This window comes from Scyliorhinus canicula, chromosome 23 (genome assembly GCF_902713615.1).
Source record: "Scyliorhinus canicula chromosome 23, sScyCan1.1, whole genome shotgun sequence".
NCBI classification, from domain to species: Eukaryota; Metazoa; Chordata; class Chondrichthyes; order Carcharhiniformes; family Scyliorhinidae; genus Scyliorhinus; species Scyliorhinus canicula.
In genome coordinates this window covers 15,042,737-15,103,684 of record NC_052168.1, presented here as the reverse complement: position 1 = coordinate 15,103,684, position 60,948 = coordinate 15,042,737, and the positions used below count along the sequence as shown (strand labels likewise).

Sequence of the window (60,948 nt, the reverse complement as noted above, 5' to 3'; positions counted from 1 at the left end):
CCACGTTGGGAATTCCCAGGGTTGAGTTGGAGCCTTGCCCTTTGGGACTACCTTTGAGGTTTCAGACGTATTAGGGCTGCATATGGGAGCGAGGGCCGTGCTGTGGCCTTTGCCTCACTAAAATCCCGAAGGCGACGGCTGATTGGATGAAAGTCTTCATTCGCGCCCAGTGCCGCAATGTAGTCAAGTGACCCGATTGAGTTCTTACACGGACATAAAATTAAGTATATCTTGAGAGGGCCGACGGAAAGGTTCTATCTGTGGTGGCAGCCATTAATTTCCTACTTCACTGTCAGATGTTGGGGCGGGGGGGGGGGGGGGGGGGTGGGGAGTGGTGGGGGGGGGGATGGGGGGGATTGGGTTGTGCTACTGTGCTGCCCACTATGCTACTGTGTTTTCGGAATAAAAATGTTTAAAAAAAATACTCTTAAGAGTGACAAGGTGAGGAGGCTGGGGGAGGGTGAATGGGTTCATCAAGTGCTCGAATTAAATATTGAAAAGGCTTATATTCGTTGTCAGCCATCAGTAGTGGCTGAGATACTGGACCAGAGCTGCAACATTTAAAAATTTTAAGGCGATGTGGAAAGACTAACTTGTTCCAAGAGTGGTAATATAAGAAACATGACTTAGTTATTTTATAATCAAACTTTATTAAAACAAAAGAAAAACAATATTTAGACTTTTAAACGTCAACCTCAACAATAACAGATTAAACAGTATTTCAAATGAACATACAGCTCCTATTCCACTGACACAGACTGGCAAAGGTGATCCTTGCATTTACGAAACAATTTTTGTGCTGTTGTGGGTTTCTGTTAGACCCTTTTCGAAGGCCTGTCTCTGGCAGCTTTCCATGATCTTTCTCTGTGGCTTTTCAAATTCTTCTCCCCACCTGTTCAAACAGGATTATTTATCTCTCTCTCTGAGCTTCGTCCAGCCCCTCAAACAAAAGTTCTCTCCTGGGGTGTCCAGACTTGAACCCATTATCGTTATCTTGACTGTCTGATTTCCCACTCCCGTTTATACAAAAGGACATGCTGTTGATATGCGATTAACCTCCTATTTATGGTCAAAAGAGGGCATCAGACTCTGAAATGGGCCAACGACTGGTCAAACAAGAGTGTCCCGAAGGACAATGGATTTTGAGTGGATCAACCGGACTGCACTGGGTCATCCTATGTATTCTCACTGACAAGTTTACGCCTGATTGGGACAATGTAACCCAGACCAGCTGTGGGTCTATCCCTCTGACTGCTTGCTAGCATATTTTCCCTGAGTCTGTTACCCCTAAATTGCCAGCTAGCCATTAAATTCAAATTGCACCAGTTGCCGCGGTGGGACTCGAACCCCTGTTCTAGAGCATTTTCCTAGACCTCTGGATTACTGGTGCATGGATGTTACCACTGCGCCACCATCGCCAATCTGCAGACTGCAATCTCCCACAATCTCCTAACCCTAACCGTAATGACCAGATAACCCATTCTTCAGATGTTGGCGGAGACGTCAGCATTGGCTAGGGCACTGGCGGGGAGGAACACCCCTGTCCATCTTTGAAACATATCCAAGGGACAGTTTATGTCTGCTTGAGGGTAAAGACTAGGCCCCGGGTTTAATGTCTTACCCAAAAGACGGCATCTCCTGACACAGCAGCGCACCCACAGCGCTGCAATCTGCAACAGAAGGAACTCAAATAGGCTCTTTAGATTATTTATTTATTCAAATAAAACATGACACATGATGGAACCATCAATTCAGCGAACACGTGTAGTTGGATCTGAACAGAGGCTTTAATACACTTACAATAGAGTCAGCCTATTTGTCGTTGAACTTCAGGTGAAATGGCAGGTTGGCTCGAAGGCACTGATCTTTATACATCGGTCCCAGGGGGAGGAGTCCTGGGCAGAGCCAAGGGGGGACACAAACTCTCACGTACTCCCAGAGTGACTCCCCCTGGTGGTCGGATAGTGCAACTGCATTTACAATGGGTAGATAACGAACATATATACATGGAGTGATATTGGCAACTATATATAGTGTGAATCACATTCACCACAACACAAACGTAAAAAAAACTAAAAAATACTTGTGAAGATGGCCCTTAATACTCACCCATTGTTTATAATTCCCACTTGAGGAAATGGATAAAAAATCCAACAAATTAAATACAAAATATGCATTCAGTGTGAAAGTATAACAAGCAGCAGGAGTTGACCGTGTGGCCTCTTGCCTCTGCTCTGTTAATTGATAAAAACACATGTAATTACTTCTTGGAGTATGGGCCTCAGCTAATGGGCAATTAGGGATGAACAGCAAATGGAGGCTTTGCCAGTATTGCCCACATTCCATTGAGTGACTTTAACAAATATGGTTCAAGTCTAGCATCACCAGCAACCCTGGCACCTCCAGAGCTTGGGCATGTCTAACACACAACATGAAACTGTTGACAAAGAAACGAATCAAAAAATACATCAAATGCTACATGTCACAAAATCCTGGGATTAAGCACACGCAAATTCAAAGGCGTCCCATTATTTTGCAACAGCTGGCCCATATTGGCCTTAAAAAAATGAAAGAATCTTCTCGTGGTTCCCAATTTTGCCCGGCTTTCCCTTCAAGGGTGGCTTCCCTTCCGTGAGTTGCCCGATGTTCGCTTCACAAGTTTCCTGAAAATTCAGTCTAGCTCCTCGAGCGTCTTGGTGATTCTCGGCCGTAAGCAAACATGGCCGCTTGTTTTCGGCCAATTATGAGAGTGACGACCATAGGCCGTTCCTACTGGGTCAACGTTAAAGGACAGCAGGTAGGCCTGACTATTTTCTAGCAGCAGTAGTCATTGACGAAATCCTGGAGGACGACTCCTTAGAGCGTTGCGGGGGTGGTGGGGGGGGGGGGGGGGGGGGGGAGGGTGTCACTTGTATCTCATGTAATGCTGCGCCAGGGCACTTTTCTTTAGAATACCCAATTCTTTTTTTCCTAATTAAGCGTGGCCAATTCACCTACCCTGCACATCTTTAGGGTGTGGGGTTAAGACCCACGCAGACACGTGGAGAATATGCAAACTCCACACGGACGGCGACCCGGGACTGGGATCAAACCCGGGTCCTCAGTGCCGTGAAGCAGCAGTCCTAACCACTGCGCCACCATGCCACCCTCTGCCCCAGCGTACTTGAAATGGAATCCAAGGCACCCTTGGCCTCTGCCAGTGCCCCCTCCAAAACTGATAGCCATCACAGAGGGACATTCACTGTTCTGGGCATGGGGATAAAAGCTTATTTACATTTTCCAATGATGCGTTTATATTTTGGTGATGCCGCCTCTGGTTTTTTAGAACATAGAACATAGAACAGTACAGCACAGAACAGGCCCTTCGGCCCTCGATGTTGTGCCGAGCAATGATCACCCTACTCAAACCCACGTATCCACCCTATACCCGTAACCCAACATCCCCACCCCCCCTTAACCTTACTTTTTTTTTAGGACACTACGGGCAATTTAGCACGGCCAATCCACCTAACCCGCACATCTTTGGACTGTGGGAGGAAACCGGAGCACCCGGAGGAAACCCACGCAGACACGGGGAGGACGTGCAGACTCCACACAGACAGTGACCCAGCCGGGAACCGAACCTGGGACCCTGGAGCTGTGAAGCATTTATGCTAACTACCATGCTACCGTGCTGCCCCATTTTGTTTCAATGCTGAGAGGCGGTGGGCTCAGGGTAGCCTGATCTTTGCCAGGCCCCAGGCTAGTGGCCGCTGTCTGCCGCAAATGGTCAGCTTGAGACAAGCGAAGCCTGGGCCCTCAAAATCCAAATTGTTTGGCTGCACCAAATTGGTGTGCCTGCCGTGGCTCTGCGGGTGGCGCACGTGCACCTTGAGTCAGAAAGCTGTGGGTTTAAATCCTACTCCCCAGGCTGTCACTTCAGGGCAGTACTGGGGGAGCACTGCACTGCCAAAGGATGAGAAATTAAATTAAGGCTCTCTCTGTCCTGTCGGATGGATGTAACAGATCCCTGGGCGATAGTACGAGGGAGGGAGGGGGGGGGGATAGGGGGGGGGAGGGGGGAGAGGGAGGGGGGGAGGAGGGGGGGAGGGAGGGGGGGAGGAGGGGGGGAGGAGGGGGGAGGGGGAGGGGGAGGAGGGGGGGAGGGGCGACGGAGGAGATGCTGCCCTGTACCCTGGCTAATATTTTATCCCTCAAATTCTGTCATTAGAGCAGTCGATCTGGATCTGGATATCTGTGAGATCTTGTTGTGCTTACATTGGCATTTCTTAAATCACGCATTGAAAGTACGCCATCGGCGGTTAAGGGCACAGTGACATCCTGAGGTCGTGACAGGCTCTCTGACTCGCCCCTAAACCTTCATCTCGACAAATTCCACTGACTCCTCCGCCAGGAGTTACTTCGTTACTCAACAAAGAAAGAAAAGTCTTTTTTTTGGAGACGGGAGGTGTACGGCAATGAGAATCACTCCTTCAGATGAGGAAGAATATTGTCCTTCTCACTGCCTCCCTCATATCTTCGGATGACCAGCGTTGTAAGTAGTTGTGAAGGTGTGCTATTTGAGCTTGCGGCCTAGGTGAAATAGGATGCGTGGTGGAATCTTAACGCTGGAGGATACAATTCGAAGGCATTCACTTCAAAATAGCAGTAAAACTGACAGCATGCTGTCGAGTGCGTTGTTTTCAACTTGTCATTGTGATTGTAGTCCTTGGTGAGATAGATTGATGGCTGAAGCTGGTCAGCACACCATAATAGTGCAGACATGTGGCCTTCCATCACCGAATCCTTGTTGAACTCTACTCTATATTGACTGATTACTATATTTGCTCTGGACCTCCTTGAGGGAGAGATATGCATCGCTAGACTGCTGTAGATTTAGAGATGCAGTCTTAAAAATACTGGTACTTTCCTGCCTAAACCCATCTTGAGGTCCCTGCGTATCCAATAGAGTTCCGGTGGCTGGCAAGGGTTCCGTTTGGCCTTCCTCAAACACTAAGCTATCGGAGCCGCATCTGCTCACCCCTTCCTCTTTCCTTTTAAACATAATGTCCTCCAAGGAAACAAAAGGGTAACGTAAGGCTTCGAAGAGAGGGCCCTGGGCGACGGAATTGGGACACCCGTGCCTTCCTGTGGGGGGGCAGTCACTTCGCAGCAACTGTCCGATGGTTTCCAGTTCGTGTGAGGACTGGAGAGGTTTTCCGTTCCTTGGGTCCTCGGGTTCCCCTGCTGGGCCGTCTATTCTTGCGCCAGTGGCGGCGTTTCCACCAGCGGCGGTGCAGGCTGAGGAGCGATCGGGAGTTAGGTCTTTTTCAAAGACGCTACCCGGTGAATACTGCAGGCTGCTGTGGTAGAGCGAATCATTGGATGAGGTGAGGCATCGGTAGGATCCACTTTTCTCGCTTCCGGACAGAACGCCGCTGCGGTCATAGCTGAAGTAGACTTTACAGGAGTCCACCTCATAGGTGCTGGGATAGCTGAACCAGAAGTAGCCTTGGTTAGCGAAGCTGGACATGGACGAGTCTCCGATGCTCTTGAAGCCGCTGCTGTCCGACACATAGTCTTGTTTGATGAAGGACTCGGAATCTTTTATTTCCGAGATCTCAACCGAAGAGATTTCCGTTCCCAGGTCCTCGGTGCTGTTGAACGAAGTTGGGAATGTCGTCCCAAGCCATTTCTGCGGAGGCAAGGGAGAAAATAGATGGTCAGCCCAAGAGGAGGTTAGAATAGTAATAATAATATTTAGTGTCACAAGTAGGCTTACATTAACACTGCAATGAAGTTACCGTGAAAATCCCCTCGTCGCCACATTCCGGCGCCTGTTCGGGTACACAGAGGGAGAATTCAGAATGTCCAACTTACCTAACAGCACATCTTTCGGGACTTGTGGGAGGAAACCGGAGCACCCTGAGGAAACCCACGCACACATATGGAGAACATGCAGACTCTGCACAGACAGTGACCCAAGCCAGGAATCGAACCTGCAACCCTCGCGTTGTGAAGCAACCGTGCTAACCACTGTGCTACGGTGCCGTCCACAGGCGTACAGATCGCAAACGAAAAGGATAGCCTGATTCCCGGCTTGGGTCACTGTCTGTGCGGAGTCTGCACGTTCTCCCCGTGTGTGCGTGGGTTTCCTCCAGGCGCTCCGGTTTCCTCCCACAGTCCAAAGATGTGCAGGTTAGGTGGATTGGCCATGCTAAAGTGCCCTTCGTGTCCAAAATTGCCCTTAGTGTTGGGTGGGGTTACTGGGTTGTGGGGATAGGGTGGTGTGGGCTTGGGTAGGGTGCTCTTTCCAAGAGCCGGTACAGACTCGATGGGCCGAATGGCCTCCTTCTGCACTGTAAATTCTATGATTCTAGTCATCTTGTTAAATTTGTGACTGCTGTTTGTTGCTTCGAATCCAGTACTTGTAACATATTCTTGCCACAGACCAGACTTGATTCATGTCCTTCTGAATATTTGGGGCGGGGGCGGGGTGGGGTGGGATTTGGGGGAGAGGACAGAGGGTGGGGGAAGGGGTCGGAGGGTAGGGCATGAGGGACAGGGTAGGGGAGGGGAAGAAGAAAACTGGGAAGCTCGTTGAGAACGCATGAATCGATAGCAGAGGTCTCTGGAGAAATCGTCCAAAGGTTTCAAGGGGTTTGGCAAATATAACTGGCGATTGTGAAAAATTCAGTTCCAATTATTTGCTGCGCCCATACTTGACTCAGCCAATCGGCAGGAGACTGAGCTTCCCACTAATGCGGGCTCCGGAAGGGGTTCTCGCAATGTGCCCCTACATCCCTCGCCCCGCACCTCGATGCCCATCAACTGCGCCTCGATCTGGTGCCAAGCAGCGGCGAGTTTCACATTAAACCAAAAATAAGAATGAGTGGGTATGTTTAACGGGAGGCCTTGTGGGGCAGTGGGTTGGCGTTCCTGTCTCTGAGCCGGACGCTCCGGGTTCGAGTCCCGTCCCAGGTCTTGACGGCCAAGGAAGGTGCCTTCATAACTGTGGTGACATTATCTGCATACTCGTCTGCCATTGGGCCAGAACGGCGGCTTACCATTGGCCCTGGTCGGTCATGTGCCTCTTGACCAATTGGCCGAGAGGCTGAGTTAACCATGCCTCTATTAACGAGGTATAAATGCTCAAACGCCTGACGATTGTCCCTTTCCACTGTAGACGATCGCAGAGCTGTGTTCTAGTCAATTAAAGCCAGACTTTGGTAAATCACTCGCCTCGCGTGCAATCGATGGTACATCAATAACACGGCCAATGCAGGTGTCAACCTGTGATCCTTCCAGACACGTAAATGGCTGGTGGTAAGAGCGGGAGAATCTCCTAGTCGGCCACGCATGATGCGTAGCGACGCTGCTCATGCGGCAGAGTAGCCACCGGTCCCGGGAATTACTAGCAATGGAAACTAGTTGTGGGAAGAGGCTCGGAACACCGAGCAACCGATTCCTACACATAAAAAAGATGCTTGCAGACGGAAATTACAGGGGCTCTGTGGAATTTTTATCACATGAAAGGCAGCACCTCACAAACAAAAATGCCCGGGACCCCCCTGGTGCGTGCTCCCTCTGGCAGAGAATCGAAGGAGCCAAGCAAGCACAATGACCTTTTTCTTGCTGGTATCGTTTTCTCGTGAAAATGCACCATTTCGTCAAAAGAGGATTGCACTTTGGTTGAAAGCGATGAATGTTCCAGAGGTGTTTGTGGTTTTTATGCCATCATTGAACTTGCAGTGTAGAAGCCCTGCGAGGTGATCCAGGGGCTGGGAGGGACACCACCAGTGCGTCAAGTGTCAAGGAAGGCAGCGTTGAGAGTGACAAACGGGTAAGAATGGAGAACAAAGTGTGTTTAGTTCTGCTTTCCACCTCGTAGAGTGTCTGACTGACGGATGTCACAACTGGTAGCTAATTAACTGACAAGCCCGCAGAGGAAGGAAACAGAACTGATCTAACATCAGAGCCAGGTCTGTCATTTTCAAAATTTTTTTTATAAAAGAACCCCCCCACAGCTCACGTGACTTTGCATAGATTTGAAATGGAACCACAAAAGAAGAAAAAAAAAATACATACTTATTAATATTTTGAAGATATGCTTCATCTGCAAGCCCATCAAACTGATATTTCCTTTCTGAAACAAATGTGGTTTTAATCGACTAACGTCTCGCAGTATAACAATGACTCAATATGCTGCTCAATCAGCACACTCATTTCAAAAGGTCAGAGTAAGATTTCAGTTAAATCTTTTTCCGGCCTTCCTCTACAGGCTTCTTCGCAGGGAAAGAGGCAGAATGTGTCTTACCTCAGCTGAGGTAGACGTGGCTCCCTATTCCCTCACTCTTGCACCCCCCCCCCCTCCCCCCCCCCCCCCCCCCCCCCCTCACACCCACCCGTCCAACAAATGTTACATTTCTGAAGAAGGTAAAAGCAAATTCCTGCCGATCATAGAATTTACAGTACAGGAGGAGGCCATTCGGCCCATCGAGTCTGCGCTGGCCCTTGGAAAGAGTACCCTTCTTAAGCCTACACTTGTAACCCAGTAACCCCACCTAACCTTTTAGTTTTGGACACCGAGGGCAGTTTAGCATGGCCAATCCACCTAACCTGCACATCTTCCGGGACTGTGGGAGGAAATCGGAGCACCCGGAGGAAACCCACGCACACACGGGGAGAACGTGCAGACTCCCGCACAGACAGTGTGACCCAAGCCGGGAATCGAACCTGGGACCCTGGAGCTGTGCAGCGATTGTGCTATCCACAATGCTACCGACGCTGGAATCTGAAACAGAAGCAGGAAATGCTGGACAATCTCCGTGGGTCTGACAGAGAGACGAGAGCTGACGTTTCGAGTCTGGGTGACTTTTTTTTTTCAATGCTCCCAAAACTTTGACGAAAGAGTCATCCAGACTGTAAACATCAGTTCCCTTCTCTCTCCACAGATGCTGTCAGACCTGCGAAGATTGTCCAGTATTTTTTGCGTCGGTGACATTTCTCAACCTTGGTTCAGAGGTGGGTAGAGTGTTATGAGTGGGGGGGGGGGTGAGTTCAAGTCCCCACTCCAGAACCTTGAGCACATTATCTAGGCTGACGTTTCAATGCTGTATTGTTGGGGGTGTTACCATTGGAATAAAACATTTGTTCTTGTAATGGATGCGAAAAATTCCAGGGCGATGTTTGAAGGAAGGAGTTCTCTCAGTGTCCCAGTAAACATTTAGTCTTCAACCAATCTTGCAATACAGATTATCTGGTAATTGTCATATTGCTCTTTCTGGGTGTAAATTGGCTGCTGCGATTCCCTACGTTATCGCAATGACTACACTGCGGAAGTACATCAATGGTCGTAAAGCACTTTGAAACATCCTGCGATCATGCATATTGCTATACCTTTTGATGGAACCATCAATTCACCAGACACGTGTTTTCCGATATGAATCTATTTAATCTACTTACTGCAGAGCCAGCCTGTTACCCGTTGATGAACTCTCGGTGAACTGCAGGCTGACTCTGGACAAGGGTATTTATACAGCAGCACAAGGGGGAGGAGTCATGGGCGGAGCCAAGGGTGGAGCCCTGTACAAGCTCCTGAGCATTCCCAGAGCTACTCCCCCCTAGTGGTCGGATAACACTACTGCGCTTACAAAGATACAGTGTGAATTACCAAGTCACATTCACCACACCTTTATTCAAATTTACACTGCAGTGGCTCATGCAATGCTGTTGTGACAGAAGGTGCCATTGTCTGTGTTATGGATTGTCATTATTGGTTGGGGAACAAGTGGCATGGAGAGGGAGCACCCAGTGTCCAGGGGCATATTTCAGGCTCTCCGTGACCGGTGGGTGCTGTGGGGGCTGGGGTGCGTTATCACCCCTGGGAATGACATTTTGGTTGAATTAATTAAGTTTCCTTTTGATATTTTATTGTAGTTACAGTGACCCACCAAGGGCTGTCACTCCTGTTTACTTGATATTGTTTTTTTTAAGAGGGCATAAATAAACCAGCACCCAGTTAACATTGTGGCCAATTTTTATTTGTTTGTTTTTAATTAAGGGACAATTTAGAGTGGCCAATCCGCCTACCCTGCACATCTTTGGGTTGTGGGGATGAATGCGCACACGCCACATGGTCAGTGACCCGGGGCCGGGATCGAACCCGGGTTCTCGGCGCCACGAGGCCGCAGTGCTAACCACTGCGCCGCCGTGTCGCCAACATTGTGGTCATTTAATGCCTTTAAATAAAAGTGGGCAGCGGGGGGGAGGGGTTGGGGGGGGGGGGGTGTTCTCAAAAGCCATTGGCGGCAGGTTTGGGAGTGGGACAAAGTTGGGACAAAGCTGTTGAGTTGGTATTCCGATGACTTCCCGTCTCCTTACACCTTTCCCAACAATGGGTTGGGATTCTTGAGAGGGTGTAAATCTGATGAGGGTAAAGCGTTGGCTGAGGGTTGGGATGTAGAGTAAAGGATTGCTGATGTGATAATGATTACATAGATTACATAGAATTTACAGTGCAGAAGGAGGCCATTCAGCCCATCGAGTCTGCACCGGCTCTTGGAAAGAGCACCCTACCCAAGCCCAGACCTCCACCCTACCCCCACAACCCAGTAACCCCACCCAACGTTAAGGGCGATTTGGACCCTAAGGGCAATTTAGCATGGCCAATCCACCTAACCTGCACGTCTTTGGACTGTGGGAGGAAACCGGAGCACCCGGAAGAAACCCACACAGACACGGGGAGAACGTTCAGACTCCACATAGACAGTGACCCAAGCCAGGATTCGAACCTGGGACCCTGGAGCTGTGAAGCATTTGTGCTATCCACAATGCTACCGTGCTGATGTCAGATGACGTGACTGAGAAATAAGAGAAATCTTAAAGAGAGCAGACGCTCCAACCTCTTGTGGAGGCCCAAATGTGTAAGTACTTGCTGTGAATAAATAGTACTGGTTAAAAAGACGATGGACTCAAGGTGCATACAATTGGGAGACTAAACCAACCCCAAGACCCCTACCTGAACCCTTATCACGCAACACACATTGCCACAGAACCAGGAAGGGAATCGACGCAATTGTGAAAGGGAAATCATGTTTGGCCAATTTATTGGAGTTCTATGATGGGGGGTCACATGTGACAGAGGGCAGCACGGTGGCGCAGTGGTTAGCACTGCAGCCTCACAGCCCTGGCATCCGGGTCCAAATCCAGCCTTGGTGACTGTAAGGAGTCTGCGCGTTCTCCCCGTGTCTGCGTGGGTTTCCTCCGGATGTTACAGTTTCCCCCCACAGTCCAAAGATGTGCAGGTTAGGTGGATTGACCATGCTAAATTATCCCACAGTGTTCGAAAGATCAGGTGGGGTTACTGGGTTATGGGGATAGTGTGTGGGCATGGGGACTCCTTCATAGGATCAGTGCAGACTCGATGGGCCAAATGGCATCCTCCTGCATTGCAGCGATTCTACGATTCTATGAAAGGGGAATTGGGGCATGGGCTGTACTTAGATTTCCCAGAAGCTTTTGATAAGGTGCCACATACAATACTATTACGCAAAATAAGAGCTCATGGGTGGAGGGATAGCACGGATAGAAGATTGGAACAGGAAACAGAGAGTAGGTATAATTGGGTCATTTTCTGGTTGGCAGGATGTACGAGTGGTGTGCCACAGGGGCCTCAACTTTTCACAATTTTTATAAATGACTTGGATGAAGAGACTGAAGGGATGATTGCGAAATTTGCTGATGTCATAAAGATAGGTGGGAAAGTAAATCATGAAGCGGACGTAAGGGGGCTACAAGGGGACATAGACAGGTGAAGTGAGTGGGCAAAGATCTGGCGAATGAAGTACAATGTTGTGAAAATGTGAAATGATCCATTTTGACAGGAAGAATAGAAAAGAAACTTAAAATAATAATAATCTTTATTGTCACAAGTAGGCTACATTGACACTGCAATGAAGTTACTGTGAAAAGCCCCTAGTCGCCAACTCCGGCGTCTGTTCAGGTACACAGAGGGAGAATTCAGAATGTCCAAATTACCTAACAGCATGTCTTTCGGGATTTGTGGGAGGAAACCGGAGCACCCGGAGGAAACCCACGCACACACGGGGAGAATGTGTAGACTCCGCACAGACAGTGACCCAAGGCGGGAATCGAACCTGGGACCCTGGAGCTGTGAAGCAACAGTGCTAACCACTGTGCTGCGGCTACGGCGCTGCCCTTATTCATTGAATATCACAGGATCCTTACAGAGCAGAAGGAGGCCATTTGGCCCATCGAGTCTGTACCGACCCTCTGAAAGACCTACCTAGTTCGACTTCCCTGCCCTATCCTACTCAAGGACAATTTAGCATGGCCAATCCACATAACCTGCACATCTTTGGACTGTGGGAGGAAGCCGGAACACCCAGAGGAAACCCACGCATTCACGGGGAGAACATACAACCTCCACACACACAGTCACCCAAGGCTGGAATCGAACCCGGGTTCCTGGCGCTGTGGGGTAGCAGTGCTAACCACTGTGCCGTCCTATAGCATGTAAATGGTGAGAGTTTGCAGAGCTCTGAGATTAAGAAAGATCTGGGTGGGGTGTCCTCGAGCATGAATTAGGGCAATAATCTTCAGAGACACCCTGAAGAGTTACCTCAAGAAATGCAACATAGACATCAACGCCTGGGAGACACTTGCTCGGAAGTGGCCTCCTGATTTATGGAGCACAATTCTTCGAGGACACTCGACGGCAAGAGGAGGCCCCGGAAAGGATCCTGAGAAAGGAAGACCAGCGATCTTGAGTCCCTGGATCGATCCCACCTCCCGGAAACACCTGCCACGTGTGTGGTCAAAGATGCGGCTCCAGGGTTGGGCACATCAGCCAGGCAAGGACCCACAGAACCCATGGCCGAGTGACATGGAGTTTCTTAGGTGGACAATCATACCCGTTAGAGAATAATCACTGAAGAAGAGTGCATGAATTGCAGAAGGGTAGTATTCAGATGCAGCAAGTCATTAGGAAAGCTATAGGGCGCGATTCTCCGCCCCCCACGACGGGTCGGAGAATAGCGGGAGGGCCTTCCCGACATTTTTCCCGACCTCCCGCTATTCTCACCCCCCTCCCCCCCCACGGCCGCCCCACGACACGAATCGCTGCTCGCCGTTTTTTACGGCGAGCAGCAATTCTCCCCTAGCCGATGGGCCGATTTCCCAGGCCTTTACGGCCGTTTTCACGAACTCCAACACACCTGCTCTCACAGTTTGTGAAAACGGCTGCAAAGTGCTATTCTGGAGAACCATGCCACCGATTGGCACGGCCGCACCACGGCCGTGCCAAGGGTGGCATGGGCCCGCGATCGCGGGCAGCGGGTCCGAACCCCGCGCACTCTTTGTTCCTCCGCCGCCCCGCTGGATCAGTCCGCGGGGCGGCTGAGGGGCATAACGGCCCGCGCATGCGCGGGTTTCACGCATATGCGTGATGACATCATCCGCGCAGGCGCGGCTGACGTCATCGTTTGCGTCAGCCGCCATTAACCTTGGCGCGCGGGCTTAGCGAAGTTCGCTAAGCCTGCGATGCCGAGGTTCACGGGGCCCCACTGCCAGCCCCGACCGGGGAGCAGAATCGGGTCCCGGGAGGGGGCGCGGAGGCTGCCGTTAAACACGGCCAGTTTCACGGCAGCCTTCACGACTCTCCGCATTTGCGGAGAATCACGCCCATAGTTTATTGGGGAGGGGGGGGGGGCGGAGAAGACTTGATTAACAAAGTAGGGCAGTTATGTTTCAGTTGCACAGGGCATTAGTGAGACCACATCTGGAATACTGTGTACAGCATTGGTTTCCTTCTTTAAGGAAAGCTGTAAATGAATTTGAAGAAGTTCAGAGAAGGTCTACAAGGTTAATACAAAGAATGGGTGGGTTGTCTTATGAGGAACGGTTGGAGAGGTTAGAAGAGTAAGAGGATACTTGATTCAAACCTCTAAGAATGGCAGATTTCCTTCCCTAAAAAACACTAGTGAACCTGACGGGTTTTTAAAGAACAACTGCACAGTCACCATTACTGAGACAAGCTTTTAATTCCATATTTTACTCATTAAAATCACGTTTTGCCATCCGCCATGGTGGGATTTGAACCCATATCCATCAGAGTATTAGCCTGGGCCTCCGAACTACTAATCTAGGGATATTGCCACTAGGCCACTGTCTCCTTGAAAGGGTGGCATAAGCAGAAACCCTCATCACATTAAAAAAAACACTTGGATGGGCACCGTAGCCTACAGGGTTTACGTAAAGTGGGATTAGACGGGATAGCTCTTATTTGGCTGGCAGGGACAAGGTGGGCTGAATGGCCACTCTTGCGCTGTGAATGTTCTATATTCCTGTGAAGGAAAATAGGCTGATGACATTGTGCTGAAAGTTCTGACTCACCTGAAAATTACCGCCATAAGTTGAGTTCAGCTCGTAAAAGAACTTTCCTGGGTCTGGTATCGAGAGCCAATGAAGTTTCTTCACTTTGGACCTAGGGGAACAAACAAGCCTCTTGGTTAGGACTGCGTTTAGAGGAGTAGCATTGTAAGGCCGTGATTCTCAAACCGGGATCTGTGGGCCCTCAATGGGTGGATAGAGACTTTCCAGGAAGAGTGGGGGGGGGGGCGGGGTCAACGAAACCTGCCGCTGAAATGGTGTGTGGTAACAGTCATCCCAACTGTTCCGTTGGCAGATATGCCACGATGGCAGGGATAACAGCAATATGCCAGGGGGCAGGCGGACTGGTAAGCAGCAGAGGGGGAAGAAAAACATCCTGGAGCGCACGGCAGCTGCGCATCGCATCGAGGAAGTGAGTGGTGAAGGGATACACTTGGAATTTTATCGGTGCTCCCAACAGGAGTCGTCGTGCCCGCTCCCACTCCAGGAAGAGGTGGGACCTCAGAATCCCTCCGCCAGCGAATGGCCGGACTATTCCGGCCTGTAGACAGAGAAGGATAAGAGGGAGAGAGGGTTAAAATGAGAACGAATTGCATTTACATGGCACCTTTAGTGGACACCTCTTGTGCTTACTGACTTAATGTCAAAAACACGGCAACCAATTTGCACCCGGCAAGGTGGTAATGGCTGGGTAATGTCTGTGATGTTACTGCCCCGTCTACCTGCCAGTGACATTGTCACGGCCGGGATGGAGAATTTGCCGGACCTCGGGCGGGAATGTCCCTTCTTGGGGTGGGCAGGGCAGGAAAATCCCGTCCCCGGGAATGGGACACGAACCCACGACCTTTTGACTCGGAAACGAGAAAGCTCCCAACTTAACTGCAGCTGACACTGGAAAGAAGGGGACGAAAGAGAGAGAGAGAGAGATTCATGGAGAAGAGGAAGAGAGCAAAGGAGAGGGAGAGAAGGAAAGAGACAAAAAGAGAGAGAGGTGCTTTATAAAAAGAGAAAATAGCAAAGTATAAAAATATATAAGCATATGTCGTTAACTATGGTGAGTTTGTGATGTTGGTCTTTGAGCAGTTGCCAATTCCTAGGCTGACCCAGAACATAATATTAATAAATGTCCTTGAGTTAGACTGAAAGATTAGAATTAATGGGGCAGCATGGTAGCACAGTGGTTAGCACTGTGGTTTCACAGCACCAGGGTCCCAGGTTCAATTTCCCCGCTGGGTCACTGTCTGTGCGGAGTCTGCAGGTTCTCCCCGTGTCTGCGTGGGTTTCCTCCGGGTGCTCCGGATTCCTCCCACAAGTCCCAAAAGACGTGCTTTTAGATGAATTGGATATTCTGAATTCTCCCTCAGTGCACCCGAACAGGCGTCGGAATGTGGGGACTAGGGGCTTTTCACAGTAACTTCATTGCAGTGTTCATGTAAGCCTACATGTGACAATAAAGATTATTATTATAGGTTGAGAGGCTTTTTTAAAACTTTATTTTTCTACGCTACGAGGTAGGTTACTGGTCACCACTGATCGTCTGCCAGTTTTCACTGTCTGAACCACTGGGGGTAACCTTAACCTAACCCCACGTGGCAAAGAACTGATGGGATCAGATTGGTCGCCTATAAACAGGCTGTGAAAAGGGGGCGGGAGTTGGGAAAGCGGTGAACCGGGTCCATCAGTTTTGCATAGAATGTTCAACCAACACTGTTGCCCAACAAGCAGGGACAAGAATTCCAATGGTCTTGCGTTATCCACCGCCCGGTGTTGAGTGTTCTCCTGTTGCCTTGCCTCATAAAGAAGTCTAATTGACAATATGTGAGGCCTACTCAACTGAGGTCGGTCAATTTAAGCGAGGCAATACTGGACTCCAAACCTGAGACTATTCTTTTCTTCCCTCCATCAAAATCTAGATCGAGGGCCAAGGCCCAGCAACCGGACATGATAGTTGACTCAAGGAGCTTGGCACCAGCCCCAAAGCAGCCGCTTGATCAGCACCCCAGCCACCGCCTGAAACATTTACTCCCTCCGCCAGTGGCAGCCGTGTGTCCCACCCGCAGCAGGCACCGCAGAAGCTCACCAAGGCTCCCTCGACCCACGGCCTCTACCACCTAGAAGGACAAGGGCAACGGATGCAAGGGAACACCGCCACCTGTAAGTCGCCCTCCAAGTCAGTCACCCCCCCCCCCCCCGATTTGGAAATATAATCTGGGAATTCCCACCCTAAGTGCACTGTGGGTCTACCTACACCAATGGACTGCAGCGGTTCAGGATGGCGGTTCACCAATACCTTCTCAAGGCCTAGCCAGCGAAGGCCGCATCTCATGAGCGGATAATTTCCTTTTTTATCAAGGTGATGAAGTAAATTAAAAGGAAGGATCAGTTGATGTTTAAGCTCAGGAGTCAAGCAACTATCTCTTATGGGAGAAAAAAAGGCGAGGGTGGGATCTTGCACGCCATTCGGTGACCATGGCAACACGATTCAAGTGAGGTTAATCGCCGAGATCTGTGGGAATATCCTGCACAGAATGACAGCTTGGCAATTGGTACCTCGGCTTCCACCAATGGCAGCACGGGATGCTAAGAGGTGGGTGGGTTAGGATGAAGCGATCATTCTCCTCCCCTAGAAGCTTAGCTGCTGGACACATGAGTCAGGCTGCCAATCACGGGGCGAGGTTTTCATCCTCTGTGTTCTTCAGCGGCACCCGCGAAGGAAGGAAGAGTTGACGGCCCGGTGGTAAATGGTAAAGAGGGAACTTAACCCGTGGAATTCACGGACATAGCTAAAAACATTCCAGACTTCGGGCAGATAATAATAATAATCGCTTATTGTCACGAGTAGGCTTCAATGAAGTTACTGTGAAATGAAATGAAAATCGCTTATTGTCACAAGTAGGCTACAATGAAGTTACTGTGAAAAGCCCCTAGTCGCCACATTCCGGCGCCTGTCCGGGGAGGCTGGTACGGGAAAAGCCCCTAGTCGCCACATTCCGGCTCCTGTCCGGGGAGGCTGGTACGGGAAAAGCCCCTAGTCGCCACATTCCGGTGCCTGTTCGGGGAGGCCGGTACGGGAATTGAACCCGCGCTGCTGGCATTGTTCTGCATTACAAGCCAGCGATTTGGCCTGTTTTTCCGTGGAGAGTATTTAAAGTATTATTTCCTTGAACTGGAATTTGCCTCAAAACGTTGACTCTTCAGCCCGCGCTGGGTTCTGGTTTTCCGCTGCCAAATGGGAAGTTAGTTATAAACATTGAGGGCGGCACTACTGCCTCACGGCGCCAGGGACGCAGGTTCGATTCCGGCCTCGGGTGACTGCCTGTGCGGAGTTTGCACGTCCCCCCCCCCGGCCCCCCGTGTATGCGTGGGTTTCCTCCGGGTGCTCCGGTTTCCTCCCACAGCCCAAAGACGTACAGGTTCGGTGGATTGGCCGTGCTACAATCGCCCCTTCGCATCCAAAGATGTGCAGGTTTATGTGGGGTTACAGGCATGGGACGGGGGAGCGGGCCTAGATCGGATGCTCTTTCGGAGGGTCGATGGGCTGAATGGCTTCCTTCTGCACTGGAGGGGGTTCTGTGGCTCTTACCTCTGGATGGTGAACTGTCGGATGCCAACTGCGACCAGGATTACAGCAAACAAAAGAGAGCTAACCAGGATGGGTCTAAATACATCTGGAAAGAAATTGAGAAAGCAGGTGGATTAACAAGTAGAACATAGAACATAGAACAGTACAGCACAGAACAGGCCCTTCAGCCCTCAATGTTGTGCCGAGCAATGATCACCCTACTCAAGCCTAACGTATCCACCCGATACCCGTGTGGAGTTTGCATATTCTTCCCCGTGTGTGCGCGTGGGTTTCACCCCCACAACCCAAAGATGTGCAGGGATAGGTGGATTGGCCATGCTAAATTGCCCCTTAATTGGAAAAAAATAATTGGGTACACTAAATTTATAAAAAAAAGAAAGAAAAAGAAAAGATTTGAGCCACCAATACAGGCCGATTGTCAGAGCGGGAGGTTGGGGGGGTCAATCTGTGAGCACGTGTCAGACATGGTGAGCTGAGTGGCCTCTTTCTGTGCTGTAACCATTCTATGATTGGAAAAGCTCAACACGTCTGCCAGCATCTATTGGGAGAGAAACCGAGTCAACGGTTCGAGTCCTTTGGCTCTTCATCAGAACTGCGCTAGAGCTGTAGAAACTGCGACAAAAAGTAGCAACTTTAAGAATAGGAGACAGATGGCCTGGTGTGAGGGGGGGGGGGGGGGGGGGGGAGGGGGGGAGGGGGAGGGGGGGAGGGGGGGAGAGAGGGGGGGAGGGAGGGGGGGAGGGAGGGGGGGTGTCGCATTGAGACAATACACGTATGGGATACTGAAAAAACAAATAGGAAAGGGGAGGTTTAAATGGAGGAAAATGGTCAGAATCTCAAGTTGCCGGACTTGACATCGAGCGCCCGAGGCAGCAATGTGCCCGACCAGAGGATGTGATGCTGCTCCTCCAGCTTGCTCTGGGCTTCACTGGAGATTTGCAGCAGGCCAAGGACCGACATGTGGGCCTGAGAGCAACAGCTTGCGCCGTTCCCTCTTGAGAGGCTGCCCTTTCCCGGGATGTGGGAATTGCCGGCGAGGCTGGCATTTGTTGGCCTATTTGCCCTCGATTTGCGTGGCTTGTTAGACCATTGCAGAGGGTGGCTAAGAGCCAACTTGCTGTGGATCTGGAGCCACTTGTAGGCCGGACCAGGTAAGGAAGGCAAATTTCCTTCCCTAAAGTACATTAGCGACCCAGGTGGAAATTCCAAACTTTTGTGAACCCTGCTCATGTGACTCTTTTTTTCGTTTCCAGATTTACTGATCAATTGAGTTTAAATTCTCCCAGCTACGATGGGATTTGAAACCCTTGTCACTGGAGGGTTAGACCTGGACTCTGGCTGAGCTTGGAAATTCTAATAACATTTTATGAATGCACTGGAAATGTTCCAACAAGATTTGGTCGTTTGAATATCAGTAGCACGCGCCCGACATTATCATTGCCACGTTACAGAATCTACGGTGGAATCTAGTCTTTACCAACAGAGGGAGAGGGTACTTCTGATTTCCATTTCACCGGGTGACTCCATTCGCTCCACGTGCTCCAGGAGTATATCGGGGGGTCATCGCTGATTTTAACGCGGATTTCCGCCTTGTAGATGCGCTCGGGCCTTAAATTAGCCGAATCGATCGACACCCTTCGTTCGTGTTGCATAATCGGAAATTTCTTGGCGCTCTAGAAAATGAAAGTGTGGCGTGTTAGTCACTCTCCGCTGGCTGCAGCTAACCACTGAGACATTTTTTGATTCGCTCATGGTATGTGGCCATACCAACATTTATTGCCCATCCCTGAGGGTATTTAAGAGTCAACATAGAATCCATACATTGCATAAGGAGGCCATTCGGCCCATTGAGTCTGCACCGACCCTCTGAAAAAACAGCACTTCCCCGCCCCATTCCAATAATGTAACGTAACCTTTTTTTAAAATACATTTAGAGTACCCAATTCATTTTTTTCCAATTAAGGGGCAAGTTAGCATGGCCAATCCACCTAGCCTGCACATCTTTTGGGTTGTGGGGGCGTAACCTACGCAAACACAGGGGAGAAAGTGCAATCTCCACATGGACAGTGACCCAGAGCCGGGATCGAACCTGGGACCTCGGCGCCATGAGGCAGGAGTGCTAACCACTGTGCCACCATGCTGCCCTAACCCCTTAATCTAACCTACACATCCCTGGACACTAAGGGGCAATTTAGCACTGCCAATCCACCTTAACGTGCACATCTTTGGACAGTGGGAGGAGACCGGAGCACCCGGAGGAAATTCACGCAGACACGGGGAGAATGTGTAGACTTTGCATAGACAGTCACCCGAGGTCGGAATCGAACCCTGGTCCCTGGCGCTGTGAGGCAGCAGTGCTAACCACTGCACCACCGTGCTGCCCAAATTTCCATCCCTAAAGGACATTAGTGAACCAGATGGGTTTTAACAACAATCGACAATGGTTTCATGGTCAACTTTAGACTTTTAATTCCAGATTATTTAATTGAATTCAAATTTCACTATCTGCCGTGGTGGGATTCGAACCCGGGTCCCCAGAGCAGCACACTGGGTCTCTGGGTTATTGGTCCAGCGAAAATACCACTGCGCCACTGTAAGGCCTAGTGGGCTGCTGAACGATAAGCTGTGTTCTATCACTAAAGAATACTGGGAGGGGTATGGGAATGTTCTCTGTCTCCACCCGATTTTGCAGATATCGGAAATCAGAAGTTACAATCGGATTACCGATGATCTTACGGAATGTGTTTTAAAATCCCATTGCTGAAGGCCAAAAGATAACCACATCATATGATTTAAATTTGGAAGCATTTGCATCCCTCATGCCTTCAAAGAGGGAACAAGACTGTTTTCATAGAATTTACAGTGCAGGAGGAGGCCATTCGGCCCATCGAGTCTGCACCGGCTCTTAGAAAGATCAACAAGGTCAACACCTCCACCCTATCCCCACACCCCAGTAACCCCACCCAACACTAAGGGCAATTTAGCATGGCCAATCCACCTAACCGGCACATCTTTGGACTGTGGGAGGAAACCGGAGCACCCGGAGGAAACCCACGCACACACGGGGAGGATACAGACTCCGCACAGACAGTGACCCAAGCCGGAATCGAACCTGGGACCCTGGAGCTGTGAAGCGATTGTGCTATCCACAATGCTACCGTGCTGCCCAGTTTTGTGACTGGGGTGGATATTGCACCATTGTATCGATGGTAAGCGTTCTTATAGTTAACTTAACTTGGTCCACATGACCCTCTCTGCCCCACCCACCCTGCTCCCACCCAAAAGGGTTGTACACAGGGTTGATGGGCCAAATGACTTATTCCTGCTCCTATTTGTTATGTTCACAAAACCTGTATCCTCCACACACCGCGAGCAATCCACTGTATTGCACCTTCAGCTTGCTTAAATCACATGGGCGGGATCCTCCCTTCCTGAGACGCCAGGGCAGGATTCGTAGACTTCCATGACAGCAAAACTGGCTCCGCTCCTGCACCGATTCAGATACCGTTAACAAAATTGACTTACTTTCCACTGGTCATCCTCAGTTTTGTATCTCATTTCAAATTGCAGTTTGTCTGCAAGGTCCTCCTCATGGCGCGTCAGCCAAATAAAATCTGTCCTGATTCTGGAATTATTGACGACCGTCAAGTTGTAGGGCGGCTTCAGCTTGACTACAAGGAAGGACAAAGAACATCAGACGCACACTTTTCAGGAAATCCGATTTCACTTTGTGAATAAATGACAGGCTGACAGGGAGCACCACAGGCTTCGGCCTAGCCCCTGCCAGGTAAAAGCCTGGGGCACACGACCGCCCTCGCCACTTGGGATCAGGTAAAAAATTCATAGCAGGAAGACTGAAAGGGTGGATAAGAAAGTCCAGTCGTGGAAGCTGAGGCAATGTTTGGATGTCATCTCAGCAATCGGTAGACTAGTGATTAGCACAGTCGCTTCACAGCTCCAGGGTCCCAGGTTTCGATTCCCGGCTTGGGTCACCGTCTGTGCGGGGTCTGCACGTTCTCCCCCGTGTCTGCGTGGGTTTCCTCCGGGTGCTCCGGTTTCCTCCCACAGTCCAAAGATGAGCAGGTTAGGTGGTTTGGCCACGCTAAATTGCCCTTAGTGTCCAAAAAGGTTGGGTGGGGCTACGGGGAGGGTGGAGGTGTGGGCTTGGGTAGGGTGCCCTTTCCAAGGGCTGGTGCAGACTTGATGGGCCGAATGGCCTCCTTCTGCACTGTAAATTCCATGATTCTATTCTTTGAGGCAATTTGAGGTCATTTCTGAGGCTTTTTTTGGAGGTGGTTTTTTGAGGCCATTCTTTTGGAGGCCACTTCATGAGGCAATCTTTGAGGCAATCTGTTGAGGTAATCTGAGGCGGTTTGACAAAGCAAGTTCCAAACTTGATATTGGTGGGGGTTGGGGGGGGGGGAGGGGATGTGGAGGGATGGTCACCTTTACCAAGACTAGAGCTTAATTCCAGATGTTCAATCAATTCAATATCAAGATCATTAGCCCTTGCCTCTGGATTACTAGTCCAGTATCTGTGAAAAAGAGGGAGTCCAATTGGGCAAGAGGAACAGAGTGGGGGAGCAGAGAGAAATCTATGAATTCGTCGACACGTGGATCTTTGAAAATAGCACTATTTGGTAGAAAATGGCATTTCAAAAGTCAACAGGGTTTCAGTTTTTCTCAATGCTGTTGCATTGAAGGTGAAAGCAAGGAAATTATGTTGAGGTTGTACCTGATGGTGGTTAAGCCGGAGTCAGAACACGGCGCATCATTCTGAAAACCTGGGGCTTTTTCTCTCGCTGGAGCGCAGAGGTTAAGAGCTTCTAATTCTGAATGGCTTTGAGTTGGTAAAGGGTGACAAATCTTTTCCACCAGTTGGTGCACTGGGAATGAGGGGGAATCAGTCGCAAACTATTACAAAAGGTTAAGTTAAAAGATTGAATTTGAAATGAAAATGAAAATGAAATGAAAAGCACTTATTGTCACGAGTCGGCTTCAATGAAGTTACTGTGAAAAGCCCCTAGTCGCCACATTCCGGCGCCTGTCCGGGGAGGCTGGTACGGGAATCGAACCGTGCTGCTGGCCTGCTTTAAAAGCCAGCGATTTAGCCCAGTGAGCTAAACCAGCCCCTGGAAAGGAATTGGTTAAACATTCGAAAAAGAAAGATGTAAAAAGACACGAGGAACGAGAAGGGGAGAGGGCAAGCAGTTAGCGCCCCGGGGACCCGGGTTAGGTGACAGCACGGTAGCATAGTGGTTAGCACAGTTGCTTCACAGCTCCAGGGTCCCAGGTTCGATTCCCGGCTTGGGTCACCGTCTGGGCGGAGTCTGCACATCCTCCCCGTGTGTGTGTGTGTATGTGGGTTTCCTCCGGGTGCTCCGGATTTCTCCCACAGTCCAAAGATGTGCAGGGTAGATGGATTGGCCATGATAAATTCCCCTTAGTGTCCAAAGGGTTAGGGTATGGGGTGGGGAGTGGGCTTAGGGAAGGTGCTCTTTCAGAGTGTCGGTGCAGACACGATGGGCCAACATGGGAATCTGAAACCCACTAATATAAATCACGAACGATGGTCCATTCAGATGACTCAGTGTAGGGAAGGAAGTGCATTCATATAGTACCTTTCCCATCCTCGCGACAACAAAAAGGTATTTGGCAGCCAATGAAGTACTTTGGAACTGGAGTCACTGTCGTAATGTAGGAAGCATGGCATTTGTACACAGCAAGCTCCCCCAGACAGCAATGTGATAACAACCATGTGATCCGAGTCTTTATGATGTTGATTAAGTGATAAATATTGGCCTGGATTCCGGGACAGGGAAGGAGTTCCCTTGCTCCACTTCAAAGTAATGCCGTGGAATCTCTTACATCCACCCAGAGACCCCTCAGGCGCTAGCGAATGAGAGTGTCAGCATCGATTGTGCTCTCAAGCCCATCAAGTGGGATTAGAACCTGCAACCTTTCAAATTAGAGAGTTCTATTATTAAGTAATGGGGGGGGGTTTCTGTTACCACATCGGAGGGCATCGGCATGGACAGTTTAATAAGGACACAGAGAGTCCACACCCAACAAAATAAAGAACTTTGATTTATTTACAATAACGGTATATACACGTCCTGGTAGATCCCTACCGGGTCCCTCTCTCTGGTCGGCGCCTTACTGGCCGACCTTTTATACATTGCTAAATGGAGTTCCCCCCCCCCCTCAGGGGGGAGCCCGTTCTCCGCGTGAAACACGGGGGCGAGATCATCATTCCCACCCCGTACGTCCCGAGCGGGATGTTACAGGCGGAACGGAGAATTTGGAGAAGTCAACGGCCATCCAAATTTTCCCTGTCACTCCCGCTGGAAAATCCTGGCCAATGTTATTTAAAATGGTGAGAATGCTGCGGTGCAGAGGGATCTGGGTGTCCCGGTACATAGATCACAAAGCGCTAGACTGCAGGTACAGCAAGCGATTAGGAAAGCAAACGGAGTTTCGGCCTTTATTGCAAGGGGTAAACGTCAGGACGTCTTGCTCCAACTGTACAGGGCATTGGTGAGACGGGACCCTGGAGCGCTGTGCACAGTGACAGTCTCCTTCAGTGCTCGAGGTTTGCTCCTCAAAGGGGCCACGCTAACAGAGGGGTGATTGGGTTGGTGGCAGTTCAGAGGATATTCACTCGGCTGATTTCTGGGATGAAGGTGCCGTTTTACGAGGAAAGGCTGGGCCTCTACCCACTGGAACTTAGATTATTGAGAGATGGTCTTGTTGAAGCATAGGGCGGGATTCAGCGGCTGCTGGAATCGGAGCGGGACGCGGCCGGTAGATCCTGGGAGAGGCTTCCGTTGGGCTTCCCGACGGCCATTACGTCTCGTGAGAGATCTAACCCGGAGCCGTGACCTGGATCCCGCCCACAGTGGGCAGGACCCAGTCTTGCACGATTAAGGGAGTTTAAAAACTTGGATGGTACGGCCACGTGGCATCTACCGGCCTTGCTGAGGGGGCCCCAGCTGGGAACCGTTTAGCGCTGGTCCCCACAGATGGAACGGTATTTGGCGGGGTGGGGGAGGGGGTGGGGGGACATCCCAGGTGATCGGAGGTCCCTGGGTGGTCGGCCTTTGGGCAGGGCCGCACCCTGGCAGTGCCAACCTGGCACCCTGACAGTGCCAACATGCCACCCTGGCATGCCAACCTGCCACCCTGGCAGTGCCAACCTGCCACCCTGGCAGTGCCAACCTGGCACCCTGGCAGTGCCAACCTGCCACCCTGGTATGCCAACCTGCCACCCTGGCAGTGCCAACCTGGCACCCTGGCAGCGCCAACCTGCCACCATGACAGTGCCAACCTGGCACCCTGGCAGCGCCAACCTGCCACCATGACAGTGCCAACCTGGCACCCTGGCAGCACCATCCATGGCACCCTGACAGTGCCAACCTGTCACCCTGGCAGTGCCAACCTGGCACCCTGGCAGTGCCAACCTGCCACCATGACAGTGCCAACCTGGCACCCTGGCAGTGCCAACCTGGCACCCTGGCAGCACCATCCATGGCACCCTGACAGTGCCAACCTCATGCCAGCCAGCATACATATTGTAAACATATCGTATACGGCCTAGTTGGCGTGTTTTGTAAGAAGAGAATGCATTGTTAGAATAGAAAGCTGAATTCCACCTACTGTTGTGCATTGGTTTAAAATCTAGAATCCTCGCAACTTGAATTGGGCCATTCAGCCGTGGGCATGTCAGAGTTACGTTGAAGATCTGTGCAGCAGCAAAGAAAGGAATGCTGAGGTTGCACCTTCTGTCTTGTCTATTTGACCACGATTCACCCCTCGGGCGGCAGGTTGTGGTAAAGCCATAACTACAAGACACAAAAGGGTTTAAGAAGGTAAGAGCGGGGGAAAAAAAGAAATCAAACACCAAAAAACTGCAATTGTCCTTTCGAACTGGCCCAGGTCCTTGGATGGGTCTTTCCATGCTGCCCCCCCCCCCCCCCCCCCGCTGAGGGTGGGCGGGCAAACGCGGGGGGGGGGGGGGGGGGGGGGGGGGGGGGGGGCACCTCGAAAGAACGGACTTCGGTCGGGCAGAGAGACGGGGGCGGCTGCACCTCTGGCAGAGAAGCTCGGGGGGGGAAATTTAAATGGAGGTGTTCCAAATTAGGGAGGATCGGGAAATATCGGGCGGGATTCTCTGTCAGTTCACGGCAGCGGGATTCTCCGGTTTCGACTGAGCGGAAAATTCTCCGCCCTCGCCTGGAGCGGTCGTGGGGTGGGGCGGGACTCGAAATGGAGAATCCCGGCCATTACCTCTGCTGGCAGTCGGGTCAGTAACCAGGGGGATACAAACTTAAGATCAACGGTAAAAGGACCAGAGCGTGACACTAGGAAGCGTTATTTCCCCAGGCAGTGGATTCCCATGACCTGGCACGCGTTACCTGCAAGAGCGGTGGACGATTTCAAAAGGGTTTAGACGTGAAGGATGTTGACTTGCAGAGGCATGGGGAGAAGACCAAGGGAGCGGGGCTAATTGGATTACTCCTATAAAGAGTTAGTACCGCCATGGTGGGGTGAATGGCCTCCTTGTGCGCTGAATGATTTGAAGTTGGCCTCAAAGCTAATCTTCATTTCAGGTTGCGGCTCCTCGGGCCTGATGAATAGGATCGGTGCTTTTCCAGATGGACGATACATGTGCCAGCTACTGCAAGTCATCGGAACACTGGAGGTCCTCAATGTTCTGCTGCATGGCACATAAACGCCAGGGTGACATGAATTCACCTCACGGAGGTAAGGCAAGGTTCATCGGTCACCCAACTATTCGGCCAGAGGGGACGATCAAGTCGAACTGTGCCCCCAGCAGTAGGCACCCATGTATGCTTGAGTGGGTGCCCCATTGTCCATCCACAAATATTGGCAACGCCAGGAAATGTGCATGTGTAGGGGCTTCCGCATTGGCTCAAAACACCAGCTGAGTGCATCCATCTCTCTCCTGAGCCAACAGGATAAATCTATGTATAAACCTCACCCTGGTGTTCATCCATCGCTTGCTCTTTTCATCCTCATCAACCCCAGCTCATCTGAAACACTCACCCATGCGCGTAACTTCAACCTCGTGCTCTCCTGATAGCTTCCCAGCTTCCACCCTACATAAAACGAAGCTCATCCAAACCTCTGCGGCCTGTATTTGAGGTTGTACTAGGCCCAATTTCCCCATCGCCCCTGTGCTTAGTGGCCTGCTCCTCGTCTTCAAATCCCCACATGGGCTCAACCCTCCCCTCCTTTGTAACTTTCTGTAGTCCTCCAACCCTCCAACCCTCCTCTGCTATTTACGTGTGGGCAACACATTGGTCAGCATTGCTGCCTCACAGCGCCAGGGACCCGGGTTCAATTCTGGCCTTGGGTGATTTCGGTGTGGAGTTTCTACGTTCTCCCCGTGTCGGCGTGGGTTTCCTCCGGGTGCTCCGGTTTCCTCCCATAGTCCAAAAGTGCGCCAGTTAGGTGGATTGGCCGTGCTAAATTGCCCTTGGTGTCCAAAGATGTGCAGGTTAGGTTGGGTTACGGGAGAGGGCGACTGGATGGGTGCTCTTTCAGAGAGTCAGTGCAAACTCGATGGGCTGAATGGCCTCCTTCCGCACTGTAGGAATTCTATGATTCTAAGATACCCGTGTTCTTCTAATTCAAGCCTTTAGACCTTCCTTGCATTGCAACACCAATTAGTCGCCCTGCCATCAGTTATCTACTCCCTAAGCCCTGGAATTCACTCCCCCTATATCTTTCCTCCTTTAGGGCAGCGCTTAAAGCCTACCTGTTCGTCTTTGGCGGGAGGCCTAGTGGGGCGGGGGGGTAGCATCCCTGCCTCTGGCCCAGGAACTCTGGGCTCACGTCCCACCCCAGGAGTCGATGGCCAAGGAACCCGGCAACCAGGTTGAGTCTGTCAAGCTGCAAAATCCTTCCAAACACGCCAATGGTTGGCGGTAAGAGTGGGAGAGACCACGCTTGATGCGGAGTGCCGCCCCCCCCACCCCCCCCCCCCCACCCCCCCCCCCCCCCACCCACCCAACCCTCTGGCGACATTCTAGCGGCTAGCAACCTGTTCCGTGAAAAACCTCGCGATGGAAACGGACAACGCCCGTCTTGTGCACCACTCGTCCGGGGAACGTTGGAAGGACAACAAATCTTCCTCGGAGCTTGGCATCAAATTTTGTTTGATAATCTTTTTTGTGAAGTATCTCGAGAGATTTCCACGTCGAAGGCACTACCTGATTGCAAGTTGTTGTTGTTTTAATGCCAATTTTAATCTTGGTCACGCTAATGCGTCAACCAGGTTCTATTCAAAGCGTAACCAATGATTTTTCTTTGGCCTTTAGCCAAAGGCAGCTTTGTGGAGGTTTTGAACGACCTTTTGGCTCAGAACAGTTTGTTGTTTTATTAAGTCAGGAAGTGGCTTCACAGTTTTGAGCAGGTAAATAGACGAGCGAGGCTTAAAATTTATTTACGATCGCGTCTTGAGAAATGCAACGAGACTTAGCACCTCAAGCCGTCAGTGGTGTTTATCTATGTCGTGTGTGGCTGGAGGTAGACACCCAGGTCATGTCACCACCCCCCCCCCCCCCATATTTATGCATGAAGATATGGCGTGCCTCTCGAAACAAAAACATGCGCTGTTTTACACGGCAGTGAACCTTTTGGTGCAATGAGCTTTTGAGCACCTCACGAACGAAGCATTGAATCACAGGAGGAGGCCACTTGGCCCGTCATGCTCCCCCCCCGCCACGTATGAACTACTCTCACCCAGCCTCCCCCTCCCCTGCCTTCTCTCCGTGACCCTGCAAATCCTTTCCCCCTCAGATTTTTATCCCATCCCTCTGTTCAAAGCATTGATGAAATCGGCCTCTGCTACACTCTCAAGGCAGTGTTCTCCTTGTTGCCTTTAGTGTGCCTCCCCCCCCCCCTTTTAGCCAACCGGAGCTGTTTCTTCATGGGTGTGGGTGTCGCCAGCAATTATTGCCCATCCCTAATTGCCATCGGAGGGGCATTTAAGAGTCAACTACATTGCTGTGGATCTGGAGCCATATGTAGGCCAGACCGGGTAAGGACGGCAGATTTCCTTCCCTAAAGGGCATTAGTGAATGAGATGATTTTTTGATCATTGTTTTTATTATGAAAATGAAATGAAAATCGCTTATTGTCACGAGTAGGCTTCAATGAAGTTACTGTGAAAAGCCCCTAGTCGCCACATTCCGGCGCCTGTCCAGGGAGGCTGGTACAGGAATCGAACCATGCTGCTGGCCTGCTTTAAAAGCCTGCGATTAGCCCTGTGAGCTAAACCAGCCCCTGTAGGGTTACATTAACACTGCAATGAAGTTACTGTGAAAAGCCCCTATTCGCCACATTCCGGCGCCTGTTCGGGTACACCGAGGGAGAATTCAGAAAGTCCAATTCACCTAACAAGCACGTCTTTCGGGACTTGTGGGAGGAAACCGGAGCACCCGGAGGAAACCCACGCAGACACGGGGAGGACGTGCAGACTCCGCACAGGCAGTGACCCAAGCCAGGAATCAAGCCCAGGGGCAAAATTCTCCCAACGGGAGACAAAGTGCTGACGCTGGAGTGAAAACCGGCGTCGGAGGCCACTCCTCGCCCCCTATTCTCCCACCCCCAGGGGGCTAGGAGCAGTGCCACGTCAATTACGCGCGCCGGGCCTTGGCACTGCGTCCAAGCGGCACCGCGTAAATGACGCGGCCGACGGCCGCTTAAATGACATCACCCGCGCATGCGCGGTTGCCGCCCTCCTCGGCGGGCGCCCCGCAAGACATGGAGGATTGATCTTGCGGGGCGGCAGAGGAAACGAGCGCGTCCTGTAGAGACACCGGCCCGCCGATCGGAGGGCACCGATCGTGGGCCAGATCCTTACTGAGCACCCCCCTGGTGCTCGATCCTCCCTCCCCCCCCACAGGCCGCACACGCAGCATTTGTGCGATGTTCACGCCGGCAGCGACCAGGTGTTGTTCGCGCCGACGCGTGAACCCGTCGGATTGGGCAGGCTGCTCATCCCCTTCGGGCCGGAGAATCGCCGCTCGCCTGTTAGAAACGGCGAGCGGCGATTCTCCGAGCGGCCTGTCGTGAAACGCGGCACGCCGATTTGGGGGGGGGGCGGTGGGAGAATCGCATGCGGGTGCCAGGGCGGCGTGGCGGAATCGCCCGGCACTCTCGCGATTCTCCCACCCGGCGTGGGGGTCGGAGAATCACGCCCCAGATCCCTGATGCTGTGAAGCAACAGTGCTAACCACTGTGCTACTGTGCCACCGTGTTCTTACGACAATCTCAACCTTCCAATCCCAAATTTATTTATTTTTTAAAATTTCAATTTGGGGGGGTGGGGGGGGGGCACAGTGGTGAGCACTGCTGCTTCACAGCGCCAGGGTCCCAGGTTCAATTCCAGCCTCGGGTCACTGTCTGTGCGGAGTCTGCACGTTCTCCCCCGTGTCTGTGGGTTTCCTCCAGTCGCTCCGGTTTCCTCCCAGAGACCAAAGATGGGTAGGGTCGGGTGGAGTTGCGGGAATTGGCCAGGGGAGTGGGCCTAGGTAGAGTGCTCCTGGTGGAGTCGGTGCCGACTCGAGGGGCCGAATGGCCTGCACTGTCGGCATTCTATGGGTTCACCATTTGCCGTGGTGGGATTTGAACCCGGGTCTCTGGATTACTAGCCCAGATGAGGCAGCGGTCTCACCAGGGAAGCAGTTTGCCAAGGAGCAGGAAGCATAATCTTTGTGAGAAAAGTGAAATGAAATGAAAATTAAAATCGCTTATTGCCACGAGTAGGCTTCAATGAAGTTACTGTGAAAAGCCCCTAGTCGCCACATTCCGGCGCCTGTTCGGGGAGGCTGGTACGGGAATTGAACCGTGCTGCTGGCCTGCTTGGTCTGCTTTAAAAGCCAGCGATTTAGCCCAGTGTGCTAAACCAGCCCCGAGTGTCCTGTTTTGAATTTTAAGATTAGTCCGGTGGGCCAGAATGCTCGTGCTACAACAGCCAACGCATGACATAAGCTCCCTGGTATGCCCAGTATATTGACAAGGCCGACAATAGTTTTAAACCTCAGGTGAATACAGTTTCCTGCGGCATGTCTCTCTCTGGGCAGTATATGGAATCACGTAACTGTACAATTGCATGGAAGCGTGTTATGTGCATGATAATGATTTGCCTGACCTGATAACAACACCCGCTGGCTACCAAACTGCTTTCCATCTTCCCCTTCCCAGGTTAACGCAAACCTTCCGCCAATTTTAATAGGGCAAGGCGCACCCAAACTGTGCCCACTTGCAAAGGCCTGTTTTTCAGGCCCCCGGGGGCTGGTACGGTCTTGAGCCGAGAAGTGAGAAGCAGAAATACCTGCTGCAGGTTAGAAAGACCGTCAGTGCCGCCGATACCCACCAGACTCTGGCACACTCTTGCCATCCAGAAATCAGCAGTCCGAATCTTTCTGCACCTGAGAAATCACTGCAGTATTCAGTGGTCACTCCGCAGTGCCACCCCGGGTCCTGCGACCATCAGGGTGGCTATGAGGCGGACACTGTAAGGGCCCGTCCTGTTGATCCCCTTATCTCCCCTTTCTTTATTTTTGCTGTTATCATTTTCTGGGCAGCACGATAGCACAGTGGGTAGCACTGTTGCTTCACAGCTTCAGGGTCCCATGTTTGATTCCCGGCTTGGGTCACTGTCTGTGCGGAGTCTGTACGTTCTCCCCGTGGCTGCGTGGGTTTCCCCCGGGTGCTCCGGTTTCCTCCCACAAGTCCCGAGAGACGTGCTTGTTAGGCGAATTGGACATTCTGAATTCTCCCTCCGTGTACCCGAGCAGGCGCCGGAACGTGCGACGAGGGGCTTTTCACAGTAACTTCATCGCAGTGTTAATGTAAGCCTACTTGTGACAGTAAAGATTATTATATTATTATTATTGATCCATGGATGCTTAATTGACATATACCCTTAAATCGAGCAGGGGAATAAAGGAGTTCAAAAGTTGCAACACTCTGCTAACTTTGGAGAGCAGAACTCAGACTTTTCGGCACCCGAGAGATCGGTGGGAGTCGGTTTGATTGGTTGGCTGGTGGCCAATGAATTGGCCAAAAGGCCATATTCTGCCCAGTAACAAGCAGTGATTGGGTCCTGCCTGAATGGGATGATTTTCAGAGAGCCAGGGAAAAGACAGTTTGGGGTCTGGACTCCTAGAAAAAGAAGCTTCTCTCTCTCTCACTCTCTCTCTCTCCTCTCTCTCTCCTCCCTCTCTCCTCCCTCTCTCCTCTCTCTCGTCTCTCCCCTCTCTCTCCTCCCTCTCTCCTCTCTCTCTCCTCCCTCTCTCCTCTCTCTCGTCTCTCCCCTCTCTCTCTCCTCTCTCTCTCTCTCCTCTTCCGTCTCTCACTCTTTCTCTCTCCCTCCTGTGGTGATATGCATCACTGTAAATACACAAGGGGTTAACGTAAATACACTACGACTAAGTAAACACTAGAGGGAGCACCAGAGATGTCATGACATGCAGACATACAGCTAATGAACACATAGAATAGGACACGACCAATGGGCAGTCAAGACACCTAGAGGTGACACTACCACAAGTGGGAATTACACAACCCATATATAAGGACAGGGCACACATGCTCTGTCTCTTTCCACAGGCGACACTTAGAGAGGACAGGGGCAGATCTGATGCATCACACTCACCGCGTGGCTTAGAGCAGACTGGTTAGTTAGACTGAGTTACTATAGCAAGATTAGCAGGAGAGTCGAACTCATAGAGAACTGTCCTCATGGTTCAATAAATCACATTGAACTTACTTCAAAGTCTGGAGTATCTTTTGGTCAAAGCTGCATCGAGTTGCAGCCTATGTTATCCCAGAGTACATAACACATCACCTCCCTCTGTCTCCTCTCTATCCTCTCTCTCTGTGTCTGTCTCTCCCTCCCTCTCTCTCTCCCCTCCTCTCTCTCTCTCTCCCTCCTTCCTCGTGCTTTCTCCAGTAAAGCTGTTGTATTTCTGTAGCTGCTGAGATCTGAATGAATCTAGAATGAAAACCATGACAGACTGGGAACAGAAGTCTCGAATTGAAAGCCTAAATTGAAGGACGATGGCAGGAAACAACCACCTGAAACAAAGACCCATATTGTTTTACTTTACTTATTATTTGACACCCCTCTTCTTCCCTCTGTGTTTGTCTGTCACATGTGTGTGTGTGTGTGTGTGTGTGTAGAGGGTGAGACAAGTTTAAGTGAGGGGGGTTAGGAATGGGATAATAGTTAACCAGTTGTATTTGTTGCATACCTAATTATAGTTACTGTTATTAATAAACTTAGTTGTGTTTAAATTTGAAAACATGGTGATTGTCGTTATTGGGCAGCTGAGGGCCAAAGACTTTGGGTGTTTTTCAAAGAATTATTTATTACTTTCACCTATGCTGGGACTCCTGGTCAAGTGGAGCTGGAATTGACCGTGCATTAACCCAGGGGGTCGTAACAACACAAAGTACAACGTTTAATGCCCCGCGTAATAATAATCTTTATTAGTAATAATAATCTTTATTCATAGAACATAGAACAGTACAGCACAGAACAGGCCCTTCGGCCCTCGATGCTGTGCCGAGCAATGATCACCCCACTTAAACCCACGTAACCCGTATCCCAACAATCCCCCCATTAACCTTACACTACGGGCAATTTAGCATGGCCAATCCACCTAACCCGCACATCTTTGGACTGTGGGAGGAAACCGGAGCACCCGGAGGAAACCCACGCACACACGGGGAGGACGTGCAGACTCCACACAGACAGTGACCCAGCCGGGAATTGAACCTGGGACCCTGGAGCTGTGAAGCATTGATGCTAACCACCATGCTACCGTGAGGCCCCTTCATGTCGCAAGTAGGCTTACATTAACACTGCAATGAAGTCACTGTGAAAAGCCCCTAGTCGCCATACTCCGGCGCCTGTTCGGGTACACGGAGGGAGAATTCAGAATGTCCAATTCGCCTAACAAGCACGTCTTTCGGGACTTGTGGGAGGAAACCGGAGCGCCCGGAGGAAACCCACACAGACACGGGGAGAACGTGCAGACTCCGCACAGACAGTGACCCAAGCCGGGAATCGAACCCGGGACCCTGGCGATGTGAAGCAACAGTGCTAACCGCTGTGCTACCGTGCCGCCCATCTGAGACAGCTTCCAATGGGTACAAGAGGAACCCGAGACTGGCCGGGCACGGACCATCCTATTCATCACCAGGCTTGCTTTATGCCGGGACTAACTCCTACTCCTTCGTTTCTGGGTTGGCCGAAGTTGCTGCACGCCTCCAAAAGATTGCCCATTTCCGGACCTTGCATTCCGGCATTCGGGAGGTGGGAGCGTATTTTCTGCAGGCGTTCGGCTGTGTTTGCGCCTGGCCGTTCTTTTGACTGCATTAATATCAGTGTGTAAAGGTCCTTACACACGTCTGTGTGCGCGAGTATGTCACGTCTGCGTAGCATATGAGGTTTGGGGGCTGAGATAGTTCTCTGACACTGTTGGGGAGCTAGAAAGACGTGTGTGAGATGTTGATGCCATTTGGGGTATTTTTGAACCTGTCAATGTGCCTCTCCCAGTGGTTAATTTTAATAAATGTGTTCACCAGAAAAACCACCTCATGTCCTGAAAAACATATTTTTCTTCTTGTTTTTGGAGCACACGTGGGGGGGGGGGGGGGGGGGGGGGGTGTACTGAATGGGGCGTGGTAATCCTCTCGAGATTTGAAACAATCAACTTATTCACTGATTAATGGATATGTGTAAGTCAGTGGGTCTGTCTCTTTGCATTTTGACCCATTGGCAATGCTTCAACCCAATCTCCAATTGGCCTGAGTTAAAGCACCAACTCATGAAGGTCCTGCATTGGAGAGGGTGGCGTCCCTCACTCTGAACTGGAAGCTCCAGCGTCAAGTCCCACCCCAGGACCTGATAATCAAGGAAGGTGCGCTCATAATGTGGCCAAGCGGGTTGAGTATCAACCTGCAAATTCAGCCATTTGAAGGAAAGACCTTTCTATAGAATGGAATGGAATGGAATCCAGAGAAACCCTGCAGGCAGAAGGAGGCCATTCAGCCCATCGATTCTTCAGGCCTACACCCTGCCTGCCCCATCCATGCAACCCCACCCGACCCACACGTCTTTGGGCCCCATCCAACTCTTCAGGGACAATTTTAGCGTGGCCAATCCACCTAACCCTGCTCATCTTTGGACTACAATTTTGGATTGTTGTCTAAATCCTAAAGGAATTAAAATCACCTTTCCTCCAGAAGTATTATGTATAGGAAGTGTTGTGGAATAGTGGGCAGAGTCCCTGGGCTGGATTATCTGATTCTGGGACTAAGTGCTGACTCCGGCGTGGGGTCGGTGCTCTTTTATGACTGAAAAATGGCGCAAAATGGCCACCGATCCCCCGTCTGGTGGGGGGCTAGCAGGCACCCAGCGTAGAGCCCCCCAGCTCTAGCTGCTGAGGCGGCTGGAGAACTGCTGGGTCAGTGGCTGCGCATGCGCACGGCGGTGGCCTGCAGCAGCTGCGCCGTGCAACATGGTGCCGGCCGTGTGCAGACCCAGCCTGCCAAATAGCGACCCCCTTTGGCCAGCCTTGACAGTCCCGGACCACCCCCCTCCCACAGTTACCCCAGCCCCTGAAAGTGCCCACCCTGCCCACGGATCGGCTCTCCCCCGACTGTGGGGACGCTGGACAGAGTCCGCAGCCTCCTTGTCATGTTCCCGAAACGAAATTGCATGAGAGACACACGCCGTCAGGAACTCGGCCCGTCGGGGGGGGGGGGGGGGGGGGGGGGGGGGGGGGGGGGGCAGAGCATTCGGGGGAGGGCCTTCGGTAACGTCCTGAGGCCGTCCATGCGGCTTGCGGCGTACTCCTAGACGTTCGCCGATTTGGAGGGGGCGGAACATCGCATAAGCGGCGCTGCCCCTGATTTCAGCGCCAACGTGGACTCTTCAGCCGACCGCCGAACGCGATTTCAGCGTTCCCATCACGCCCCCTCTCTCTGAGCCAGAAGCCAGAATGGGTTTGAGTCCCATTCCAGGTCTTGAGTACCAAGGATTGCTCATATCACAGAATCCTTACAGTGCCATTCGGCCCATCAACCCTCTGAGAGCACCCTACCGATGATGCCCAATCCCCTCACCCTATCCCCATAACCCAGTAACCCCACCTAACCGTTTGGACACCAAGGGACAATTTAGCGTGGCCTAACCTGCACATCTTTGGACCGCGGGAGGAAACCGGAGCACCCGGAGGAAACCCACGCAGACACGGGGGGGAGAAAGCGCAAACTCCACACAAGCAGTCGCCTAAGGTCGGAATCGAACCCGGGTCCCTGGAGCTGTGAGGCAGCAGTGCTAACCACTGTGCCACCCTGCCGCCCGCGACCAAACAGGTAGAGTATGAACTTGTAAATCCTTCCAACGCACACCAGTGGGAAGTTCAAGCCAGAGGGAATTCGGAGCCTCTACTATAACGAGCCATATCTCCAGATGACGACATGCATGTAAAAGTGGATGTTACCATGGCAACCCGGACTAGTGATCTGTGCTCACCACCTCTATGTACATCATTGCACTCACTCAGTTCTCTCCTGCTTTGCTTACACGCCCGATGGACGATTCTAAAGTCCCATGCACCCTCGCTGTTTTGAAATGAGTACCTCATGGCAACATCTCTGGCCAGCACCTTATAATGAGGACCCTTTACCCGAGGAATCACTTGTGAAGAACAGTGACTACTCTGCAGGCAAACAGAACAGTCATTTTCCCTCAATAACATCCCACAATTTGTAAGAGGAATGGGGAGGTTGCGGTTCGTTCCTGGAGCACAGCGTGCGAACGAATCAAACTGAATCAAATAAATTAAAGGAATAAATTAAATAGGGGTGGCCCCTGAAAGGGATACTGCATTAAACAAAAGCAAATCACAAATGAGACTTAAATCATCAAACCAAAATGTGATTAAGGGGTCAATAAAGTATCCCAGTCCCTGTGGTGCCCACTGAGCACGGAAGGTTGCGATAGTGCCAGTCCCCTTGATTATGTGTGCCTCAGTTTAATTTAACAGCGCCCTTGATCAGTGAATCCTAACAATAGAATTAATATACTACTAGCACATTATGCTTGTGCGTGCTCTTTGAAAGGTATATCCAATTATTCCCAATATTCTTTTGCTAGGGACCTGAGATTTGTTTCACTTCAGGTATTTATCGAATCTCCCTTTGATAGTTACTGGGCTGGATTGTCCGTCCCTTTTAGTGGTGCGGTGCGCCCCCGTTCGATCCTCCGTCCCAGCAGCCGGCCTATGGGGTTTTCCATTGTGGGCGGCCCCCACGCCGTCGGGAAATCTGCCGGGGAAGCGGAGGATCCCGTCGACGGAGAATCCCGCCCATTGAATTTGCTTCCGCCACTCTTTCAGGGACCCACGTGGCCATAATTACTTGATGAGTGCATCGCCGACGAAGGAAGATCTGAAGATTGAGGGTTTTGTAAAGACATTACTCTGCATGATGCGCGTCAGTCCCCGTTACCTGTCATTAGTTTAGAGAACAAAGGGTCACTTACTCAACGTCCGGGTCATTAACCCACACTTCACAGCGAGGATCACTGCGGGAAACGTTGTGCGACCAGCAGCATGTCATCGAAACGAGGTAATCCACAATGCACTTCAAATCTTCTTTCCCTATTCCGAAACGGGGTGCAGGGGGAGGAGGGAGGAGAAAATAAAATTATCCAGGGGCTGCAAAGTCACTTCAATCTGAGAAGGGGGTGGCGCGGGGTTTGGGGGGGGGGGGTGTTGGGAGTGGGGGGGGGGGGGGGGGGGGGTGTTGTGGGGGGGGGGGATGGGAGGTGGCGGGGGTAGAGCTCATTCCCTGTGCTGTGAACTGACCCCATGCGCCAATGGCGAGCTGTTGGTTGCCAAGGATATTGGGCTTTGCACCTCATTCCAGTGTGGTAGGAGCCCCCAGCACCCTGCCCCCTCCCGGGCAGCTCGTGAGCCGCTGTCAGTACAAAGGTAAACGATAGCTTTGGGATGGTAAAGGGCGAACACACGGGGCTTGGTAATGGAGAGAGAATGCCCGATCACCACCTTAACTACAACAACCCCAGGAACAGACCCAATGCCACCTTCTCAGGGCAACGATGGATGGCCGACAGTCACATAAAATTTCCAAGAATCTACACCTTGAGTATTGTGTACAGTTTTGGTCTCCTACTTTGAGGGAGGACATTCTTGCGATTGAGGGCGTCCAGCGAAGGTTCACCAGGCTAATTCCCGGGATGGCAGGACTGACATATGAAGAAAGGCCGGATGGACTGGGCTTATACTCACTAGAGTTTAGAAGAATGAGAGGGGATCTCATAGAAACATAAAATCCTGATGGGACTGGACAGGCGAGATGCGGGAAGAATGTTCCCGATGTTTGGGATATCCAGGACTAGGGCACACAGCCTCAGAATAAGGGCTAAGCCATTCAGGACTGAGATGAGGAAGAACTTCTTCTCTCAGAGAGTTGTGGAATTCTCTACCACAGAACGTTGTTGGGGTTAGTTTGTTGGGTATATTCAAGGGGGAGCTGGACGTGGCCCTTGCGGCTAAAGGGATCAAGGGGTTTGGGGTGAATCCGGGAGTGGGATACTGAATTTGCATGATCGGTCATGATCATATTGAATGGGTGGTGCAGGCTCGAAGGGCCGAATGGCCTACTCCTGCACTTATTTTCTATGTTTCAATCTGTGGCACAGAATCAGGCCGTTTGACCCAACTGATCCATGGCGGATCAGTTATGTTCCTCAGAAACTGTACACATAGCCCACTCAGCATGACCCCCAATTACTTTCTCCCCCATATACTTATCTAGCTTCTCCTTAAGTAACATCTGTGTCAACTACTTTTCTTTCCTTTCTTTCTTCCATGGGTGGCGGGCTTCTCTGGCAAGGCCAGCATTTGTTGCCCATCCCTAATTGCTCTTGGACTGAGTGGCTTGATGGACCTTTTCAGCGTCAATCAAGCATTAGCCACATTGATCATAGATCATAGAATTTACAGTGCAGAAGGAGGCCATTCGGCCCATCGAGTCTGCGCCGGCTCTTGGAAAGAGCACCCTACCCAAGGTCCACACCTCCACCCTATCCCCATAACCCAGTAACCCCACCCAACACTAAGGGCAATTTTGGACACTAAGGGCAATTTATCATGGCCAATCCACCTAACCTGCACATCTTTGGACTGTGGGAGGAAACGGAGCACCCGGAGGAAACCCACGCAGACACGGGGAGGGTGTGCAAACTCCGCACAGACAGTGACCCAAGCCGGAATCGAACCTGGGACCCTGGAGCTGTGAAGCAATTGTGCTAACCACAATGCTACCATGCTGCCACATTGCTGTGGGTCTGGAGTCGCTTGCAGTCCATACCCGGTAAGGACGGTAGATTTCCTTCCCTCAAGGGCGCTAGTGAACCAGATGGGTTTTTACGGTGACCATCACTCAGGATTAGCTTCCAATTTGTGATTTATTGATGGACTTAACATTCCACCAGCTGCAGAGGGGGGATTTGAACCAATAGAATTATAGAATCCCTACAGTGCAGAATGAGGCCATTTGTCCCATCGGGTCTGCACCGACCCTCCGAATAAGCACCCTACGTAGGCTCACTTCCCCACCCTATCCCAATAACTCCACCGAACCTGCATATCTTTTGGACACTAAGGGGCAATTTAGCATGGCCAATGCATTTTTTTCATTTTCATTTCATCCGAACCTGCAAATCTTGGACTGTGGGAGGAAACCGGAGCGCTGGGAGGAAACCCACGCAGACATGGAAAGCTCCACACAGATGTATTGGACGGCACTGTAGCACAGTGGTTAGCACAGCTGCTTCGCAGCTCCAGGTTCCCAGGTTCGATTCCCGGCTTGGGTCGCTGTCTGTGCGGAGTCTGCACATCCTCCCCGTGTGTGTGTGGGTTTCCTCTGGGTGCTCCGGTTTCCTCCCACAGTCCAAAGGTGTGCAGGTTAGGTGGAATGGCCACGCTAAATTGCCCTTAGGTTAGGTGGGTCCACTGGGATATGGTGGAGGTGTGGGCTTGGGTAGGGTGCTCTTTCCAAAAGCCAGTGCAGACTCAATGGGCCAAATGGCCTCCTTCTGCACCGTAAATTCTGTGATTCCATGATTCTATGATAGTCACCCAAGCCTGGAATTGACTCCCGGTCTCTGGCATTGTGAGGCGGCAGTCCCGCACAGGGGCCCAGCACGGCGCTGGAGCGGTTCACGCCGCTCCAGCCTCCCTTCCCGGCGCCTAATGGGCACCGCGCCAACCCGTGCATGCGCAGGGTCTTCTTCCGCACGCCGGCCCCGACTCAACATGGCATCGGTGTTCAGGGGCCGGCCGCGCAGGAAAGTAGGCCCTGGGGGACGCCCCCCCCCCCCCCCACCGCCCCGGTAAAGAATCGCTTTTCCCCGCTCCACAGGCCCCCCCCCCCCGCGCCCCTTCGCGCAGAGTTCCACGCTGGCAGCGACCAGGGGTGAATGGCGCCGGCGGGACTCTGTCGTATCCGCGCGGCCGCTGGGCCCATCCAGGCCGGAGAATCGGCGGCCCCGCCGATTCCAGCGGCCAGCGGCTGCACCAACCGCGCCGGCACAAATGGCGCCAATTCTCCGCACCTCGGAGAATCGCACGCCGGCGTCGGGACGTCGTGGCACGATTGCGACGATTCTCCGGCCCGGCGCGGGGCCTCGGAGAATCGCCCCATGGTGTTCGCTACCACAATGGACGTGGTTGTGATATCACTGGACTGGTATGCCAGGTGCCCAAACTAATGCTTGTTCTGCATTACAAGCCAACTGTTCAGCCCACTGTGCTAAACCAGCCCCATTAAAGAACAATGTGGCCTTGCTCCCATGAAATGAGGAAAATAATAGTCAACTTCCCAGAGGAATTAGCTGATGAAGAGATGAGAAAAACATTTGCTTACTCACCACTATGACATCCAAGACCTGATGACCACAAGGAAGCGACGAGGACAATGAGGCCGAATTGAAGTTCAAATCCTTTCATTTTTCGACAACACTGTGAAAACACAGAACAAGGGCAAAACACATTAACCTTCCCTTCATTTAACCCACCCAGCCCAAGCAATATGGGAATTAAAATCACGTTTCCTCCATTGGTATCACATGCAGTGGGTAGCGATCCCTCCTCTGATCCAGAAGCACGCTCTCCCCGTGTCTGCGTGGGTTTCCTCCGGGTGCTCCGCTTTCCTCTCACAGTCAAACGACGCGCAGGTTAGGTGGATTGGCCACGCTAAATTGCCCCTAAGTGTCCAAAGAGTTTACATTGTTTATGGATCGGAAGGGACGATTGGGCCGCGGTGACGTACTCCTTCGGAAGGTCATTGCAGAGATGGGCCGAATGGCCTCCTTCTGCACTGTAGGGATTCTATGATTCTAAATAAACCTGACCATCTATGAAAAAAGAAACATGGCAGAATAAAACATAGAAATATAGGACTGTTTACAGCAAAGATGGAGGCCATTCAGCCCATCCTAGCCATGCAGGACAAGAAAGAACTCCATTTCAACCCACTTTACAGCTCTTAGTCCATGATTCTGTCGTTTAAGGTACCTCGTGCATATATCATTGTGATTGTTAAATGCAATAGGGCTTTCTGCCTCTAACATTCTTACAGTTAGCAAGTTGCTGACCTTCACCATGCTCTGGGGAAAACATTATTCTTCAACTTCCTTTAACCCTTTCAGCAATTTCTTTAAATAAATGATGTGCCTCATTACCAACAGAAATAAGGCCCTCGATCTAGGCCTCTCATTATTTGAGACACCTTTGCTTCTCCTGTTCCAAAAAAAAACCAATTACCCAGATTGCCCAGGTCGAAATCCTATACTTCCCACCGTTTCCTGTTGGGTTCTGAGGCACGGAACTAAATTGCTAGGACGGGATTTCCCCTACGATCTTGCCTGCCCTGACCTGGCCGTGATTTTACATCAACGGCAAGGCCTCGGATGGGAATCCCACCGTAGCCCAACTTGAGGCCCTTAAATTTAATGGTCGCTTGAGGGCCTTTTCCGATCTAGACTCAGCTTTTAGGCTGTTGGGCGGATGATAGATGAGGAGGGGGGGGGGTAGGTGGACTGAAATTTAAGTAAATCCGATCTCGGGCAGAAAGGTGGGGGGGGGGGGGAGGTGCTAGGATGCCTGCATCAGAAGTCTCCCTTTGACCTGGGCAGTCCCCCCACCCCCTTTGGGACTTTGACCTCCAGACCTCCTTCCCCTCCCCAGGTCGATCCCCCCCGAGACCCAGATTGCCCCTCAGGTCTTCCCCCCCCCCCCCCCCCCCCCACCTCCCCCTCACCCCCATCCTTGACCCCCACCGCTTATCTTTCCTCCAGTTCCCAGCACTTATTTCCAGGCAGCTCACTGCAGTGCCTCTAGTGGGCTCCTCACCTGAAGAAGGAGCTGCGCTCCGAAAGCTCGTGTTTGAAACAAACCTGTTGGACTTTAACCTGGTGTTGTAAGACTTCTTACTCTAGTGGGCTCAGCAGCACGACTCCAGCTAATCTGATTGGCCCGCAGCTCTCCAAGGCAGGACTTCCTCCGGTGACGTTGGATGATGTTTGACTGTCGGCCAAACAGCCTTTATTTCCCATTTTCAATATTTTTATACCAGGTAAAGAGAAATGTTCAAAGAACATGACAAAAAAAAAATGTTTTAATGTGCCGATGATTCTTTTTCTCCAGGTTTGCACACACCATCGTGTCCTGGAGATTGATCTTCAATTCCTGGGGACTCCACGCTAAATTGGAGGAACCTTACTATTAGGCACCTTACAGCCTTCTGGACTCAACAGCTTTAGACTGTGACCTTTCTCCTCTATCTTGACCCCTTTTAGAAAAAAAATCCGAAACACTTTGTTGTCCCAATGCAAACCCGCGCCCAACTTCCCCTGCCCCACTGGGCCATCTGTCACTTGTTCTTTAGTTTTTCTTTCACTGAGTTCTGACCTTTGTTCTCCCATTAACACCTTTTGCTATCTTACCGTTACGCCACTGTCAGCACCTTCTGTAGCTCTTCACACTTCCATTGAGGCTTCCTCTGCCTCATGACCTGCACATCTCTGTTGCAATCTCTCCCAGCTCCCACCAATCACTGATCTGCTCTGTTCCAGCTCCTCTGATGCAATTCGCCGCAATTCGCCCTTCTCTTTAGCTCTGAAGAAGTCATAGAATCACAGAATTTACAGTGCCATTCGGCCCACCGAGTCTGCACCGGCCCTTGGAAAGAGCAACGCTACCCAAGCCCACACCTCCACCCTATCCTCGTAACCCAGTAACCCCTCCCAGCCTTTTAGGACACCGAGGGGGCAATTTAGCACGGCCAATCCACCTAACCTGCACATCTTTGGACTTGTGGGAGGAAACCGGAGCACCAGGAGGAAACCCACGCGGACACGGGGGAGGACGTGCAGACTCCGCACAGACAGTGACCCAAGCCGGGAATCGAACCCGGGACCCTGGAGCTGTGAAGCAACTGTGCTAACCACTGTGTCCCCCAAATGTCGTACAAACTTGAAACGTTAACTCAAGTTGCTCTCTCCGAGTTGTTGGGTGTATCCACCGTTTTCTGTGTTTATTTCAAATTTCCAGCATTGGCAGTATTTTGCTTTTATTCTGAACTAATTTCCTCTCCTTCGCAAGCACCCCCCCCCCCCCCCCCCCCCCCCCCCCCCCCCCCCCCCCCCCCCCCCCGCTCCCCCCCACCTGCACCTCTGTAATAATCTCATCAGAGCCCCATTGTCCCTCATCTGCTGCTCATCTGTCACTTAGGAGCTCAACCACTGTAATGCTGTGTGGGTAGCCTGCGTCCAAATCCTTTGTCTCGTCCCCTGTCAAGTCCATTGGGGCAGCAGTAACATGTACTGGCTGCTGCTTTCGCACCTTCTCAACATGTCCATCTTAGCGTTTTAATCATGACATAGCTTTGCTCCTCCCTATATGTGTAAACTTCTCCAGACTTCCTTAGCACTGCCGCTTCACAACTCCATGGTCCCCAGGATTCGATTGCCGGCTCGGGCCATTCACTGTGTGAAGTCTGCACGTTCTCCCCGTGTCTGCGTGGGTTTCCTGCGGGTGCTCCGGTTTCCTCCCACAGTCCAAAGATGTGCAGGTTAGGTGGATTGGCCGCGCTAAATTGCCCCTTGGTGCCCAATAAGGTTGGGTGGGGTTGCTGGGTTGGGGTAGAGGTGTGGGCTTAAACGGGGTGATCTTTCCAAGGGCTGGTGCAGACTCGATGGGCTGAATGGCCTCTTTCTGCATGGTAAATTCTATGATTCTATGAACCTCCCTTCCCAAACTACCCATTTCTTCGCCAGCACACCTTGATCTATCGTCATGTCCCTTCGCTCCACCATTGTTGGCCATGTTGTCATCCTCTTGGTACCATGCACAGGAATTCCATCCTTAAACCTCTTCACCTTCTCCTCTATCAAAACACCTCTCGATTCCTGCCATGCCGACCTAGCTTTCGGTCACTGACTCATGTCTGTTCCTTTCCATACCCTTCTGTAAAAAAATAAATCCCGTTACGTTTTTCTATGCTAAAACTACTAGCATACCAGCTAACACTTTCCCTCCCCCCCTCCTTGCTATAAGACCACAAATCATAGGGGCAGAAGTCAGCCATTCGGCCCATCGGGCCTGCTCCGCCATTCAATGAGATCATGACTGATCTGATCTGAAAATCCTCAACTCCTTCCGTCAGGCAAAAGATGCCAAAGTTTGAGGTCACGTACCAACCGACTCAAGAACAGCTTCTTCCCTACTGCCATCAGACTTTTGAATGCACCTACCTCGTATTAAGTTGATCTTTTCTCCACACCTTGCTATAACTGTAACATTATATTCTGCAGTCTCTCCTTCCTTCCTTATGTACAGTATGCATTGTTTGTACAGCATGTAAGAAACAGTACTTTTCACTGTATACTAATACATGTGACAATAATAAATCAAATCAAAATCCACTTTCCCGCCTTATCCCTACAACCCTCGATTCCCTTCCCGATTAAAAATCTGTCTCCACCTTGAACATACTTAATGACCCAGCCTCTACAGCTCTCTGCGGTAAAGAGTTCCACAGATTCACTACCCTCTGAGAGAAGAAATTCCTCCTCATCTCTGTCTTCAATACCCCTTACTCTGAGATTACACCCTCTGGTCCTAGACTCTCCCACAAGGGGAAACAACCTCTCAGCATCGACGCTGTCAAGCCCCCCTGAGAATCCTATCAATAAGGTCGTCTCTCGTTTTTCTAATGAGTACAGGCCCAACCTACTCAACCCCTCCTCATAAGAAAACACCTCCAAACTCCAATCTTCTCTGGACTGCCTCCAATGCCGGTGTAGCTTTTCTTAGATAAGGGGACCCAAACCGTTCACAGTATTCCAGATGTGGTCTCACTATCACTGCTCAATCCTAAGTCCCTCCTTCACCTTCCATTCCAAAAGCTTCCTCATTAACCTTTCATATCACTCCCAAATCTGCTCTGGTGTCCTCATGGATATCAATCGGGTCAACACAAACATTTTTCCCTTCGCCCATCAGAATGATTTGAGATGCGCTGTAGAAACAGAAGCAATTGCTGTTTCACTAGCCGGCAAACATTACTTCCAACTTTATTTTACAGTTCAATTGCCGGGACAGGACAAAGAGTAAAGCAGAACAAAATACTGCAAAAATAGTCTGGCCATTTGACTTTTATCAAAGCATTTGACATTTAACACAGGAAACTAACCCATGGCTTTTGGTGTGTTGAACAAACACGATGCAGGAGGTTGTCACAGTTTGGTTTGCACCTGATTATGACTCTTTGCGGTCTACAGCACAGTAAAGGCCCTTCGGCCCATCCTTTCTGTGCTGGTCAAAAACAACCACCTAACTATTCCAATTCCATTTTCCAGGACATGGCCCACAGCCTTGTCTGCCTTAGCAGGGGCTGGTTTAGCTCACAGGGCTAATCGCTGGTTTTTCAAGCAGGCCAGCAGCACGGTTCAATTCCCGTACCAGCCTCCCCGGACAGGCGCTGGAATGTGGCGACTAGGGGCTTTTCACAATAACTTCATTGAAGCCTACTCGTGGCAATAAGCGATTTTCATTTAATTTTGTTTCAAATACTTGTTAAGTGTCACGAGGGTCTCTGCCTCCACTTCTCTTTCAGGTAGTGAGTTCCAGACTCCTACCACCCTCTGGGTGAAAATGTTTTTCCTCACACCCCCTCTAAACCTGCTGTTCCTTACCTTAAATCTACACCCTCTGGTCGTTGACCCCTCCACCCAGGGGAGATGTTTCTTCCTCTCTGCTCTATCTATGCCCCTCAGAATTTCATACATCTCAGTCATGTTTCCCCCTCAGTTCCCTCTGCTCCAAGGAAAACAACCTCAGTCTCTCCAATTTCTTTTCACAGCCAAACCTCTCCAGCTCAGGCCACATCCTGGGAAATCCCCACACCCTTTCCAGTGCGATCACATCCCTCCTATAATGCTGATTCAGGAGCGGCACACAATACTCTAACCATGGCCTAACCAACGTTCTTCACTTTGTTCTTTTGGGACTGATCTGGGTCCAACTTCATGGTAACCTCAACTGAAGTCAAAGACAGACCTTTACGATTGTCCACTACACCCGGCATCTCATCCTCATTTTCAGATCCCTCCATGGCCTCACCTCTCTCCATCTCTGTAATCTCCTCTAGCCATCCAACGCTCTCCACTCCTCGAATCGTGACCTCTTGTGCAACCCTGGTTTTAACCCAAAACCCCCACCTCGCCATTGTTGGCCCTCAGCTGTCCAGATCCCAAGCTCTGGAATTCCCTTCCAAAACCCCTCTGCTTCTCCCTGCCCCACTCCATAAACATCTGCCACTTGACCTCGATTTATGTCACCTCACCTACCATCACCCCACATATCTCAGTGTCGAGGATTGTAGCTCTCTTCTGAAATGCCTTGGGATGTTTTAATAAATTCCAGGTATTGTGACATTATCATAAATGTAAGAACTGCAAGGGTTAATGAAATGTCTAAATCAACCACCAGAGGGAGCTAGAGTTACAAGTATATAAGAAATTGATGCTAAGCCTTGTGGGGAGGGGGTGAAGGAGATAGCTAGAGTACAGACTGAGGAAAGATAGTGGGGGCGATTTGCCAAAATGGACCCCAAGTGTTCGCGAACATCGTCGCGTTTCACGACGGCGCGAAATGGGCTTGGGGATGACCGATTCTGGCCCCCATAGGGGGTCAGCACGTCGCTGAAGTGGTTCAGGCCACTCCAGCCTCCTTTCCCAGCGCCAAATGGCGCCGCACCAACCTGCACATGCGCGGGGGACTTCTTCAGCGCGCCGGCCCCGACTCAACATGGCGTCGGTGTTCAGGGGCTGGCTGCGCAAGAAAGTAAACCGGGGGGGGGGAAGAGGCCGGCCCGCCAATCGGTGGGTCCCCCCTCCTCCGGTGAAGGATCGCTTTTCCCCGCCCCACAGGTCGCCTCCCCCCCAACCCTTCGTGCAGAGTTCCCTCCGGCAGCGACCAGGGGTGAACGGCGCCGGCGGGTCTCTGTCGTATCCGCGTGGCCGCTCGGCCCATCCGGGCCGGAGAATCGGCGGCCCCGTCGATTCCAGCGGCCGCGCCGCGCCAAACACGCCGGCGTAAATGGCAGCCGATTCTCCGCACCTCGGAGAATCGCGCGCCGGCGTCGGGGTGTCGTGGCGCGGTTGCGGCGATTCTCCGGCACGCGGCGGGGCTGGGAGAATCGCCCCCAGTGTGAGTGACAGCAATTCATAGTTAATATATTAGTGGAGAGATTAGTCATAGATTATATGTTAATTATCAACTGTGGATTACATAGGAGTAAGTGTCCAATCCCATTAAGTAGTGTTAATAAATTTATAGCTTTGTTCAAGTTAAAGCTATTTTGTGGTCTTTGTGAACACTACGCCAACCATCCTGAATTTAGTAACAGTTCTCTGCTGTTATAGGTCGGCCGCCCGACATGAGTAAAGTCAATTCTTATTAAAATGTACGCACATCCGCAGATATGCCATGTTGCTCTGTGATTGGGCTAAACTTCCCCACTCATTGGCAGAAAGTTTTGCTCTTCACCCAAGTCTCTTTTCTTGCCTCATGCAAGGAACTCAGCTCCAGGCTACCATCAAGCCATCATCAACTATTCAACCATTGCCACGAGCAAGACATTGCGGGGAAACCCAGAGAACAAGCCTGTAATTTCGTACCAACTGGTGTTATTTTGGAAAAGTTAAAATTGGGCCTACATGGAGTGGTCAAAGTGACTAGCATTGCTCGAGTGTAAAGGAAGCGAGATTAACTTGAGGGAGGGGAGGGGGGGGGTGAAGGCTTTGTCGATATTAACAGCACCGTTACCTTCCCCTCAAGGACTGCGGCTTTCCAGCGGGCAGCTCACCACCACCTTCTCCAGGGCAATTAGGGATGGGCAATAAATGCTGGCCTTGGCAACGATGCCCACATCCTGTAAATGGCTGAACAGCCCGCCCTGGAAAATCTATGGACTGCTGGGATGAGTGAGTTAGGATACTGAAAGTTCAAAGTTGTTGGTGTGGTGATCGTAGATCTGAGTAGATGCAATAATTATTAAGATTGGACTCATGAATATAAATTGGCTTTGTAAAATATGCAATAGCACCATCTCTTGTATAGGTACACATACCGTAAGTAATCTAACTGTTTTGTACAATTTTCTTTAACGATGTACAGAAAATATGTAAAGAAAAAAGGGGGGATGTGGTGATCGTAGATCTGAGTAGATGCAATACAACTGAGCAAGCACTAGAGGGAGCACAGGAGAGCTATATATACACAGGGACAGGAAGTGATGACACACTTCACGGAAGGCAGAACTCGTAGCAGGACACAGACACACAAGCAGGCAGCATTTGAGGTAGCCGTAAGTTAAGCTCTGAAGAGAGAACGAATTCACAATAAAGAATCTTCTCCACCTTTGAGACTACGAGCTTTATTAAGACATGAAGAACAACACAGTTGGACCCAAAGGTCCCAAATGAGTGGGGAAGTTTAGCCCAATCACAGTGCAACATGACATATCTGCGGATGTGCGTACATTTTAATAAGAATTGACTTTACTCATTGCTGGTTTTTCGTCTGTACTGAAGCTTGGGGTGGGGAATGGGAAGGTTGCAGTGGTCCAGGAGAGGGAGTTTCACTGTATTGTCGTGGTAGAGTTGGAAATTAAGAATAAGTTCACCAAATGTTAAATTCGGGATAGGGTGCCCAGTGAGTGGTGGGAAAGTACAAAACATGCTTTCTTTGCATTAAGAATCCTCGTAGTTCTCCTCGAGTCCACCAAACACTATATGCATAGGGCTGCACGGTAGCACAGTGGTTAGCACTGTTGCTTCACAGCGCCAGGGTCCCAGGTTCGAATCCCAGCTTGGGTCACTGTCTGTGCGGAGTCTGCACCTTCTCCCCATGTCTGAGTGGGTTTCCTCCGGGTGCTCCGGTTTCCTCCCACTAGTCTCGAAAGACGTGCTTGTTAGGTGAATTGGACGTTCTGAATTCTCCCTCAGTGTCCCCGAACAGGCGCCGGAGTGTGGTGACTAGGGGATTTTCACAGTAACTTCATGTAAGCCTACTTGTGACACTAATAAAGATTGTCATATTATTATTATAGAAGCTGGCCCCATTCCTATGCCCATATTGCCCTGAGGTGCCTATAGCCGAGCGAATCTCCCACCAAATTCCTTCTCTTCCCTTTGTGCAATGATCCCGTTCCCACATTACAGCAAAGACACGGATGTGGCCATGAAGTCCTGTCACCTCCTGTTGCATTCCCGAGGAGTTTCAGAACCAAAATAATTAATTTGAACTTAGATTAGATCTTGCTGTGATTTGCCACAAAGTTGGAAAACAAGAGGTCACATTCTCCTCTACTGTCTGTTTACAAAATAAAGAAAGTGAAAGTCAACCCATTATCTATCTCTCTATATATCTCTCTATCTCTCTCTCTCTATCTATCTATCTATCTATCTATCTATCTACTTTCTCCCCACCCACAATGCCACATGCCTCTTACAAAGACTCGACAGAATAAACGTGATAATGTGATAGTGTTTAGTGGGCGTGAGCTAGCACCAAAATGGATGTTTCAGTTAGCGTGTCGCTCCGCAGTTAACAGAAATATTGCAGAAGGTGTGGGACGGCAAGTTTAAGGTTCACCTGGATTTTTGGTGCATGAGAGAGCGACAATCTTTAGTTGAACTGACCGTATGCAATACCTGACCAATGCGGTTTGATAGCAGGTTCAAACTCTTTAAATAAAGCTGATTGAAAAAAAAAATAAACCCAGAATCCTACATCGGGATTTCCTGCAGCTTGACATTTTGTGCAGAGTTTGTTTGAAATGATTGCAAATTTACTGAGGGGACATGTTTGCAAACATTTAAGGAAGCCACTGGGTCTAAATATAACTGAAGTGGCTGCTTTTTTCACGAATGCCAGGGAGATGGGGCAAAGTGGTAATGTCAATGGGCTAGTGACCCAGGCTAAAGCTCGGGGTGGGGGTTGGGAGGGGTGGGGGGGGGGGGGGGGTGAAGAGAGAATGGGGGGGAGCGGGGGTGGGGGGAAGTAAGGCTGCTGGAATTTGGATTCAATTCATAAACATCGGGAAACCTCACAAAAAACCTGTCCGATTCTCCAAATCCTTTAGGGACGTAACCCTGCTGTCCTTACCCTGGGCTACATGTGAGTTAAGATCCACAGAACTTTTGAACTCTTTGAAATGAAATGAAAATGAACTGAAATGAAATGAAAATCGCTTAATGTCACAAGTAGGCTTCAATGAAGTTACTTTGAAAAGCCCCTAGTCTTTTCAAGGGGCAGCAGGGTAGCATGGTGGTTAGCATAAATGCTTCACAGCTCCAGGGTCCCAGGTTCGATTCCCGGCTGGGTCACTGTCTGTGTGGAGTCTGCACGTCCTCCCCCTGTGTGCGTGGGTTTCCTCCGGGTGCTCCGGTTTCCTCCCACAGTCCAAAGATGTGCGGGTTAGGTGGATTGGCCATGCTAAATTGCCCATAGTGTCCTAATTAAAGTAAGGTTAAGGGTGGGGTTGTTGGGTTACGGGTATAGGGTGGATACGTGGGTTTGAGTAGGGTGATCATGGCTCGGCACAACATTGAGGGCCGAAGGGCCTGTTCTGTGCTGTACTGTTCTATGTTCTAGTCGCCACATTCCGGCGCCTGTCCGGGGAGACTGGTACGGGAATCGAACCGTGCTGCTGGCCTGCTTGGTCTGCTATAAAAGCCAGCGATTTAGCCGATTGAGCTAAACCAGCCTCACATCAGTGAGGAGCAGAAGATGCCGCAGGTGCAAAGGCTGGAAAATTCTGACCGCTAACATTTTTTTGACCTGTTGAATATTTCCACCATATCTTGTTTTTATTTCAGTGTCTGAGGTTGTGCCTTTTGGATGACACGTAGCTGTCAGCCATCCCTCTTTGATGTATGGGTTTTGAAGAAGAATAGGCAGGTTCTCCCCTATGCCCTGGGCAATACTTATCCCTCAACCAACAATCGCTAAAAGTACATTATCTGGCCATGACCATGTTCATTGAATCTCTACAGAGCAGGAGGGGGCCATTTGGCCCATCGAGTCTGCACCGATCCTCTGAAAGAGCACCCCCGCCTCGGCCCACGGCCCCCACTGCCCTATCCCCGTAACCGCCCTTGACCTTCTCGACACTAAGAGGCGATTGATCTTGGCCAATCCACCTCACCTGCACATCTTTGGATTGCGGGAGAGGAAACCGGAGCGCTCGGAGGTAGCCCGCGCACACACGGGGAGAACGTGCAGACTCCGCACAGTCACCCAAGGCCAAAATCAAATCTGGGTCCCTGGCATGGTGGGGCATCGGTGCTAACCACCGTGCTGCGCTGCTGTTGTGCGTGGGAGCTTGCTGTGCACAAAATGGCAGCCACCTTTCCTTTATCACAACCGCGATTACATTTTTAAGGAACCTCATTGGCTGTAACGCTTTTCCAGGCATCTCAAGGCTGTGGAAGGCACTATGTAAATGCAAGTTGTTTCAGTAGCAGTTATAGAATCAACTCCATCTTCTAGAGATTTAGGTCTGGCTAATAAATGTAGTCACATGAGCAACGAACTATACCCTGGCAATGATTACATAAAGTCGTGGCAATCTCCACATGAGGGATTTAACCAGGTGTAATGGGCTAAAGTGTGCAGATACGTTTGGCTTTCTTAATGGAGTGCTCTATTCATGTTTGTTTATTTTTTTAATCCCTGCCTCTTTAACCTTTTCTCTGCTAGTCCTCTGTGGGTTCACCATGTGTTTGCAGTCTAAGCGCCATGGAGAGCACTCAGCACTTGACGGGTTAATTCTGTCACTTCCTGTTATGTAACCGTGCTGAAAGTCATTCAGTGTGATTGGCAAGTCAATTGTGATCGGGCCTCACATCGCAAGGGACTCGCGGCTTTGTTGCCAGTTGTGAGTTCTCGCACGTACATTTGTGTACATGGCTGCTGTGGCTACGCAGCGTGAAAAATGAGCAACACTTCCAATAACCGTAGGATCCTTAGAACGTTTCCGACAGAGCAGAAGGCCATTCAGCGCCTTGTGCCCCTGTGAGAGTATCTCACCCAGTTCAACGCCCCTTTCATCTTAAACTTGCAACCCTTTTCTCTTCAGGTACTAATTTAATTCCCCTTTTGAAATCCAGGTGTTTATCCGCTTCCTTTTCTCTCTCAGGCAATCCATTCCAGACCCTAATCCCTCATAGTATCAGAAAATGTACAGTGTAGAAGGAGACCATTCGGCCCATCGAGTCTACACCGGCCCTACTTAAGCCCACACCTCCGCTCTATCCCTGTAACCCAGTAACCCCGCTTATCCTTTTTTCGGACACGAAGGGGCAATTTAGCATGACAAATAAGAACATAAGAACGTAAGAACTAGGAGCAGGAGTAGGCCATCTGGCCCCTCGAGCCTGCTCCGCCATTCAATGAGATTATGGCTGATCTTTTGCGGACTCAGCTCCACTTTCCCGCCCGAACACCACAACCCTTAATCCCTTTATTCTTCAAAAAACTATCTATAAGAACATAAGAAATAGGAACAGCCTAACCCGCACATCTTTGGACTGTGGAGCACCTGGAGGAAACCCACGTGGACACGGGAGAGAACATGCAGACTCCGCAGAGACAGTGACCCAAGCCGGGAATCGAACCTGGGACCCTGGAGCTGTGAAGCAACAGTGCTAACCACTGTGCTACCGCGCCGCCCACAGAAGGGTTTTTCCACCTGTTGCCTTCAGTTCTTTTGCCAATCATTTAAATCGGTGCCCTCCCATTCCCAACCCTTCTGCAAACAGAAATAGTTTATCCCTATCTACTCTGTCCAGTCCTGCCCACGGTGACTGGAAAATCCATGCCTGAGACATGAACATGACTTCCTATATATCATATATCCTAATTTGCACCACAGTTCTATCTTTGACATCTGTTGACACATTCTCCTTGACAGACATTGACTACCAGTCCTTCCAAGTTTCAAACTCTCATCCAGATATTCACACCCCTCTATGGCCTCATCCCTCCCTATCTCTGCAAACTCCCTCCAAACCCGCAGCCCTCCAAGGTGTCTTCATTCTTCAAAAATGAGTTATTTCTTGAGTTCGAACTCCTCTCTATCAAATCTCCCCACAGCCTCCTCTTCTCTCGGGGGAACAGTCCCAGCTTCTCCCTCAATTGAGAACCATTCTCGGAAATACTTTCCGCGCCCTCGCTAATGCCTTCACATCCTTCCGAAGATTTGGTGCCCAGGACTGGATGCGATATCCTAGTTGAGGTCGAAATTCAATTTAATTCATGCGATTGTATTCCTATTTTATTAACGCGACTGCACCTTCGGCCGTTCAAAAACTGCATTCATGGTTTACCAGAAAACTTTGGTTGTCATTTGAAGACAACTCTTTGCATCAGGTCATGCACACGCATGTGCATGACTTCCCAAGCAACACCAACTTTCATATTAGTGCTCTTTCACACCTTAGCACTGTCCCAGTGTGGCATTCCCTTGCAGCGCTGTGTCGATGTGCTAATCACGTTCAATTCAACACCAACTCGCACTCATTTTGCCCCATTACCTTCGTAAAAAAAAAACAACCCAAGGTGTTTCACAAGGAAGTTACCAAACAAAAGTTCATCCTGCACCAGTTAAAAAGGTATTAAGGCAGGTTTTCCCCCCCAGCGGTAGGTTTTAAGGAGCGTCTAAGAGGAGGTGAGAGGGGTCGGGAGGTGGAGAGGCCGTCAATGGCAAAGAGAAGGAAATCGGGCCTGTGGAAGAGGCCAGGATTGGAAGAATGATGACGCCTTGGAGGGCTGCGGGTTTGGAGGGAGTTTGCAGAGATAGGGAGGGATGAGGCCATAGAGGGATTTGAATATCTGGATGAGAGTTTGAAACTTGGAAGGACTGGTAGTCAATGTTGGTCAAGGAGAATGTGTCAACAGATAGAACTGTGGTGCAAATTAGGATACATGATATATAGGAAGTCATGTTCATGTCTCAGGCATGGATTTTCCAGTCATCATGGGGAGGACTGGAAAATTTGGAAAGAGGTCCATCGACTTTGTGAAGGAATTTCCAGCCCTGTTGAATCCCTAAGTTTCAAACAGTAATTTTGTCCTCTATGGCGCTGTCACTCCTTCCCCGTGCCCGAGCTCTGGATGAAAGCCTCTTCATTTTACCTTGCTGGGCGAAGGCCTGTGGGGTCCCATTGTCAGTCAGTTTGTGCTGAGAGCGGGCCTAGGTAGGGTGTTCTTTCGGAGGGCCAGTGCAGACTTGATGGGCTGAATGGTGTCATCCCGCACTGTAGGGATTCTATGAGAGGGATTGAGAATGTGGAACCGGGCAGCACGGTAGCATGGTGGTTAGCATAAATGCTTCACAGCTCCAGGGTCCCAGGTTCGATTCCCGGCTGGGTCACTGTCTGTGTGGAGTCTGCACGTCCTCCCCGTGTGTGCGTGGGTTTCCTCCGGGTGCTCCGGTTTCCTCCCACAGTCCAAAGATGTGCGGGTTAGGTGGATTGGCCATGATAAATTGCCCGTAGTGTCCTAATAGTAAGGTTAAGGGGGGGAGTTGTTGGGTTACGGGTATAGGGTGGATACGTGGGTTTGAGTAGGGTGATCATGGCTCGGCACAACATCGAGGGCCGAAGGGCCTGTTCTGTGCTGTACTGTTCTATGTTCTATGTTCTATGTTCTAACTCACCACCACATGGAATAGCTGAGGTGAATAGCAAAAAAAACTAGATAACTGGATATCATGAAGGGAGAGGAATGGACAGATATATCGATGGGGCGAGATAAATATCGGCATGGGTGATGAAGGACCGATCCTGTTTCTGTGCTAGTGACTATGTGAGTCAATGTAACTCCCTGAGCATTTCAGTGTAAGGCCTTAACCCACATCTTACAAAGCCCTCCTGATTGCTACACATTTGGATTGTTTATACATTTTGCAGATAAGGGGAAGCCACACGTCTGAATATAGAGCTGCCGAGTAGTGCCGTAAAGATAGAACAATGACTTATATAGAAAGTGTGTGCGATCAAAGTGTGAAGAGAAACAATTGGGTGCTATCCTCAGTGTGCGGCTCATGATGCTAAAAGAAAGAAAGGGCTTGCGATTATACAGTCCCTTCCGTGACCTCGGAACGTTCCAAAGCCTTTCAGAATCAATTAGGTACTTTTGAGGTGGGGGGGGTCACTGTTATGATGTCGGAATCGCAGCCCCGCCAGTTCCCACAGGCAGCAATGACCTGTGGGTTGAGGGGTCAATATTGGGCGGGATTTTCACTCCCTCCAGCCACGTGTTTCCCGCCGGCGCGGCGTTTGTTGGCGGCGGGATTCTCTGCTTCCTCCGCTTGACAATGAGATTTCCCATTGAAGCCACACCCGCGCTGCTGGGAATCCCGTGGTCGGGTGGGGGAGAATTGCCGGCGGGAAAAGAGGACCCTGACGGTCAGAGAATTCCAGCCATCGCCATTAGGGAGAACCTCCACTCTGCTTTGAACAGCCCCGTGGGATCTTTTATGTCCAGCTGAGACGGTCGGTTCAATACCTCACACAAAACGAAATGGGGTTGTGGGAATGAGCTCATTGGCCGGAGAGGAGGGGACACGGGGAGAATGTGCAAACTCCACACGGACAGTGACCCTGAGCCAGGATCGAACCTGGGGCCTCCGCGCCGTGAGGCTGCAGTGCTAACCCACTGCGGCTCCGTTTGTTGCAGTGTTAATGTCAGCCTTCTTGTGACAATGAAGATTATTATTTATTTATTGATAAAAAAACATCATCCTTTGATCTTCGAACTTCCAGGGAATACAATGCCGGTGAATACATGCACCTCGCCCTCTCCGACCTGACAGAACAGTTCAACTATTTAAAGATCTTTATATAAAGAAGTCCTTTCTAAAGCCGGTTTTAAATCTGCCTTCCACGAACTTCAAAAAAGGATCATCCGGTTCTGTGAATGTCCTGTGCACCGGATCTGCACAGCAGCAGGCGAGAGATTGTGGTTTCAATGGACAGGTCAGTTTAAACCAGGGGTGGGCAAACCACGGCCCACCAAGATCAAGTCATAAAAAAAAATTAAAAAATTTTTTTTTTTTTAAATTTCTTTTTTAATAAGGTTAATTGGGGGGGGGGGGGGGGCTGTTGGGTTACTGGTATAGGGTGGATACGTTGACTTGAGTAGGGTGATCATTGCTCGGCACAACATCGAGGGCCGAAGGGCCTGTTCTGTGCTGTACTGTTCTATGTTCTATGTTCTATATGAGGCGCCCAGAATCATAACCGGGTGAAGCGCCATTTTTGAAAAGTAGAGAAAAAGAGGGCTAAATGCAGGATGCCGCCGGGGGAAGCGCTGAGGTATATGCCGCACGCTAATTGGTTACAACCGGGACTATTAATTTACTATGCGGCCCTTTAAAATTGTGAATTTCTGAATGTGGCCCTTGCACGGAAAAGTTTGCCCACCCCTGGTTCGACCCTTCTGCCACCGTCAGACATTCGGTAAGAGGTAGGGTAAGGTGAGAAAAAGATTTCAGCTCTCCTATTTACGGCTGTGAATGATCAAATGCTCTGAATTAATTAGTGTGTCTGCTGATATTTTTCTGTAAGAAGTTTTACAGCACCAGGTTAAAGTCCAACAGGTTTGTTTCAAATCGCTAGCTTTCGGAGCACTGCTCCTTCCTCAGGTGAACCTTCCTCCTTCACCTGAGGAAGGAGCAGTGCTCCAAAATCTTGTGTTTGAAACAAACCTGTTGGACTTTAACCTGGTGCTGTAAGACTTCTTACTGTGCCCACTCCAGTCCAACGCCGGCATCTCCACATCATGATATTTGTCTGGGAAAAAGAACTGAACAAAAATGAGTGCTCGAAAGAGAGGTGGGTTGGGCAGAAAATAAAGAGAGAGAGAGAGAGGGGAAAGGGGGAGGGGAAAAGGGAGAGGGGGGAAGGGGAAGAGAGTGAGTGGAGAGTGGTGGGAAGGGGAATAGAGAGAGAGATAGAGAGAGGAGGGAAGGGGGAGAGAGAGAATAAGAGAGAGAAGGGAAAAGGGGAGAAGAGAGAGAGAGCGGGTGAAAGGAGTAAGAGAGAGCGAGGGGGAAGAGAGAAAGAGAGAGGGAAGAGGAAGGGAGAAAGAGAGAGAGGACGAAGAGACAGAGAGAGCGTGAGGGGAAGAGCGAGAGGGAGCGAGGGAGGGGAGAGAAGGGACTGTCTTGATCGCGATAGGGGACCATGAGGGGTTACAAATGAATTATTTCTGAGAACAACAGGGGCAGTTAACGTACAGACACGCTGCTTCCAATCAACACTTATTATTTCCTGTTTTCTTACCATCAACTTACCACAAAGCCACAAAATATTCAACTCACCTCATTAAAGAATTGTCGCTGAGCATTCTGCGTGCAAAGAAATACTTAACCCTTCTGAAGCTCTGGGGCAGGAGAAATACTTTATCAAGATGCATGAGGACAACTCCTGTTTAATGTTGTGATGTCCAGCAGCGCCCTGGTTTTAAGATTCTCATTCTTGTTTTCAAATCCCTCCCAGGACTTGTCCCTTCTAACGTGTCATCTCCTTTAGCCCCACAGCCCCCTCAGACCTCTGTGTTCCATCCCATTCTGGCCCCTTGGTCATTCCCTACTTTAACCGCTCCGCCATTGTTGGCTGAGGCCTGGATTTTCGCGGAGTGGTGGACACTGCACGGCAGATCCAGAATGATGGATGGACGCGGGATCTCGAAGTCCCACCCCCATAATCCACCAGAAGCCGCCTTTTGCTGGGGGAGGGGGTGGGGGGGGGGGGGGGGGGGGGCAGGACGGGGCTCCCACACATGATAAACCTGAAACCTGCAAAGCCGTTTGAACTCAAACGCACCCCATTTGTTGCTGCAGCTAGGGCCTTATCTCACAGTGTGGGAGTTACAATTCTTCAGAGAAGTCATAAATGCTTGTGAAGGGTGGATAGGAACACAGAAACTGTCAAGCTGTCAAGCTATTTAAATGGTCAACGCTTTAGACATTGCCTGCCAGTGTCTGTGAGAGTCAAAAAATATCTGTTAGAACATTTTCAATAGCTGTTTGTTGACATAACACTATGTGCTATCATTAGGCAGCACGGTAGCATTGTGGATAGCACAATGGCTTCACAGCTCCAGGGTCCCAGGTTCGATTCCGGCTTGGGTCACTGTCTGTGCGGAGTCTGCACATCCTCCCCGTGTGTGCGTGGGTTTCCTCCGGGTGCTCCGGTTTCCTCCCACAGTCCAAAGATGTGCAGGTTAGGTGGATTGGCCATGATAAATTGCCCTTAGTGTTGGGTGGGGTTACTGGGTTATGGGGATAGGGTGGGGGTGTTGACCTTGGGTAGGGTGCTCTTTCCAAGAGCTGGTGCAGACTCGATGGGCCGAATGGCCTCCTTCTGCACTGTAAATTCTATGTAAAAAAATTATAACATTATTAATGCTTGACTGCCTAGCCCAACCTAATATTATCATGGTGGAGGCAGGAGTGGGGGGGGGGGGGGGGGGGGGGGGGAATTAGGGGTGTGGAACTGGGCTGTTAATGTACAGTTTGATTGACAGCTCACAGAGGTTATTAAAGGACTTTCTGTCTTTGATGTGGGGTTATTGTTGCGATTGTCCCTTCAAGGGCAACACAGCAGAATAAGTGTCACATGACCCGTATGACCACCAGGACTCAGGGTGTGGAGTCACCCTATGGTGAGAAAGGCAGAGACAGTTTGCGAGCAAGCTACAGCCAAGCGGATGAAGTCTGTGAATGTGCATCTTTACAGCTATGAATATAAATGTCTGTTTTGAAAGGGATTAAGTACTTGACATGGTGGTGTGGCGGTTGGAACTGCTGCCTCATGGTGCCAAGGACCCGGGTTTGATCCCGGCCCTGGGTCACTGTCTATTCTCTCTGTGTCTGCGTGAGTCTCACCCCCACAACCCAAAGATGCGCAGGGTAGGTGGATTGGCCATGCTAAATTGCCCCTTAATTGGAAAATAAAATAATAAAAGAAAGGGATTAAATACTTGATGGAAGTTAAATGTATTGAATAGTTTCGTGAAACAGATATGTAAAACTTCATTTTACTTCATTCCAGCGTGGAACGTGAGGGTTTGTCTATGGTTGGTACTGATCGATTTGGCAAGGAGGGTGGAAGGGGAGAAGGGTGTTTGGTTGATAGGCACCATGCGGGCATTGGGGCTGTGAGGGGCCATGGACATGGGTTGGCGTAAGGTGGTACGCATGGGGGGTGCGTGGGAGTAGGGGACGGATGGGGTGTGAGGGTGAGAGCTAGAATGTTGAAGAAGCGGAGTGGGATCAAGACCCAGAGAAACGAGACGAGCCGCAGCCCTTGGCAGTCACTGCGACCGTCTCTGATTTGCCTCCGGGCACGGCGGGCGCGACTCCATCCTATACTTTCCCTCCCGGAACAAAGATCCCGCTATTCGAGGCACGTCTCCCCCCCCCCCACCTCTCCCACAAAGGTGAGCTGACAAATTCCCCAACTCAGCCTACCCACCGGGGAGTGAAAATCCAGGCCCAGGCCTCCATCTTGCTCTGCTCCGTGTCAAATATTTATGCTGTGAAGCGGCTCGGGAACATTAAAAGGTGTTATAAAAATACAACTTAGTGTTGTTAGCAGCTCAAGCCTCAGCTTTGGTCCTCTGTTTTCCCTTTCTACTCTGGCCTCTCTGTCAGCTTCCTCTGGTCTACAATGCCCCGCTCCACTTGAAATGCACCTCGACACCCAGATGAAAATTCGGCTCCATGACGAGTGGAGAAAGAAATGATGATTGGGTTAGGTGGGGGGGGGGGGGGGGGGGGGGGGGGGGGTTTCCGGGAAGGAGTTCAAGAAAGCAAGACCGTAAGACGGTTGGACGAAATGGACCCGTCTGGGGCAATACAGGTGATAATCGCAGCACGTTTGGTCTCTCGGTCTGTACTCTGTGTGTGTGAAAAGTTTTAACTCTCACTGATATGCTTGCTGACACATATTAAGTTATTTGCATCATACATTCAGCTTGACATTTTCAAACACTTTTATTGCTACTTATGCTGCCTTCTCGGTGTGACCTTTCTGAGAAAGTTCACGGTTACGATCTATTTAGGAATCGAGGGTTATGGGGATAAGGCGGGAAAGTGGAATTGAGGATTGCTGCATCAGATCGATCATGATCTCATTGAATGGCGGAGGATACAAGAGGAAACATCGTCTCCACATCCATCCTGTCAAGACCCCTCAGGATCTTATATGTTTCAATCAGGACGCCTCTTTCTCCTTTAAACTCCAGAGGTTACAAGGA

General features: G+C 50.6%; 1 protein-coding gene across 1 annotated transcript; it reads right to left on the bottom strand.

Moving 5' to 3' along the window:
- Window positions 1-4,167: 4,167 nt before the first annotated feature.
- On the bottom strand, window positions 4,168-41,062 carry il2rb (interleukin 2 receptor, beta). The gene is made up of 8 exons (XM_038783787.1): window positions 40,980-41,062; window positions 37,566-37,683; window positions 25,631-25,815; window positions 21,500-21,645; window positions 19,452-19,647; window positions 17,975-18,059; window positions 14,395-14,485; window positions 4,168-5,674 (listed from the first exon to the last, which is right to left on the bottom strand). Exons 1-8 carry the CDS (start codon window positions 41,056-41,058, stop codon window positions 4,802-4,804), a joined length of 1,773 nt encoding a protein of 590 aa, XP_038639715.1. The 5' UTR covers window positions 41,059-41,062; the 3' UTR covers window positions 4,168-4,801.
- Between the last annotated feature and the right edge of the window lie 19,886 nt (window positions 41,063-60,948).

Bases quoted from the DNA above. Each gene is read 5' to 3' on its own strand.
- il2rb (XM_038783787.1), bottom strand. From the start codon at position 41,058: ATGAAAGGATTTGAACTTCAATTCGGCCTCATTGTCCTCGTCGCTTCC. The intron at 19,648-21,499 runs GTAAGTCAATTT...TTCATTTTCTAG, and splicing joins CTGAGGATGACCAGTGGAAA to AGCGCCAAGAAATTTCCGAT. The intron at 18,060-19,451 runs GTAAAGACTAGA...ATTTCTTTCCAG, and splicing joins AGTACCCTCTCCCTCTGTTG to ATGTATTTAGACCCATCCTG.